The 72,089-nt window shown below is 33.3% G+C and overlaps 3 protein-coding genes and 1 pseudogene across 4 annotated transcripts in view; all 4 read left to right on the forward strand.

Annotated features, from left to right (window-relative positions):
- Positions 1–3,618: 3,618 nt before the first annotated feature.
- Positions 3,619–4,469, forward strand: LOC120072173 (uncharacterized). The gene is made up of 2 exons (XM_090311153.1): positions 3,619–4,084; positions 4,285–4,469. The coding sequence occupies exons 1-2, from the start codon at positions 3,619–3,621 to the stop codon at positions 4,467–4,469; spliced, it is 651 nt and encodes a 216-aa protein (XP_090167279.1).
- Positions 4,470–23,597: 19,128 nt separating this feature from the next.
- LOC120072172 (S-adenosyl-L-methionine-dependent methyltransferase) lies at positions 23,598–26,397 on the forward strand. The gene is made up of 2 exons (XM_039024580.2): positions 23,598–23,755; positions 24,772–26,397. Exon 2 carries the CDS (start codon positions 24,855–24,857, stop codon positions 26,259–26,261), a length of 1,407 nt encoding a protein of 468 aa, XP_038880508.1. The 5' UTR covers positions 23,598–23,755; positions 24,772–24,854; the 3' UTR covers positions 26,262–26,397.
- A 14,180-nt stretch (positions 26,398–40,577) lies between these two features.
- LOC150038138 (nuclear transcription factor Y subunit B-4 pseudogene) lies at positions 40,578–40,964 on the forward strand (annotated as a pseudogene).
- Positions 40,965–70,923: 29,959 nt separating this feature from the next.
- The window catches only part of LOC120072273 (eukaryotic translation initiation factor 6-2-like), a 4,830-nt gene continuing 3,664 nt past the window's right edge, over positions 70,924–72,089 (forward strand). The window contains exons 1-3 of one of the 2 annotated variants that reach the window (XM_039024715.2): positions 70,924–71,283; positions 71,355–71,402; positions 71,490–71,540. The gene's annotated coding sequence lies outside the window, so the exon portion shown is untranslated. Of the gene's footprint in view, positions 71,284–71,339; positions 71,403–71,489; positions 71,541–72,089 lie in introns of both variants that reach the window. The other variant, XM_090310608.1, reaches the window with a different exon arrangement.

A 72,089-nucleotide genomic window follows, 5' to 3' on the forward strand; every position in this document is an offset into this window, starting at 1 on the left:
TACCAGTAATGGCTAAACGAGAAAAGACTCTCAAGGAGCTCGCAACACCAGACTTCACTAAGCATCCACTATGCGTTGTCTATCCTAAAATGTCAGGTAACTTCGAGCTTAAATCATGCTTAATTCACTTACTTCCTGCATTTTCTGATCTATAGGGTGAGGACCCGTACAAACACTTGAAGGAATTCAATGTGGTGGGCAATAAGATGAGACCAAATGTGGTGACCCAAGAGCTGATAAACATGAGAGCATTCCCCTTTCATTGAAGGGAGATGCTAAGGAGTGGCTTTACATTCTTCTGCCTTGGAGCATCACATCCTAGGAAGAGTTGTAGATGCAGTTCTTGGAAAAGTTTTTCCCAGTATCTCGAGCTGCTAGTATCAGAAAGAAGATATACAACATTATGTAGTTCGATGGGGAGACCCTTCACGAGTATTGGGAACGATTCAAAAAGTCCCGTGTCAAGTTTCCCCACCATCAGATCTCAAACCAATTGTTGATCCAGTACTTTCATGAGAGACTGAAACAGACCAAAAAAAGCAGCATAGATGTAGCTGTAGAAGGAGCCTTAGTCAATAAAACCCCGTCTGAGGCAATGAACTTGATACTACTATGGCAGCAAATTCTCAAATATTTGGAACTAGAGCTGCAGTCAGTGTTAAGTCTGCCAACAAGATAAATGAACTTAAGAAAGAAATATTTGACCTAGTTTCTATTGTGAAGCAGCTAGAAAAGGTGGAAATTGACAACCCGCTACTATTTCCGAAATATGTCGTGGAGCTAGCCAAACAACTGACATTTTCCTAAGTACTTTGCAAGGAGTAATACCTGAGGTGAATGTAGTTGGAGGTTATAATTTCAATAGGTAGAACAGAAAGCAAGACCCATTCAGCCAGACTTACAATCTTGGGTGGAGGGATCACCCAAACTTCAAATGGGGAGAACAGAACGAGTAGGCTTAGACTAGTCATGGAGCTTTATCTGGTTCAGGTATGTCCTTGGAAGCTATTGTTAAGAGTCTTGCTGACAACTCTTTTAAATTTCAGCAAGATACAAAGAATGCCATTGAAGCTTTGGGGACCCAAGTCTTTCAACTAGCCACTTTGATGAGTAAATTGGAGAGACAGACTGGCAAACTCCCATCTCTGCCAGAATTGAATCCCAGAGAAAATGTAAGTGCAATTACGCTGATGAGTGGCAAGGAGTTGGAGCCACTAATTGAGTAAACAAGGGAGCCATAATTGAAAAACCCAGAAACCACTTCTTCAAATTCTACAGTCACACCACTAAGAAAGAAATAGGAATTGTCTTCTCACCCTTATCCTCCTTTAGATACTTATGTGCCTAAAGTGCCTTTTCCTTCCAGGCTTGCAAGGCCAAGACCTATGATAGACAAGAACAAGGAGCTTCCGGAGATGTTCAAAAGGGTAGAGATCAATATTCCTCTCCTCAATGCAGTCAACAGATTCCTAAATGTGCCAAATTTTTCAAAGAGCTTTGCACGAGGAAGAGAGAAGAAAAAGAAAAGGAGAGAATGGTGGTAAGTCAATTTGTGTCTATGATCCTTCAGAAAAATTTGCCTAAAAAACAAAAGGATCCAAGTATGTCTTCTCTCGCTTGTATTATAGGTAAAAAGAAAATTGATAGGGCCATGCTAGATTTGGGTGCTTCCATAAATGTTATGCCTTATTCAATTTATCAAGAATTGAAATTAAAAGACCTAATCGAAACTAGAGTTGTAATTCAATTAGCTGATAGGTTTTTTATTCACCCTTTAAGAGTCATTGAAGATTTCCTAGTTCAGGTTAATGAATTGTTTTTCCCTACTGATTTTTATGTTCTTAAGATGGAAGAGCCCACATCTACATCATCTGCATCAATCTTGCTTGGTCGGCCTTTCATGAAGACAACCAAGACTAAGATTGATGTAGATGAGGGCACTTTGTTTATTGAGTTCGATGATAAGTTGGTTAAGTTTAATATTTTCGATGCTATGAAATCTTCCACCGTAGGACATGTACAGTCTTTGTGCCAGATTGATGTGTTTGACTCTCTCGAGCAGGAGGTTACATGGGACGTCTATGATGATGATGACTCAGGAGATTTGATTTCCCTTCGAGTGCTTGCCACCTTTTCTATGACAGAGCCGGTAGGTATGCCCTCTTATTCTGATGATGAATCTTCTGACAAGGTGCTTCCTTCTGTTTTGCAAGCACCTAAGGTGGAGTTGAAGGACCATTTGAAGTATGCCTATTTGAGGGAAGTTGAGACCTTGCCTATAATCATTTCAAAGAACCTGACAGAAGAGCAAAAGAAACAGTTGGTAGCAGTCTTGCAGAAATACAAGTTGGCCATTGGATGGATGTTGGCCGACATAAAAGGTTTTAGCCCTGCTATGTGCATGCATAGAATTTTTTTGAAAGATGAAGCTAAGCCTTGTCGATAGCCCTAACGACGTTTGAATCCTGTCCTACAAGAAGTTGAGATGAAAGAGGTCTTCAAACTCTTAGATGTAGATATTATCTATCCTATTTCTGATAGTGAATGGGTTAGTCCCATTCAGGTATTGCCTAAGAAAACGAGTATTACTATGGTGAAAAATGATGAGAGTAGTCTAATTCCTGTTAGAATTTAGAATGGGTGGAGGATCTGTGTTGATTTTTGAAAATTAAATGCTGTAACTAGAAAGGACGACCACTTCCCCATTCCCTTTATTGACCAGGTGTTTGAAAGGTTAGCTGGTAAGCCTTTCTTCTATTTCCTTGATAGTTTTTTGGGTTTCTATCAGATCCCGATTAACCAGGAGGACCAACGGAAGAGGACCTTTACATGTCCCTCTGGCAACTTCGTTTTCAGAAGAATGCCATTTGGACTATGTAATACTCCTAGCACCCTTCAGCGATGCATGATGAGCATTTTTTATGATATTATTAAGAATTCCATGGAGGTATTTATGGATGACTTTATTGTGTACGGAGATTCATTTGCTAATTGCTTGTCTAATTTATCTAGGGTGCTAGAGAAATGCATTAGTCTAACCTGGTATTGAATTTCAAAAAGTGTCATTGCATGGCCTCACGTGGCATTGTATTACGGCATATTGTATCTGAGCATGGCATAGAGGTAGATCCTGCCAAGATTGATATTATTACTAAGCTCTCTTACCCCACAAATGTGAGGGAGGTTCACTCGTTTCTTGGTCATGCAAGTTTCTATCACAGGTTTATCAGTGAATTTAGTAAGATTGCTCAGCTGATGACCTCTCTTCTTCAAATGGATGTGGCCTTTGATTTTTACGATTATTGCAGGAAAAATTTTGATGTGTTGAAAAATGCTCTATCGTGTACTCTGGTAAATCAGGCTGCTCTTTGGGATCTTCCCTTTGAGATCATGTGCGACACGAGCGACCATGCTGTAAGAGTGATTTTGGGGTAGAAGATTGATAAGAAACATCACGTGATCTACTATGCTTCAAAGATTGTCAACCCAGCTCAGTGCAGCTACACCACGACAGAAAAGAAGTTTTTAGCTGTTATTTTTGCTCTTGAGAAATTTCGCTCTAATATTATTGGATCTGAAGTAGGTGTTTTTTCTAATCATGTAGCTTTGCGTTAACTGATGTCCAAGAAGAATTCCAAGCCCAGACTGTTGAGATGGATTCTTCTCCTCCAAGAGTTTAACCTAAAACTTCAGGATAAGAAGGGATGTGAGAGTGTTGTCGTCGATCACCTTAGCAGGATTGCAGCTGATGAAGGTTGTCGCAGTTCTGATGGAGACTTCCCTGACCATGTACTGATGCAAGCAGACGGTATTTCTATAACTCCCTGGTATGCTGACATTATGAATTACTTGACCACTGGTGAGTTTCCTAATGGAATGAATAGGCATAGACAAGAAAAAATAAAAAGTGAGTCAAAGTATTATGTCTGGGAGGACCCTATTCTTTGGAAATTTTGTGCTAATCAGGTAGTTAAAAGGTGTGTGCCTAATGATGAGTTCTTTTCTACTTTAGAATTCTGTCATAAGTATACATGTGGTGGACACTTCAGTCCCAAGAGAATTGCTAAAAAAGTTTTAGATTCAGGTATATATTGGGATACTTTATTTAGGGATGCATACTTTGTTTGTAAGACTTGCGAAGGTTCTTAAAAGTCAGAAGGTTTGTCCCGTAGGAACGAAATGTCACAAGTCCCTATTCTTTTCTGTGAGATATTTGATGTATGAGGATTGACTTTATGGGAACTTTTCCTTCTTCTTGTGGGTTTAAGTACATTTTATTGGCAGTGGACTATGTTTCCAAATGGGTGGAAGCAAAGGCCACTATTACTGATGATGCTAAGGTGGTTGCTGGTTTCTTGAAGACTAACATTCTGTGCAGGTTTTGCTTCCCTAAGGAAATCATTAGTGACCAAGGATCACACTTTTGCAATCGAGTCATTGCTTCCTTGTTGAAGAAGTATGGTGTATAACATCGTATTTCCACCCCATACCACCCTCATACTAATGGGTAGGTAGAGGTGTCCAACAGGGAAGTGAAGGCTATTTTGGAAAAGGTGGTCAACCCAGGAAGGAAGGATTGAAGCCTTCGACTTGAAGACGCTTTGTGGGCTTACAAGACGGCCTTCAAGACTCCTATTGGGATGTCTCCCTATAGGATGGTCTATGGAAAAGCTTGCCATCTTCCAGTTGAGATCCAACATAAGGCATATTGGGTAATCAAGAAGTGCAACTAGGACTTAGAGGTAGCTGAGAAGGCCAGAAAACGTCAGAAGTTGGAAGAGCTCAGGTTAGAATATTTTGACAATTCTCTGATTTATAAGAAAAGGGCGAAATATTTTCATGACAGAATGAGTGCACCCAAAGAGTTTCAGGTAGGGAAAAAGGTAGTTCTATACAACTCTTAGTTAAAGTTTATACCTGGTAAACTCTAATCTAAGTGGCTTGGCCCATTTGATGTTTCCACTTTATCCTTATGGTGCAGTAGACATTGTTAATCTTGAGACAAGAAAAGTTCTAAAAGTAAATGGGCACAGACTGAAGGTCTTCCATGATGACAAGTCTTTGGATTGCTTTGACATTTCCTATTAGTTAGACTCACCGGTCTACATATGAAAACGAGCCATCACGATCGAGCAACCAACTATAAATATTTGGGCTTCCTGGAGGCAGGCCGACTTTAAATTTACTTTCTTTCTTAGTTTAGATTTCAATTCAATATTTTTTTTAAAATTTTTATTGAGCCTAATTCTTTCCATCATTCTTGTTTTGCTAGGTTTTTTTAGTGGAAAAGAGTTGATTCGAGTGTTCGACATCCTTCCTTCACTTCATTGTTCAAGGAAGTATTCTAATCCCTCGTGCTTTATTTTAATGACATTGGGGACAATGTGTGTTTTAAAAGTTGGGGGTAGGGTGTTTGGATTTTTAGGGGATTTTTCATTGTTTGAATTATTTAGGGTCCTTGATCGCTGTGCTCAGACAATGTTTGCTTAATTGTAGTTTGTTTTGCTGTTTTATTACTTGTGATGACTAGTCTATGACACACTCGTGCGAATTGTTTTTCCATTAGAATAGGTTAGATGAAAGAATTCATAATTTTCATGATGTTTTTTAAAATTTTACTTAATTTTTTTTATTACATCTCCAAGCCCTTAGCATATCTATCTTGACCATGTATGCTTGCTTAGAATTGAATTATGAGACCATAAGTTTGTTATCACTCCGATAGGCCTTGGTGATAGATATTAGTCTTTCCATGGTTCAATTTACTAATGCGTGCTTTGAGATTTAGTCAATTGATATCATTGTCGCCTAGTAAAGAAAAATGAAGAAAATTTTCATATATGCATGTATAGGGGTCTACTCCTCATCTTCAAGGGTATAATTAACCTGGGGTAGCCATGACACCCATGGTTTCCCTATGAATTAAAGTATCCTAGAAGAATGAGTAAGTTGAGGCACTTTTGAAGGGAAGTTGACCCGTAGTTGGATGACTCGCATGACATCCGTTCGAGCAAGCCAAAGCAAAGTTGGTTTTCTACTTTAAGTTTCCCCTTTGTTTGAAAAGAAAAGAAAAAAAAAACAAAAAAGAGAGAAGGAAATGCCTGCAATAAGGGCGTGGATGATTAGATTTTGACCGATCCATTGTGATGTCATTACTACTAATTTAGGAAAACTAATTCTAGAACTTTCAAGCCAGTGTTGAGGGAAAACAAATGGAAGATTCATAAGGCCATTCCAAGCTCACTCTTGTTAAAAATAAATAACTTTGAGCTTGAACATGCATAACAAATCTTAAAACGAATTTTCAAACCATTCTTGAAATGATGGAATGCTTTTTTATTACCTAATCGATTGTGAGTTTGATTCTAGTTGAGTGATGACGCTTGAGTAAGGAACATTCTAGTTTGACAAACTGATTATTTTTGCACGATTTCTTGTTTTAACTTGCTCGAGGACGATCAAGAATTAAGTTGGGGGTGTTTGATACCACCGGAAATGTGCTATCTTCTTCTACTTAACTCAGGGTTGTTTAGCTACTTAATTTGGTTAAATTGATTACTTTGTAGGGCTCGAGTGTACAAGCAGTCGAATTAAGCGTTTGGGACAAAAAGGAGTTAAAATGATGAAGTTAGGAGCCAAATTGAAAAAATGAAGAAGGAATGAAGAATTCTTCCCTGCTGAGTGTTGCCACACTCTTCATATTCTTAAGTCCAACTCTAGCTCAATGTTGGAATATAGATGCTTGAATGCAGATCAGCCTTGCAATGCTCCAGAGATGTCACAATGCCATTGTCGCACCGCTCGCTCAACGCTACACTTCAACGCTCTTGGACATAATAGGTTGTGTTGCAACATTCTGAGAGCGTTACAACGCTAAGAAATTTGACGGACGATGGTGAATCTGACGGTCTACCATTGTCAATCGACAATAAAGCCCTTTAGTATCAGTTTTAAACCGACATTAAAGCCCAGAATCATTGTTCGTTTTTTCAATTACTGTTCGTATAACGATCTTCAATATCGGTTGTCAACTGACCTTTTATAACACTTACATAATTATAACTCCATGAAAATCCTCGTGAACCTTACTTCGAATAGGGTCCAAAATATAAACACAATTTTCTTGAAGATTGATTACAATCAATATCCAATGATAATTATAATAAGCAACAATTTTGAAATATTAGTATGTCATACAATGCAAACTAAAAATAACTAAAGAACTTGTATTTACTTACCCTATGTTATATGGAATAAGAACTAATTGGTCTAAATTAGCCAATTCTAGTTGTTGGCTAAATTTCTAGATCGAAGATCTAGAGACTTTACATGTGATGATATTTTTGCTTGATCAATTATTAAAAAAAAAAAAAAAAAAAACTTCTTGGTAATATCACAGCCACATTCATCTCAAAGATACCTAAACAAAATAAAAGTTATTAGTTAAACATGAAACAAAATATACATGAAGATTGTGAATCTAAATGAGTAATACTTATACAATGTATGTCAATATACACATATAACCAATTTCAACCATACTGCAATTTTGGATCAGATCATCATGACCTAAATAAACAAATTTGTCTCTTCCAAATAGGTGCTCATTCAAATTGATACGGATCATGTTTACATCATTCATGTTGTGTATGGCATGCCCATTTAAGAGTTTGATGGTGCCATTGGTGTCCGTATAATTGGAGGAGTGGCCAACACTCTTAATTGTTGAATGGTTCTACCATAACCAAAGTTACGAAAATTCAAAGTACGAATAATAATAAGTAACCAAACTCGTATACTGAAAAGGAAGCATACTTTTTCCTCCATAATTACAAGTTCACGAGGGCATGTTATGAAGTTGACCATTGCTTGATATAAAGACTCTATTTTTCCCTTCACAGGAATTGGTATTGACAAATCTTCTCCCTTGACAATGTCAATCAATACTTTAATCATTAAGCATGACACATCATCATCAAATGCTGCGGCTACTGCAACAATATTATCTGACTTCCTATAGCCAAGTGGCATGGTGTTCCCTTAACAATATGATTAAAATTTAAAAGTCACAACAAGTAAATTACCTCCAAATTTTCTTTAGGCATCTTCTCAATATCCTCTTCTTTAGATGTACTAAGTGCGACACTCCTAACAGATGATTTAGTTTGATGAGATTGTTTGTTATGAGTTTTTTCTCTTGATTCTTTGACATGTCGAACATTCTTTTCATTAGAGCCTCCTTCAATTTCTTGGCTCATTGTGGACTTTGGTTTTACTAATTTGAAATATTGGGAATGGGAAAATAAATCCTGTAAAACATATTATATTTTTCTCATAATATCTATGTTATCACAAGTTTAGACATTATATATATGTCATCTTAAACTTTTCACAATATAAACTTATAATTCAACCGGCACATTCTTGAATGGTTTCATCAAAGTATTCATTATGTTTTCCTTTTCATGCTTCTTTCCATAAAGTCGAACGATAAGAATGATCACTTGATATGTTTTACATGAACTTACATATTTAATTAGCATAAACATATTAGAATAAAAGATTTAATTTAAGTCGAAAAGCTTACTAATTCTTGGGCAAGATTTGCATAACTCTTATGAGAAATATGATGATTATATACACATTTTGATCTTCTTTCTCTTTGAAGACGACTGATTTCTTATACAACCAACTAGTTGAAGTTACCTATCGAAACAATGATAATATTGACATTTATTTAGAATGACTTACATCCTATTCTTCACTTAATCGTTCATTAACAGATGATGTCCACTGATCTTGATCTATATGAGAATATTGTTGAGGAGGAAATTCCAAAACCGAGGGTTCACCTTTAAATGGAAGTATGAACTTTTGAATCAATGTGGACTTTGGTTCAGATTTTGTCGACCGACCCGCATTGAACGCCGGGCCGCTTGTTGAATTATATGTTATAGGTATTTGCTGTCAAACACAAACCCCGATATAACTTTGCATTTTCTTTGCACCAAACTCAATCGGTTGTCCATGTTCATTATAATCAATGGCCAACCGTTGCCCATATATTCTTATTTGTGTCAACTCAGACATAGTAGTTGGGCCACGTGGAATACTTATTCTTCTATTTTGTTGTGGGATCATACTTGTTGAATCTTCCATGTGAATTTGGAAAAAAAAATACTCACACAAAAAACATATAATCTTAATGTTTAACACATATAACCATAGTAAATGACATACCGTGTTTAATAACATACCGTGTTTAATACATTATTTATCAACCCATCTACCCTCACAATCATTTTTAATGTATGTGAATATTGTATCATCAATCTCAATAGGTATATCAATATTGGGCATTCTTTGCATACCTCCATAACCACACTCCCGCAACATATCTCCTATTCCATCTTCATAAAAATTATCTTTAATTGTTCGTTGTGGAGATGTAAAACAATTGACCAACCCAAATTTGCGAGGTCTTTTACATAGAAGACTTGTTTTGCTTGAGATGCTAAATTAAATGTGTTTGATTTATGTCCAATATGATTGAGGTCCATAATAGTAAACTCAAACTCGTCTGTTTTTTACTCCAATTCTATTCTCAACTCAGTTACATTTGAATAAAATAAAAGATAATCTAGGATAGTCAAGCTCCCATATTTCTTGTATTACACCATAAAAGGTCATATCTGACATAACAGGGCTTTTGTCCTTAGCACTAAAGACTTGCATTGTGGTAGCCGTTATACTAACTCCACTATTTTGAACCCTTCTAATATCATCGCGATTCTTTGTATGATAGTAGTAACCATTGACCACGTAACCAGAATATTTTGCTACAGTTGGACAAGGTCCATTAGCTATCCATCTTAAAGAATGCGATACGGAATTTTTGGGAACTTTGAGAGCTAGTGCAACCTACGATATATTTTATAACAGTTTAGTAGTTAACATTTAATTTTACATCAAATAGTAGGCCTCTAAATATTACCTGTGTGGACAAACTGACTGAATGTGCGATTATGCTCTTCTTGAAGCCACTTTCTATTTTTACCTTTATTGAGCTTAGACAAAATATCCATATGTTGCCTATTATAAATGACAAATTTAGTAGATCATTGAATAATTAAGTAACCTAAAACGAGAATAAGATTGAGATCTATATACTCGACGTAAGGAAGCACATCATTTACATTTTGAATGACATAAAGATGAGCTTGATCCAACTCATCCTTGCTCGGTCTGATAAAAGAAGCAGCTGACAATGCTCTATCAATGTTTGAGTTTGCTTTCTTTGTTGATGAGTTTAGCACAATAGAATTAACTCCAGATATAAATTAAGAGCAAAACTTTATAGTTTCTTCGATAATATAATTTTCTCCAACACATCCTTCTGGTCGATTTCTATTTCGTACATAAGTTTTCAACACTTTCATGTATCGTTTAAAAGGATACATCCACATCAAATAAACAGGTCCACAAAACTCAACTTCTCTTACGAGATACACTACAAGGTGTACCATTATTGTGAAGAATGATGGTGGAAAATACTTCTCTAAGAGGCATAGAGTGACAACTATATCCTCTTACATACACTTTAACTGAGATGAATCGATCGTCTTGCAACATGTAGCATAAAGAAGAAGCATAGGCAAGTAATTGCAAGCCTTACATGTTTGGGTAAAATATCGCGAATGGCTACAGGTAATAATTGTTGCATAAGAACGTGATGGTCATGCGACTTATGTCTGTAAAGTTTCAAATTTGTGAGCGACACTAAACTTTGAATGTTCGATGAATAGCCTTTAGGTACTTTAATTTTTTATAGTATCTTACAAAAACTCAATATCTCAGCTCGTGTTAATGTATAACATGCTAGAGGTAAAAATACTTTTTTCTCTCCCACTCGAGGGGCTAACTCTGATCTAATATTCAACTCCACCAAATCTAATCGAGTTTTTGTTCCATCCTTCGTTTTACCAAGAATACCAAGCAATGTGCCAATAAAATTTGCACACACATTCTTTTCAACGTGCATCACGTCTAAACAATGTCGCACGTCAAGATACTTCCAGTATTCTAAATGAAAAAAAATAGATTTTTTCTTCCAATAAGTTGAAGGACTATCTCCACTGTTTTTTTCCTTGATAGTTTTCTTACCAAATGAATATTGATACTTAATTGTTTCTACAAGAATTTCTTCCACAATCAATGGTTCTTGAGCAAATTCTAATTATTGTGCACCATTAAAAGCTTTCTTTTATTTCTTATATGGATGATGGCGTGGTAGAAACTTATGATGCCCGAGATATGCCATCTTCTTCCCTTTTGGTAAATAAGTGGACGAAGTTTTCTCTCCACAAATTGAACATGCATGATATCCTTTAATCGTACAACCACATTGAAGGAACTCTTGTAAAAGAGGACTTATGAGCAGAAGCAAGATCATTCCAAATTCATTATGGCAGAAATATTGTATTCACAAACATACAACAAGTTATGCATCTACTAACAAATTAGGACATGATTTTAATAAATAAATAACAAAGGAACAAGAGACTCACCATTGAAGAACTTTTCTTCTTTGTATCTCTCGCTCTCGTCAAGATCAGCAACTCTCGTTGTCGCTGCAACGCCAAGTCAATCGTCCACCAAATATCGTTGTCGCTCACCACCGAATTGTCTTCTATATGAACAAGCTGCAAGGAGGACATCACCACTCAGTAACCTCGGTATTCTCGGAGTGAGAATCTATGAGGTGTGGGCTCTATTGGATTTGATAGAGAGGAGGAGGAAACTACAATCGTATTTAACGATCAAGCAAGTGGGAGAGATTTTGTGTCTATCATATAGATGGATGCTTGATCGTTTAGAAACAGGTGCACGATCATTTAGTAAATTTGGTTTGATCATTTAGGTAAAATCGCTCTCGCGCACGATTGCTTAGTAAAAGCTACACAATCGTTTAGATCTACTGCGCGTGTACACGATCGTTTAGAAAAACTTGAGCTATCGTGTATGCTCTCGTTAGCTAGATAATGGGCAGTGTACAATTTGTGAAGCGATTGTCTAATATATATTTGTAAAATAAAAACTATTTTCTTTTTATCCTTTAATCACGAAAACTCAATGCAACCTCCCACAATCACATATGGTTATGGAGAAAAACCACCAACAATTATCTCATATTTGTTTAATTAAAAATAAATATAATCATATTATATTTATAACTTATAGTTTTAATATCACATCATATACAACATATAAACCATAGCCCTTTTTCTCCTCCAGTAGATATAAATCATATTTATATCCTTTTCCTCCAATTAATGTATCTCATACATCATGTCAACTATATCATATATAATTGACCAGTTTAATCATATCATATTCAATCAAAATTCCCTCTTGTCAATTTGAACACTTCAAACTGACCCAAAAACTAATTCTCAATTTGAATCCATTGAGCTACCAAGAAGACCTTATGAACCTGTGGCTCAAAGCTCCAACGGTACATGAATAGTTGACTAAACTTTTTAGCCACGAGATCCACCATCCGTTAACTGCTAGACACTTCATTAAATACCGAAAACTGCACTCTTCTCACCACAAATATATTTCTGTGTCCATCGGATATAACCAGTCAATAGTACGATAACCCTTCACAGATGCTCGTAAATACAGTTGGGCCGATTTACCATTTTGCCCCTGTAGTTATATCTAACTCTTTAAGTACCACTGATTCCTCTAATGAACAAGACAACATAGTTCAACTATGTGTGGTCACCTCTCATGCTATGAGAAGGTGTGTGGCGCCACATCGTTCAAGCCCCAGAATCAGCCCTTAAGGGAGAAATCTATCTACTTACCCTTGCTTCAGGGAAGGAGTGAATTGCATCTTGTGTAGCTGAGTTCCCAGCTCCCAAATCAGACGAATCCCCAAAGTGGTAGATTTGAATAGGCAATATGGCCACTCGCACCCATGCAAATTAAAGGATCGCCCTCAAAGGTAGAAGTTCCCAACTCACTCAAGATTGAGGTCATGTTACTTATGGTCATCCTAGTGAGGTGAAGTCTTTATCATGAACGACGTTATATAATGAGACAATAACACTTCATGGTTTGGTCTTATACAAACTCCTTTGTATAGGACGTCCCTGCTCGCATGTCTCCACATGAATGATTAGGATCAGATCATCTGTAGCAAGTCACAACACTTGTAACTATTCTACAAAGCGGGTCGCATTCATAGTGTCACAAGGATAAGGTTTCCCTCCTTTATCCATATACTACAGACCATTTTGGTTATCATCTAAGGCATGATCCACCTGTATGTCATCACATACATGCTTTAATTACAACACAACTAGGGATCTTAGTTTATTGGTTTGTGGTAAAGTAAATAAAACATTCCATGTTTCATAGACAATAATGAAGAAAATATCATATATTATTACATCACAAGCGTTTGTTGGGACATGAGGAGTGAAGGTGTCCTGTGAAAATGAATTTTGTGCAAGATTGGACCATAAAACCAGTCACTCTTATTTTATAACATTATTTATTGTTTAAGACTGACTATTTCAAAGCGATGACCTAGGCAACTTGACCTTAATCCTGACTAACTATGAACTCCTGTTTGTTCGGGCTTATCCTTTGATTTGCAAACTGTGAGAGTAGACCAAATGTTTCTGCTCAATAAACCTCCCATTTTGGGGATAAGATCGGATGAATAGCTACGGACATAAGGTGAAAGACAGAACTCACTCCTACCCGATTAGGGTTAGTAGAGAGGTTGTTCCCTTTAAGTGTTGATTCTGGGTCTTGAACAAGAAGCCTCAATCTCTCATTAGCCTGAGAGAGATTTAATTTGTTGTTGGATCACAAATCAATTGTTCATTAGGAGATCAGTGGAACTTAAGGGACAAGAGGTAATTTCGGGGGTAAAACAGAGATTCGACTCAGCTGTTATTACGAACAACCTGTGAAGAGTTAACTTACTAATCATGGTTATATCGAGTGGATATAATATATCTACAGTGAGAGGAATTCAGCTATAGGCTTTAGTGGAATCATTCATTAGTTAACGAATTGGGGTTAGTTCGGTCTAATGAGTTTAGCCAATTAATCTCGAATCGTTACAGCCCATGATCTGTAGGTCCGCGAGGTCTCTCTACTAGCTCGTAAATGGATTAGCTCTAGAGTAGTGTGATAAGTTAATTTAAAGTGTTCAAATTAGAATTAAACAGAATTGAAAAAAATAATATTTAAATATGATTTAAGTATTTGAAGATGGATTATGTAAAATTAATTTAATATTTGATATTAAATTAATTAGAATTATTTAAATTGTTTAAATAATTATTTATTAATTTTATTAAGAAAATTAATTTATGAAATTAATTTTGTAAAATTAATAATATTTTCAATTTTATTAAAAGAACTAGTTTATGAAATCAATATTTGAAAAATGGAAAAAGAAGGAAAAACACATAATGGAAAATTGGTTTTCTCCATTGTCTTCATCAAGTAGCTCACTAACCACCCACTAGCTTCAAGCTTTATTAACTCCAAGCATGAGCTACATCTCATGCAACTAATCTCTTTGCATGAGTGTCTACAATATATTGAAGAGATTTGAATGTTTTTTATGGAATGCAACCGATCAAATTTTTCTGAAAAATTCGAAAGAAGAAGTTATTCTTCCGTTGGGTTGCTGCTATGAGTTTGTCTCCTATTCTCTTAATTCAGGCTTATTTTGAGTCCCACAACTCAATCTAGAGCACTAAGAGGACAGTAGGGAAGATCTTGGGGTGGTCTACAACAAGATTCAGAGGAGATTTGCAGTTGGAATTCAAGCTTTGAGGAAGTTCTACAAAGGTATGTCACGAAACCCATTTATTTTTTATGAAGCTTGCTTTCATTTCTGCCAAAATTAATGAACTAGAGTGCTTATAGATCCTGGTCACTTCCGCTGCAGGATGGTACGTTCCAGCAGATTATATGTTACTAACATCACTAGCCAACAACTATATCTACTACTAAGATCTCCATATGGATTTACCCCATTTGTTTAAAGAGCAAGACAAAGATTTCTAGGTTCTGACCCAAACTTTGGCCACAAATTGTCTTTTTTTTCCATGATAGGGCATCTTTGGGATGTTTTAATAAACCATCTGTTTCTCTTTTTTTTTTTTTTAAGCATGCCACGTCAATAAACTTGATGTTTCTTTGCTTCGAAACATTCTTTCAAATTTTGAAATTAGGGAGAAATACCACATGACTTTTACTGGGACATTCTTAGCCCTTTCCTTTAAATTTTTATGAAGCTTCCATCTTGACGTACCACAAATGGGGCATACATTTGCATTTGAGACTTCTTTTCTAAACAAGCAACAATCATTGCTACATGCATGAATCTTCTCGTACTTCATTCCAAGAGTACCCAACATCTTTTTTGCTTCATAAGTAGAAGTTAGAATTTCATTAGGACTAGGTAATATGTCATGAATTAATTCCAACAACTCAGTAAAACTCTTATCGCTCCATCCAAATTTAGCTTTCAAATTATATAACTTTACCAATGTAGATATTTTGGTCAAAGTTTTAAAATTTGGGTATAATAGTTTCTTCGCATCATCTAATAATTCTTTAAAATTATCATATTTTTCATTAAAATAGTTGTGTGCAGCCTCAAACATTCCAATTGTGTCATCAACATCAACATCAACATCATCATCCTCATCAACTTTTTCTCTTTCACTAATAGACACATTTTCATTGTTTCTCTTAATTGGTAATGATTCACCGTGAAAAATCCATGTCTGATAACTTTGATCTATACCATTAAAAAATAAGTGATCTCTTGTTGTGTTCACATTTAGAATCTTTGCATTCACATACTTCAAACATGGACAACTTGTGACATTTGTTGGGCTTGCTCACTTAATTGCTTGACCAAGAAAAGCCCAAATGATGAAAATGCCTCCAACTGAAAAGGCCCACATCTTCCAGCTGATGTGCAACATGTGGTAATCACCACTATCACTACCTGATGGAAATGACACCACTCTGATGGGGAAAAGGGAAAAATAACAAAACAATCTGATTTTCTTTCTCTCTCTCGTTTTAGACTTCTGTTTACCAAAGCTTTCTCTCTAACCCTCTTCTTGTTTGATCGTTTTCATGAGTTTGCTGTATGAATGAAGAAGAAGATGAAACATGCAATGTGATAAAAAGAAAGAAGAGGAGAAGAGCTACACAGAGATGTACGTGGTTTGGCAATGGAGTGCCTACATCCACGGGAAGGAGAAGAACTTCTATTATTCAAGAGCTAAGTCACTTTTCTTTTACAAATCTTGTAACTTCCTTGTAAGTTTGTAAAAATATCTATCTGCTAAATGTAAATGATGCATATTTATACTTTGAGCTGATATAAGTAGTTACATAACAAATTGTAAAGAAAGTGTAAAGAGCCGTTGCAGTCTTGATTTGTATGCTTGAGCTTATTTTTATACTTTAAATCTCCACTTTAAGCTCAACATGAAAGCTTTTCTCCTTCCAGATCTAACTGGTCTTCACCCCTTTTCAGGTAGCTGGAAGCCAATCTGACCAAGACAGTTGGAGAGCTTGAGCTTTGAAACAGGTTTGGTAAGCATATCAGCTGCATTCTCAGTGGTATGGATTTTGTGAACTTCGACTTCACCTTTTTCTATTCTGTCCGTTACAAAATGATATTTTATATCTATGGGTTTGTTCCTTGAGTGATATTGAGGGTTTTTGGAAAGATGAATGGCACTTTGGTTATCACAGTAGATCTTAACTACTGTTTGATTGATACCAAAGTCCTTCATCAACCCCTTTAACCACAATGCTTCTTTTATAGCTTCTGATAATGCCATGTATTCTACTTCAGTATTAGATAGGGTTGTGATTGACTGAAGGTTTGCTTTCCAACATAGTAAATTAGGATCATATAAGAATAGATAACCTGTTAATGATCTCCTTTTGTCTTGGACATCTGCAAAATCTGAATCAACATATCCATATAGCTCTAATTCTGTTTCTTTTGTACTTTGATATGTTAATTTAGATTGTTTATACCATATTAAGTATCTTAATATCCATTTTGTTGTTTCCCAGTGCCTTTTTCCAGTGTTAGACATGTATCTACTGACAAGACTAGAACAATAGGATAGGTCTAGTCTAGTTGATATCATTAGATACATTAAACTACCTACTGCTTGGTTGTAAGGGATTAATTGCATTTGAGTTAAATGTTCTATATCTGTTTCCTTAGGTGAATTAGCTGAGGAAAGTTTAAAATAACTAGCAATAGGTATAGTAACAGGTTTAACATTAGACATATTGAACCTTTTAATAACTTTTTCACAGTAGTTTGTTTGACTGATGGTGAGTATAGAGGAAGTCCTATCTCTGTTTATTTCAATCCCAATAATCTTTTTAGACTGACCCAAGTTTTTCATGTCAAACTCTCTCTTTAGAAGATCTTTGACATGTTTTATATCCTCCTTGGATTTCCCACCTAGCAGCATATCATCCACATAAAGGAGTAAATAGACTTTGTCCTTATAGATAGTTGAATTAACATAAGAACAAATGTCATAGGTACTCTTTTGAAACCCAATATTCTCTATGTAGTCATTAAATCTTCTGTACCAGCATCTAGGGGATTGTTTAAAACCTTATATAGATTTGTTTAGGAGACAATAAAGATCTTCCTTTCCTCTTTCTTCAAACCCTTTAGGTTGAACCATATAGATAACCTCTTCTAGATTTCCATGAAGGAAAGCTGTTTTAACATCTAGTTGATCTAATTCAAGGTTGTAATGAGCAACTAGAGACAGTAGAAGTCTGATAGAGGTTTGCTTTACTACTGGTGAAAAAATTTCAGAATAGTCTATGCCTTCCCTTTGAGTAAATCCCTTAGCCACTAACCTAGCCTTATACCTAAGTTTTTCTTCTTTAGTAGAACCCTCTTTTAGTTTATATATTCACTTGGAAGCTAAAAGGGGCTAGGGTCCAAGTTTTGTTGACACTGAGTGATTCCATTTCTTCACACATAGCTTCAATCCAAGACCTAGCATTAGGGCAGTTCATTGCCTCTTCAAAAGTAGCAGGTTTTTGGCCATTAGGCGCTATTGTGGCATTTAGAACTAGATTCATATAATTAGTTTCAGTATACCTAGCTGGAGGAACTATCACTCTTCTTTGTCTATCCCTAGCTAATGAGTACTGACTCAAATCAGGTTGAGTTTCAGTATGCTCAATAGACTCACCAGAGTTTTCCTCTTCTTCTTCTTCAGTTTCATTAGAAGGATTGTAACTAGTGGATGAATCTATAGATGCCTCCACCTCAATCCTAGCAGTAGTAGGGCTTTTAGGAACTTCACAGGTTGTCTTTTCCTTTTGCATAAACATCTCTTTCTCTCTAAAAGTAACATCCCCACTTACAACAAATGTTTTCTCAATAGGATTCTACATCTTAAAGCCTTTATCACCTTCTAAGAACCCAACAAACATACACTTCATTGCCCTAGATTTTAGTTTCTCCTGACTTTGGTGAATATAGCCTGCACATCCAAATACCCTTAGATTATCTAGGTTAGGAGGATATTTTGTCCATCTTTCTTCAGGAGTTAGGAAGTTTAGGGAGGAATGAGGACACTTATTTAAGGTGAAAATAGTGTAGCTTGCTATCTCAGCCCAATACTTTTCACTAAGAATAGCATTTGAAAGAAGACATCTAACCCTTTCTATGATTGTTCTATTAAGTCTCTCAGCAACTCTATTCTGTTGAGGAGTAAGTCTAACAGTCCTATGCCTAGTTATGCCCATTTCTTTACAACACTTATTAAACTCTTCACTACAAAATTCCAGTCCATTATCAGTTCTCAGGTATTTAATTTCTTTAGAAGTTTGCTTCTTTATCATGAGTTTCCATTCCTTAAACTTATCAAACACTTGGTCTTTAGTTTTAAGGAAGTAAACCTTGCTTTTCCTAGAGAAAGTCATTAGTGAAAGAGAGTAAATACCTTGAGCCACTAAGGCTAGGGGTAGGAGTTGGACACCATAGGTCTGAATGAATATAATTTAGGATAACCTTTGTGGTATGTTGTGCTTTAGTAAAACTTTGTTATGTAGCCTTTCCTAAAACACAATGTTCACATAAAGTTAGATTATCTGAGAGACCTTTAGGTAGAATCTCTTACTTAGATAAAAATTTTAGGCCTTTAGCACTAATATGAGACAGTCTCTTGTGCCAAACATCAACTTCAATGATCTCATTTGAGGTGGCAACATATGCCCCTGTCATCATTTCAACTCTTTTAACCACAAATAAGTCATTTACTTTTTTTCCCAACAAGTATTATCTTAGAGTCTTTTAGCACCTCAAGGGTTCCTCTTTTGCCCCTGTATTCACAACCAATTGCATCAAGCATTCCTAAGGAAATTAAGTTTCTCTTAAGAAGTGGAACATATCTTACATTTCTAAGAAGTTTAACAGTTCCATCCTTATGTTTCATTGAAACAGAGCCAATGTCTTTTATCTTACAGCCTTGGTTGTTTCCCATATAAACCATTTCTCCTTCAATTTCTTTATAGGTGTTGAACCATGGTCTTATAGAGGCCATGTGATAGGTGCATCCAGAATCTAGGACCCAATCATGTTTTCCTAGGGGATTTACATGGTTGAATTTATCTAAGGTTGAGGCTAGAGCATCTGAGTAGATATAAGATCCTTCTACCACAGAAGCTTTAGGTTGTTTACCTTAGAGTCTTTTTCTTTCTCTTGGTTCTTCCTTTTAAGAATAAAACAATCTTTGATTAAATATCCTTTATTTTTGCATTATTTACATTTTAGTTTCTGTTTAGGCTTATTCTCTTCCGAATTATGTGGTTTTCTGTCCTTTGAGTGATTTGGTTTAAAATTTCCTTTAACAAATAATCCTTCACCAGTAGGATATTCCTTATTGACAGTTTGTAACTCTAGCTCTCTAGTTCTTAAAGTTGATATTATTGTATCAGAACTTATGTTATCCCTTCCGTATTTTAAAGCGTTTTTTTATTTCCCTATAGGGTTCAGGCAGAGAATTAAGAATTACATAGGCCTCATTTTCATCTCCAAGTTTCTCTCCTAAGGTTTTGAATTCAGCTACAATTTTCTTGAATTCATTTAGATTATCAGTTAGAGACTTTGATGAATCAATTTTAAATGTAAAGAATTTTTTCCTAAGGTACATTTTACTAGGAAGTTCCTTTGTAACATATAAGTCTTCCAATTTAGTTCATATCCTATAGGCTGTTTCTTGATCTTAAACTTGCCTTAAAACATTATCACTAAGGTTTAGGACTAACGTACCATAAGCTGCCAGCTCCCAATCTTCTTTTTCTTGAGTTGTCACTAAGGTTGGGAGTGTAGGTGGGTCAAGGAGAGCTTTATGAGCCTTCTGTTGGGCCAAGAATTGCTTTGATTTTGGCCTTCTATAGACCAAAATCTCCTTTACCATCGAACTTCTCTACTTCAAATCTTGTTACTGACATCTTGGAGTGAAACTTGAGTCTTGAATCTTCAAGAACTACAATTTTGTAAGTATTTTTGCTCTTATACCACTTTGTTGGGCTTGCTCACTTAATTGCTTGACCAAGAAAATCCCAAATGATGAAAATATCTTCAGCTGAAAAGGCTCACGATCTTCCAGCTGATGTGCAACACGTGGTAATCACTACTATCACTGCCTGGTGGAAGTGACACCACTCTGATGGAAAAAAGGGAAAAATAAATAATCAATTTGATTTTCTTTCTCTCTCTCGTTTCAGACTTCTGTTTACAGTAGCTTTCTCTCTAACCCTCTTCTTGTTTGATCGTTTGCATGAGTTTGTTGTGTGAATGAAGAAGAAGATGAAACATGCAATGTGATAAAGAGAAAGAAGAGGAGAAAAGCTACACAGAGATGTACATGGTTCGACAATAGAGTGCCTACATCCACGGAAAGGAGAATAACTTCTATTGTTCAAGAGCTAAGTCACTTTTCTTTTACAGATCTTGTAGCTTCCTTGTAAGTTTGTAAAAAGATTTATCTATTAAATGTAAATGATGCATATTTATACTTTGAGCTGATACAAGTAGTTACATAACAAATTGTAAAGAAAGTGTAAATAGTCGTTGAGATCTTGATTCGTATGCTTGAGCTTATTTTTATACTTCAGTTCACATTTAGAATCTTTGCATTCCCACACTTCAAACATGGACAACTCATGACATTCGATATATTTAAATGTTGTAGATCATTTTTGATAAACATCTCAACCTCTAACCCATATTCAGCTAACATTCTATTCATTTTCATCCATGACTTATCCATGATTGTAAAATATGCAACTTAATCTACAAAAAAGACAAACAATAACAATGAAAAATTATGTAACCGTAAGCTTGTAAATTTAACCATAATCAACAATAAGACCTAAAACATTAAAAATTTGGTTCTAATATATACTTCAACCACACCAAGCAAGACTATCAACCAAATACATGTTCTTGAACTAATTTCATTCCAACATTAACAACCAAGAAGCTTAATCATTGGAATAAAAATAAAATGAATGAAATAACACTTGAACCACACCAACCAAGCTTAATCAATCAAGTAAGACCAAATTAGTTTATATATAATTGAAAGAAAAGGATTTTGATATACATTTAAACCATACCAAGCAAGACTACCAAGTATATATTCTTCAACTAATTTACTTCCAACATTTCAAAATTGAAAGAAGCTTAATCATTAGAATAAAAATAAAATGAATGAAATAACTTTAAATTACTAAATTGAAAATACATATTAAAAGAAAATTTTACCTTTCCAAGCAAACAACTTAAACAACCAATAGATCCAAACCACAGCTCGAAGATTGGAACACCGACGAGCGCCGGACCTTGCGAACAGAGTTGAGATGGTAGATCTGGCAAAAGTACAATGTCGACGACCAAATCAAAAGACCCACGAGTAGATCGGGAAAATAGACAACCGGATCGGAAAAGCCTACAACTAATCTATAGATCCAATGCCGACGACCCACCTCCACGTCTGGAACAAGCTGGACGAACGGCGAGCTGACCTACCAGAATCTACAGATCCAAGGAGAAGAGAGAACTCCACCACTGATGGAATCTATGGACGGTGAACTTCACCACGCCGGTGACGACGATCGAAACAAGCTGGACCGAACGATGACCCAAATTTATAGATTGAACCACACAGACCCTAACAATATGGTCGAAGAACGCCCACGATGATGACCAACCATCGAAAGAATGCCCACAACGACAAAGATCCAAGTAACGCCAGTGACGATGATGATCGGAAGTGATTTGCACATCTAAGCTAAGGAGAAGAAAAAGTTTGGTAAGAGAGAAGTGAAAGGAGAGAGAAAATTTGGTATGAAATGAAAAAGATGTTTTTTAATAAAGTAAAAAAATAAATAAATGTAGGCCTTTATTGTCGGTTTTAAACCGATATTGTAGCCTATCTTCAATGTCGGTTTAAAACAGACATTAAAGATCCGTTTTTTTGCTAAAACTAACATTGTACATTTGGTTTCACTTTTTTCAACTGACATTAAAGTCCAAAATTCTTGTAGTGTCTCCAGATAATTTTGTGTTTGATTATTATATTTGCAGTTGTCTTTATATATATTGTTGTCTTGTTTAATTTTAGGGTTAGCCTTCTTATTAAAAAAGTGTGTGCATTACGAGTTTTGAGCTTAGTGATTGTCTAAGCCTCAATCTTTGTATATTGTGATTAAAATCTTATTATTTTTTCCCTATTGTGGGTTTATTCTAGTAGTCATTTAGGTTTGGTTCGAAATGAGTTTTTTATATTATATTAAGGAGAGTTCAATCAAAATTCGAGAAAAGTTTGCTTATAAAGGTGAAAGGATCTCACACTTAGAGAGAGCCTAAGTGCATTGTAGTGAGAAGATCTCATGTTTAAGGAGAATTTAAGTATATTATATTAAGGAAATCTCATACAAAATTTGGAAAAGCGTTACCGTGGAAATGAGAGGAGATGCTAAACTTTTCATATAGTAAAGCTTTCTTTTACTGGGCAAACAGTCTCCCAAATGTTGGTGAAATTGCACCAATTTTGAACCCCCTACCACTATTTTCTTCAATAAATCAAGGTCCAATAAAAACCCTATTAAAAAATAACAGCATTGAGAATTAGCTCTTTTTCTTGTGAGTACCTTAAATAAAGAGGGGTGAGAAAAATAACTGATCATTCAATCTTCACCCACCTTTAAAATTATTCAACTCAAAGAAAAAAAAATGTTTAAATAAAAACAAGATAAAAGATATATTCCACTAGAATTAAAGAAATCCGTTTTTTCCTTTTTTTTCAACATCGAGATTCGTGCTCTTCAAAACTATAAATCAAGAACCAAGTCAATTGATTAATTAATAAATAAATAATTTCAGTTCATGAATTTCTGAAAAAACTAAGAGTAAAATAGTAAGGTACCTTAATTTCTACGAATTCCCAGCTCTAAAAAGCTCATCTTAGGAATACTTTGAACTTTAAAATTTCAAAGTTTAGATCTGAATCAAAAGGAAGCTTTTAGAAAGTGGCTCTTTTCTTCTTTGGAATTTGAGGTCTAAACTCATGTGATCTTCAATTCAATTTCATCCATTTCTTGAAGATTTCCATCTGGGTTTCAATGAATTTAGGTAAGAAAATCTTCAACTTTCATTCAATAATTATTAATTAATGCTTCAATTCAGTTTCATTTTACTCTCATCTTCTCTGTTTTTTACTTTCATAGTATGTGTTTACAATAAGGAAAAGCAGAAATAGAATATTGTAGTATTTTATCAACATAAAGAAGTTGATGTAACTCGGAAAAAAAAATTATTAAACTGAATTTAAGTTTTTTTTTTCGATTCAAATCTGTACAAAAATTATTTCCCAATTATAAGATCATTCATTTAATAAATATTCAATTTGTATCTGAGCTCGTGTTAGAATGTACACATCTAAAAGTTTTGACTAACTCGTTTGATAATCATCTACATTTTAGTTTTAAATTTTTGACATATGTTTTTCATATCAATTCACTACCAAAATTTTTAACAATTAAGTTAAAGATTTCAAAATTAGAAAAGTAGTTTTTAAATTTTTTTTTTTTTTCCGAATTTGACTAAGAAGTCAAATATTTCTTTAAGAACCGGAAAAATCATAGTAAGAACATTGAGAGAAAAAACAAGCATAAACTTCAAAAACATAGAACTACAATCGAAAACATCATCAAATGTGATTTTAGGCTTTTTTTAGTTTTTAAGATTTGAAAATTGTACTTATTTTTTTATCATTTCTTTACCATAGTTTTATTTCTCCCAAATAACCATTTGAATTCATTGTTAAATTTCAAAAATCAAATGACCAAATTTTTAAAAACTATTTTTTTAGTTTTCAAATATTTACTTGAATTTTGAAAATATCTCTAAAAAAATTTGGATAATATAACAAAAATAAAGAAATTCATAGATAGAAATAGTATTAAAAACTTAATTTTCAAAAATTAAATAGTTATTAATCGAGATTTTATTTTATCTTTTTTGGTCCGAAGTTTCCTTTCAACATGATGTGAATTTAGGATATATAGTGCTTGTATCCAAACAATAAAATTCAGATTTTTTTTTCCTATAATTAACTTGCTTGGAATTATTGTACTTTCTTTGTTAAGTGGTCAAAAGCTGAGAGTAAGAAGGACAATAATTAAGTAGCAAAAAGGACAAACCTCTTGTTTCATTTTGCCTCCAAGAAAAAATGAGGAACAAAGGCAGGCTAGGAAGAACAATGGGTTGGCTTCAAATTCTATTAGGAGGGCTTGTTATCATCATAACCACATTGTCTCTCTTCAAGTTCTACTCAGCTGGATTTATCTTCCACAAGGACGACGTTTGCCGATACTTCTACACCACAACGAGGCATGTCTACGAGGAAAGCTTTGATGCAAAAGCGTTGTCGGACCGAGTTGAAGAAGTGCTAGATCAGCTAGAAAGTTTGCAAGAGAAACTCGAATCCGCCGTAGAAGAAATGGGAAAGAACAAGCAAGTGTTGAACAATGGGAATATCACAAGGATTGAGCATAAAAAGTACTTAGAAGAGGAAGTGATTAAGCCTCTTTATAATGCTCATATTGCCTTGAGGCAAATAAGACTACCAAAGGTTGAAAAAAATGGTCAAAATTATTCTACTGTGAAAGAAGAGCCTTTGATCAACAATTTTGTGGTTGAGGAAATAAGAAAATACATTTCTCCAAAGAAAAGTAGAATTGGGAAACTCAATATGTATATGACTGAGAATATATACAACACAATTGGACATGCTTGTGTTTTGCATAGGAAGGAATTGGAAGATTATATGGATTATGATATTGGTTCATATTGTAAAGATGATTGGAACTTGGCTCAAAAACTTATGCTCAACGGTTGTGATCCGTTGCCCCGTCGACGGTGCTTGACAAGAGCGTCGAAGGTCTACCAAAAGCCTTATCCAGTGAACGAATCGCTATGGAAGTCGCCAGACGACCGGAATGTAAGATGGAGTAACTATCAATGTAGGAACTTTTCTTGCTTGTCTAGCAAGAATCCCAAAAGGGGGTACAACAAGTGTAGTGGTTGCTTTGAAATTGATAAAGAGAAGCTTAAATGGGTGATCAATAGCTCTCTCGCCGTCGATTTCACGATATCGGATGTTTTAGCAATCAAGCCAGGGGAGATTCGGATCGGGTTGGATTTCGGGATCAGCACGGGGAGTTTCGCTGCAAGAATGAGAGAACAAAATGTGACAATTGTGACAACTGCTTTGAACCTTGGAGCTCCTTTCAATGAATTTATTGCTTTAAGAGGTTTGATTCCTCTCTATGTGACATTAAACCAAAGACTTCCTCTGTTTGATAACACAATGGACTTGATTCACACAACTGGGTTCATGGATGGTTGGCTAGATATGTTGCTGTTGGATTTCATACTTTTCGATTGGGATCGGGTTCTACGGCCGGGAGGATTGTTATGGATCGACCGATTCTTTTGCGATCGAAAGGATCTCGACGATTACATGTATATGTTTCTGCAGTTTAGATACAAGAAACACAAATGGACTATTGCTCCTAAATCAAAAAATGAAGTCTACCTTTCTGCATTGTTGGAAAAACCTCCAAGGGCAATATGATGATGTATTAACAATTTGTTTTGTTTTAGATCACTTTCATTCAGTCTAAACTCTTGACTTACATATACATTATTGTTTCAAACTCATGTAAGAAATTATTATTCTGCTTTCAATTTGAATATAATTTAGACCTTCCTATTCAAGAGTATAACACGTTTGAAAGTGATTCTTGAAAGGGTCAAAATCACTTTTGTCATTTTCAAAATCACTTTGGAACAAATTTTAGATCATTCAAAATCAATTTTGATGATATGAAAAATTGTATTTAAAGTGAAAGATTAAATATTGAATTAATTTTGAGTCATTAGTTTAAGAATGACTAAAAACATTTGAACAATTGTAATTATTCCTAAACATGCACGAAGTAGATTTATCTGGATCGAGAAATGTTAAACAAAACTTGGCAAGAGAATAATTTGGTGAATCTTCGATCTTGGCTCAAACTAAATATAGACAATCCTCTTGTTCCTCTTGACTTGAATAAATTATTGTACAACACAATGTGGTAGACAATCTTACATCGTGAATGTATGAAAGAGAAATCAAATTAAAGTACTTTGAATCTATATTCAACATGGTTATTAGATGTATACATAATTCTGAATGAGACAACCACATTATGTGGTATGATTCAATAATTGTTCATTTGATTCGATGAGAAATGAGAAGCGGGTTGGTCTTTTTTCTATATATATAATAATTTAGGTCTACTTTGATAACCATTAAAATTTTGGTTTTTGAAAATCAAACTTCTGAACACCACTTTCATCTCTAGGCTTCTTTGTTTTGTTATTCGTTAGCTTTCTTCCAATATTTTCAAAAAACAAGTCATGTTTTCAAAAACTAAAATATACAAGCTCCGTTTGATAACCATTTGATTTTTTGTTTTTTGTTTTTGAAAATTAAGTCTATAAATCCTCCTTCCATCTACTGAAGAAATACTTCCATGATGTCAAGAATTACTATTGAGATATGCTGACCTTTATAAGTTGGGATTATATCAAATTTGGAGGAAATGTGTGATAGAAGAAGATATATTGCAGGTTGAAATAAAGATTATCTAACACCCAATGCCACGTGTAACTATAAAAAGAGTAAAGAAGAACATAACACAAAGTTTTGATGGTTCAATTCGGTGTAAAATCACCTATGTTTGGGAGGCACGAAAAGATAACTTCATTAATATAATGTTAAGTGATTACAACAATATACTTGTATGTAAAGAAGGGACGATTACAAAGACAAACGTACAGCTTAACTCCTCAAATGATCACCTAGGATCTCCCTAGATGTGAGACTCCCTATCAATGTAACTTAGACTCCACCTAAGTATGTGGATATTTGTGAAGAATTAGGCTTCCCCTTAGTATGAAACTCTTTTTCAAGGAACCTTAGGTTCCTCCTAAGTGTGAGACTCCCTCTCACTAAGATATTATCTTTCTACCCTCAAATGACAACCACTCCACTTGATATACTTAGGCTCCCTCTACGTTTGAGAATACAAATTCAAATTGTTGTAGAACAATCTAGTAAGAGCTTGAGAGAGACTCATGATCTACAGAAGCACAACCTTCTCAAGAGTAAGATTAACACACTTGGGATTTCTTCAAAACAACCAAAGAACATAACACAAATGATCTTTTGAATGCTAACCCTAAATTAAAGGCCACAACGGAAAAAGATAGTGAGACAACCCTAAAACGGATTCAGCATGCTCATAAAAGGAAACAAAATCGAAAGAATTAACAACCAAGATAGGAAAAAAAATATTTTACAGAATCAACAATTTAAATAACATCATACTGTTTGGAACCGTTATTGTAGAGACATACTAAAAGACAATCATGAGATAGGTCAACGCACAATCCAAAAATATCAGTCACAAACATCCTAAACAAATATAACAACACCAAATCAAATCTCTAACACAAGTGTTGATTGCATGTCATACAACTCCTTAAAGAAGACATTTTGCAAGAATGAAGACAACAACCAAGGTTGTTTAGTGGAATCAATGCTTACACTCTTCAAGGATGTACATGAGTTCACAAAAAGGTGTGACAAAGGTCAAAGGACATGGAACTTATCAGCAAGAAATGAAAGACTAATGAACTATATCCTAGAAGTTAGATTTTTGTTTGTTTTATTTTTGGGTATAGAAAGGGTTAGTAATATATTAGAAAATATTAGAACTTTTGACATGTACATATAGTAGACTTATAAAATTTTATGATGTTTTGCAACAAATTTTCAATATGTAAAAAGTTTATTTCAAATACTAAAAATACTACACATTTTTTAAAAAAAAAATGACCTTAAAATAAAAAATATTTAAAAAAATGAGAAGAGCCATTTACAAATATTACATATTTACACATTTGTTGCAAAGCAACGACCGTGTTCTAATTATCACTAATGTTTTACTAATCCGTCCTAAGTAAAATTGGTATATAATTATATTCTATTTTACTTTTGAGATTTACATTGATAGCATGAAAAGACAAATATTAGCAATCATATGCAAGAGATTAAATAGATATGATGAATTATGACATAAATATCAATAATATCAATACATATTGAAATCACATATGAAAATTTTATAAAGAGATTATATTTTTAAAATTTAATATGCATAGTAATAAACTAGTATAAAAGTAAAATAAAAGAAAAAAGAAAGTAAAATTGTTTAAAGGGATTTTCAAAAATAGAAAAGGGAAAATATTTACACAAATAACAAAATTTAATTATAATTGTGATAGACATTATTATCAATGTCTATTATAGGGTAGATGTTGATAGAAGTACTCTATCAACATTAATCATTGATAGAAACTGATACAAGTTTATCACTGATAGATATTAATAGTAGTCTATCAGTGTCTATCTTTGATAAAAACTTATAGAAGTCTATCATTGATAGATGCTAATAGAAGTCTATCGGTCACTATGAGTGATAGAAATTGATAAAAGTTTATCATTGATACTATCAATGATAGAAACTGAGATTGATAGAAGTCTATCGATGTCTATCAATATTTTTTTTCTTATCTCTATAAATAGTTTATCATTTTTTCTATTTGTGGAAATTCTTATGACTATTTAAAATATAACCAGCATTAAATTAGTTGAAATTTACTAATTATTGATTAGGTGACCACTTTTCATACGTGGATTCACAAAACTAATTGGATTCCAATTGTGTGCTATTAAAACAATCAAAGGAAAAAGAGCTTAAACACAATTTGAAGAACTCCTGGTCTTTCACTTTATTAATTAATTAAAAACATGCATCTTCCTACACAACTATTGGCTCTTGTTTATTTGACATTTGTTTGAAGTTTTGATGTGTATTATTATTTCTACCAAACAAATGGGTGTTGTGTGTAACGCACACTCCACTTTCTTTAGAATTTAGAAAAGTTCAACACTTTTTGCTCCCTTTCGCGTGCTCTTTTATTAATATAGTTTTGGTATAAAGTTATTTTTATTTCTAGACCTTTACATTGATTTGTAAATTTTCAAATTTGTAGAGTTTGGACAAAATATTATAAAAGTAGTAATGTCATGCATATTAATAGGAACAATGACCTTCTAAATATTTTCATAATGATATGATATTGTCTACTTTAAACATAACCTCTCATGATTTTACTTTTTGCTTTACTTAAAAATGTCTCGTACCATTAGTAGCTGTCATTATCACTTATATATATCATCTAGCAAATTTGAGTATTTGGTGCATTCTCAACAATCCTCCTTTAAGCAAAGAACCACCAAGCGTCCCCTCCAACTTTCCATGTAACTCTTATCTAGGTTAACTTCTCTCCATTGGAGCAGTATACCATCTATTCGATAGAGTTCAACCACAAATCACACCATGACTACTTCCAAGGCTTGATTACATCTTTGTTCAACACTCAAGAATTCTATCAACATAGTTATGTCAGGAGTATGGCTCTAATACCACTTGTTAAAGACAACGACCTTCAAAATATCTCTACAGTATCATGAAACACTTTGGGTATAAACCCTCACGGTTTTACTTTTGGATTCACCCAAAAGGCCTCATACCATTAATTAGAGATAGTTGCCCTTACTTATATACCATGGATCTTTCCTTTATCAAGTCAATACGAGACTTTGATCGCATTCCCAATACATATAGGTAAGTTTAAAGAAGTGATGAACTCCGAACATTACAAAAAGTGCCTATGTGTTTGATTTTAAATTGTCGCATTTAGAAACACTTTAAGTTTTAGTGTACTAACTCTAGTTAAAATCTCATTTGATATTTTCTATTTTGAGAGTGGAGAAAATGATGTGAGTGGTACAAAAATTTTGAGAGAATATTTTTGTAATTGGAATCGGGGAGAGAATGCTATACGATTGTAACAAAATTTAATCATACAGTGGATTTCTTTCTACCGGATCGTGTTTTTTCTCAAATTTTGGGTTTTCTAGTACGCAAATTTTTATGTTTCCTATTTTTGTTATTTTTTTAATTTTTTAATCATTTTTCTACTTATTCTTATAGTAGAAATGGGAAGTTATTCTCAACAAGTGATATCAAGGGTCCAAGGGAGGACACAGTCTAAGTGTTAGACACTATTCCGATTAAGGTTTGTAGAATTCCTCAAAGGTTAAGTTTGTAGAATTTAGACTATATACTCTATGGTGGGACATTATCTAAATTTCCACATAATAAAAGAATTATTGAAACATAATATAGTATTGTTAATGGGTAGATTGCTCATTATTTGTAGATTTATTAGGAGTGAAGCACATATGTCAAATTTTGTGAGTCTAATGAATTAAGTTTGATGTGAAAAAATTAGATGGAATAATCAACTTTGGCTTATGGTAAGTGCAATTTAATAATGTGTTGATAAATCAAGGTATACATAGGGTCTTGAAGAGAAGATCAAGCAATCATGTGATTTCAACTAAGGTTCTAAGAAGAAATAATTCACATTGATGAAAGGCAGTTGATAATGTGGACGATCTGAATACATAAAAGGATTACTCTAGTAGAGAGTGTTCGTTAAAAGGCTCTAGATCATATGTTAACATTGTTTCTCTTATTAGAAACATAAAATAATAATAATAACAACAACAATAATAATAATAAAATGGTAGATTTAATACCTTTAATTCTTCAACATATCTTATGAATATGAACATTAATGACTTTAACTATCAATTTCAAAGTCTCAAATTCGATCTCTTATATCTCATATTGAAATTTTGAAAGAAAGAAAGAAAAAACACCAACCTAACATATGTTAGCTGTGATGAAAGAAAGTGTTGCTATTTTTTTTTCTCACTTCTTTACAACAAACCTAGTATTTGTTAGGATTAATTGAGACTAACAATTAATTTCTACGAAAATTTCTTAATGAATGTTTTACTTAGATTTAAATTAGCATTTTGGTCTATGTTTTTCAAGTATATTTTATTGAATGTTTGAAATAATATATATATTAAAGAGCTTTTAGAAATTAAAAAAAAAAAAAAAAAAAAAAAAAAAAAAAAAAAACTATTTACATAAAATAGCAAAATTTTAATCTTCTTTGATAGAGACGGATAGAAGTCTACTCGTGTCTATCATTTTTTTTTTTTTTTTTTACTATTTCTATGAAATTTTTTTTATATATTATTGAAATTGGTTAAATAAAAATAATAATTTTCATGTAAGAAAGCATATAATCTAAATATGTTTTCAAAATTGAGCTAAGGCTAATAGAGATTTAAAAAAAAAAAAAAATTGGTAATTAAATGAGATTGATTGGAAGTATAAAGATTGAATTCAAACATTTAAGATTACATATAAAATACTCAACAACCTATAATCAAATAGACTCAAAGTACACAGATTGAAATTGTATCTTAATAGTGCCTATACTACAAAATCTAGGAATAAACAATTAAGCTATTGAAAAGTGAAATAGTTAAATAACATATAAAATACTCAGCAACTTATGACCAAGAATATTTTCTCAAAGTGGCCATTATTAGCATATAAAACATATTTTAAAGAAACTTTATTTTCCGAGGAATTAAAAAAAATTAAATGTGAGAATATATAGTGTCCTACTCAATTTCTCTATTAATATAATTGGGGATAGAAAATTCAAATTACATGTTGCGAAATCGACAATTAGAGAACACAAAAAGAAACGTAGAGTAGGAAAAAATCGACACACAGATATACGTGGTTCACTAACAGTTGTTAGCTACATCCATAGACAGAGGGAGAACAATATTATTTCGAGAGAATGTTTTCAGAATCACATCAAGAACGGCGCCTCTAGGTTATAGAGTTTATATATCGCACTGTTCTAAACCCTAGGATCAAAAACGTAAATAACTGCAAATAAATAAATATGCTGAATACAAAATCTGAATAGGTTTCAGGGGTGTTGTCCCCGAACCTCCACCAGGACGCACTGCCCCTGGACCCCGGCTCGCTAACTGAACAGCGAGACCTCTGTACTAGGTTATTCGAAGCGCCAACAAATAGATTCAAGGCACTTCAACATTACATACCTCGTATAAATAACATGTTCGTATGTCGATTGAGTTATATTCGTTCTAACAGTGTCTTATTCTGTTTAAATATGCTTAAGTTAGTTGAAGTTTAAATAAATTACTCTTTAAATTGTGAAATATATTAAAACAAAGATTTAATCAAAATAAACATTATTCCTAAACTTCAAGAGGGAGAACCTCCGAATAAAGTTGTTTTTTCCCCAATAAAGTTCATTTTTATATTTTTATTTTAGGGTTAATATTGTTTTGGTCCCTAATCTCTCATATTATTTTATTTTGATCCTCATAATTACAGTTATTGTATCTAAAGTTATTGTAGACTCTATTTAAATTTTATTTTCTGACCAAGTATAATTTATGTCAATGCAAATCCCATCATATCATTCATTTAAATACATATAACTTTTTTTGCATGTTTCATGTTGATTCTTAAACTTTTATAAATATTTATTTAGTCTCTAAACTTTTTTAAAATCATCTTAACTATTCTTTTTTTATTTTTATCATATTTTACTAACCGATGCTCATTTCTAACATAGCTTGAAATTCACTCCTATAACATGCTAGCTAAAACATAATAAAAATAATGACTAAAATATATTTTCTTTTCAAAGAGAGCAAAAAACATAAAGATACATTTTAAAAGTTAAAGAAACCAAAATCTTGAATCACTAATCAATCTAAAAAATTAGGTTAATGGGTTATGGTAAATTTAATTATATCGATACTTCCACACTCACCAATCTCATGCTTGAAAATTGCTGGAAATCAGTCATTAATAAGAAGAGGAAAATGGCGGTACAAGATTCGAAAACAGAACCTCATTCTCTGTTTAGTATATTAAATCAACAGTCAACATAAAAACTTAAGCCGATAAGTAATAGTGAATTTAATTATATAAGTACTTCAATATATATAAAACGAAAACAAACCTAAAAGTTTAAAGATCATAATGGAACAAATGTATGTGAGATTAAAATATGATTTAAACCTAATTCTACACACATCAAAAGGTTTCCCTAGATCAAATGCTTATATTTAATTAATATGCATTATTTTCAAACCATATATATATATGAGGTAATGCAACACCAAATTAGATCATAAGACATATATTGAAGTTAAGAATGGGAGACCATAATGGGGATGAGTTTCTTGAGCTACCAATTGCCAATATTGGTAGAATAATGAAGAAGATTCTTCCCCAAAAGGCCAAGATTTCAAAAGAAGCCAAGAAGACAATGCAAGAATGTGCAAGTGAGTTCATTAGCTTTGTAACAAGTGAAGCAGCACAAAGATGTCACAAAGAACATAGAAGAACTCTCAATGGAGATGATATTTGTTGGGCTTTGGGTTCTTGTGGCTTAGATAATTATGTTGAGATTTCTGCTAAGTACTTGCTCAAGTTTAGAGAACTTGAGAGAATCAAGGCTGATCAATATAAATACAAAATTACTCAACAAGTACAAGAAGAAGATGATGATCAAGAAGAACAACAAAATAATGAATTTTAATGATGGTCAAATGGGTAAAACCTCTCCACCAAATTACCCTTCAAAGTTATTTTAATAATTTTATCGTTTCTTGTTTCTAGTTTTTGAGAAATATAGTTATAATCTTCCATGTACCGTGTCATGTATATCAAAATTTGTATTATATACAAATTATGAAAAGTAAAGGAACTTGCTTGATAATATTCTCATTTATTGTCTCTTGTTTTTTTTTAAGAACTGATAACAGAAATATGTTTGATAACTGTTTATGTTTCTTGTATAGGAGTAATGACCCAGTTAGAGATTTCGAAAAGTTTAGTCGTTACATTTCGCTTCAACCAATTCACATTAAGTGATGTAAAATTACATGAGTTAGTCCAAATTAGACTTAATTTGTAAGTTATTAGACAAATTTTGTAAATTAAATTTTCTAGGATCATTAATTTATACTAGAACATCACATATATTTATGTGTCAATTTGTAATGAAAAATTAAACATGCACAAAATTATTATTTAATTCAATAATAAACTTTATTTTATTTTTTTTAATTAAAAATGAATCCAATTAAACTAGAAATCTAATTTAACTACAATGCTATTTTAAGTTAAAAGACATCATGCAAGCCATGAACATTTAGGAAAAGCCTGAAGAAACACAATCGAATCAGTCTAGATACTATTTGATTGCATTCAACACAACAAATATGGATTGTGATTTACTTACAGTGAAAATGAACCCAACTTAATTCATTGAGGCATCAATTCAATAGAAATATGCAAGCATGCTAATGATTAAACAAAACATATAATATCACCAACGTAAGAATATGAAGGAAAAAGTTCAATATTAATCTCACAACATTGCATTGTTACACCTGACAAACCTTCTTAACTTAGCCACACATCGAGACATAGAGATTCAATATCATGTTTGATACATTTTGGGTTAGATTTCAATCGTATCTTAAGAAACCATATTGTTAAAAGATTCTTTAAATATTTACTTGAGATTATTAATATAGGTTTGCAGTATCCTAGAAATGTTGAATTTAATTTGGTAGGATGTTCCGATGCAGATTTTGCTAACAGTTTACTTGATCATAAGAGTACTAGCGAAACTTGTCAATTTTTTTTTGTAGTTTCTTACTATTTTGGTTTAATAAAAAGAAAATTCGGTTGCTTTAACCACTTCACGTTGCTAGTTATTATGCTCAAATTCTTTAGATTAAACAAACTCTTTGTGGTTTTGTGCCTATATTTTGTGACAATATCAGTATTATTAATTTTATTAAAAACCTTATATATCATTTTAAGACCAAGCATATTGATATTAGGCGTCACTTTATTAGAGAGTGATATGCTTGAGACATAGTGTGCCTAAATATGAAAACCTGTGAAAGAAAAATGACCTCCAATCTCTAGTGCAAGCAAGAATAAAAATATATGTTGATATATCAATATGTCCTTAAATCAAATAGTTTGATGTTGATATTAAATATCCATAGATATCTCCAACATCTTTTATTAATGTTTGTGTAACATAAAAAAAATGTCATCTATTTAATCCAACATGAATATAAATACTAATAACAATGTCCATAACTTAGTTTGGGAGTAAAAACAACTTAATTCTTAACTTAAAGAAATTTTTTAAAATTGATGATTTATAAAAATATTGTTGATATCGACATTTTGTTGATATAACTGTCGATATCGATATCAACATCGATATTTTAATCCTTGAGTGCAAGTGCACACTGTCAAACAAATAATAATAGGAGGTATTTCAAGTATCTCATACCCAAGGGAATGGATTTAACAAAATTTCTATCAATGAAAAAAATTTTCAACAAAAAAGCAACTGAATGTAACGCCAAAATAGTTTGTGGGATGGTTGTGTTTGAATAGGAGATAATGAAAATAAATGAGGGACTCAAATATGTGTATTCCCTTTTGGTTAGAGAATGTCATCTTTCATACAATTGCAACTTTGACACAAACTTAAACATGATGAACCGGATTCGATAGTTATTTAACCTTCTATGAAGTATCTTTAGGAGTATAAGCAATTAAACATATATGTCTATGATTAATGCAAATTTAGATAATTAAGAACACAAATACAAGGTCCTAAAAGTTTTTTCTATGTCTAAGGTCAATAACAAGGGTTTATGTCTAAGTTACTTTCCTCCATTATTTTTATGAAAACCAAGTTTTATTTAATCCTTTCAGTATTAAACTCAACTTTTGTATACTAATTCTTGGTGATCAATCTAAACTAATAAAGGAAATAAAGTCAATAGAAGAAAACCATACTACGGGAGTGAGCAAAATTAATTTTTATGCAAGAAAGACATTCTCTTTTCCTTGGGGTATTTACATATTTGAATCCGAAGGAAGTATTTAGCACATATTGAATTGTAAAAACAATGACTCAAATATTTTTCAGCTAGTTTAGTTTACATAACAAACTTTATATCTTGTAACGGTTAGATGGTATGTATTATAAATACCACTTATCAGAAGAAAATAAAGAGAGTTCATCGTACTTTCTATTTATCCGTAAACTACAGCTGTTGTAAGCAATCTTCAAGTGAGAAAGAAAAAGAATCTTTCCGTAGACGTAGGCTTATTGGTCGAACCACGTAACTTTGTGTGTTCCTTCTTCTTCTCTTTATCTTCTTCTTCAATCTTCATCTGTTTATCTACAAATCAATGAAAACATGATTTTATAATCAAATCACGACATTTTCAGAGTATCGAGTAAAGAATTTCTCTCATCGAGTAGCATCGAGTAAAGATTAATACTCATCGAGTTCCATCGAGGAAAGAATAGAAAATCATTGAGGAAAGAAGAAAAAAACCATCGAGTAACGAGTAGAAACTCATCAAGTAACGAGTAGATACTCATCGAGGAAATAAAAATGCTTACTGAATAAGAGAGAAAAAATAGAGAATTTCAGTGAAGAAACAGAGCATTCCTCAGCCATTTCTTCACCAACTCAAGATTGATCTTGATTGAATTAGGCCTATATAAGACAGTATAACCCAACAAAATTGGTATCAGAGTATTTAAAGATCATCAAGTTCACATTTTTTAAGCATCCTCAAGAAAACCGTTCTTGGCATTCTTTCCAGGTTAGTGATGGCTGTTGCTAGATTTGAGATAGAAAAGTTTGAAAGAAATGGTGATTTTGGTCTATGGAAGGTCAAAATTAAGGCTATTCTTGGACAACAGAAAGCACATGGAGTCCTTTTAGACTCATATACTCTGCCACCTACGTTAACAGCTCAAGAAAGGGAAGATATGAAACTTACTGTCTATGGAACTTTAGTTTTTAATCTCAATGATAGCATTTTGAGATAGGTGATAGATCAAGACACGGATTACAAAATGTGAGTCAAGTTGAAAGGTCTCTATGCAACTAAGGTTCTGCCTAACAAGATGTTTTTTAAGGAAAAAGTTATTCACATTTAAGATGGATTCTGCTAAAACACTATCAGACAATCTGGATGAATTTAAAAAGATAGTTTCTGGGTTCAAGAGCCTTGGCGAAAATATTGGTGATGAGAATGAAGCCTTTGTTTTGTTAAACTCTCTACCCAAACCCTATAAGGAGGTAAAGAATGCCTTGAAATATGGCAGAGAGTCAGTCACCACTGATGCCATTATTTCAACATTGAGAACTAAGGAGTTGGAGCTTTATACAATAAAAAAAGGAACAACCTAGTACAAAAGAGATATTTGTCAAGGGTAAGAAAAAGCATAATCATGTTAAAGGGACTAAGAATCAATCTGGTGAAGAGCATAAACCAAAAACCAAATTGAGATGTAGTTACTGTAGGAAAAAAGGACACTTAATGAGCGATTGCTATCTTTTAAAATAGAAAAATCATGAAAAATAGAAGGATAAAAAAGGATAACAGCCAGAAGCCTTATTGGTTGAAGGGTCCTATTTCTATTCTAATACTTTAGCCTCTACTAGAAACAAAACCAACCAAATAAGTCCTCTTGTGAAGTATGACTAGGTACTTGACTCTGGTTGTACCTATCATATGACACCCTTTAGACCTTGGTTTAATACCTACAAGGATGTGGATGGAGAATCTGTGTACATGGGGAATAATGAAGCCTACAAAATTAAAGGGGTTGGTTCAATATCTAGATCAATCAAGCTTCTTAGAAATGTGGACATGTAACTTTACTCAAGAGAAATCTGATATCTCTGGGTATGCTTGACTCCATTGAGTGAGTGCAGAGGAAAGGATGGAATCCTATAAGTGATTAAGGATTCTAAGATAGTTTTGGTTGGCAAAAAAGTTAATGATCTCTATATAGTAAGAGGAGTAGAGATGATGACTAGTGCCTACACTGTTTCAACAACAAAGTTGACATAGGCAGACTTGTGGCACAAAAGAGTATCCCATATCAGTGCAAAAGGTATGCAAGCACTGTCTAAATAGGGTATACTAAGCAAAGGGATCAGTGAGCATCTTTCCTTTTGTGAACATTGTATTTTAGGAAAAGCTACCAAACAAAGCTTCACAAAATACCAGCATACCACCAAAGGAATACTGGACTATGTTCATTCTAATCTATAGGGACCATCTTCTATACCAAGCCTTAGTGGCTCAAGGTATATTCTAACCTTAATAGACGATTTTTCTAGAAAAAGTTGGATATACTTCCTTAAAACTAAGGACCAAGTCTTTGGAAAGTTTAAAGAATGGAAAGCTACGATAGAAACACAAACATCTAAAAGGTTCAAATACTTTATAACTGACAATGGGCTTGAATTTTGTAATGAGGACTTTGACAAATACTGTAGTGAGAATGGTATAACTTGGCATAGAACTGTGACATACACACCTCAACAATTAAGCTATTGAAAAGTGAAATAGTTAAATAACATATAAAAATACTCAGCAACTTATGACCAAGATATTTTCTCAAAGTGGCCATTATTAGTATATAAAACATATTTTAAAGACAAACTTTATTTTTTGAGGAATAAAAAAAATTAAACACTTTTTATGTATAAATATGTGAGAATATATAGTGTCCTACTCAATTTGTCTTTTAGTATAATTGGGATAGGAAATTCAAATTACAGACCTCGTGTAAATAATATGTTCGTATGCCGATTGAGTTATACTCATCCTAGTAGTATCTTATTCTGTTTAAATATGCTTAAGTTAGTTGAAATTTAAATAAATTACTCTTTAAATTTTGAAATATATTAAAACAAAGATTTAATCAAAATATACATTATTCCCAAGCTTCAAATAAAAGAGGGAGAACCTCCCAATAAAGTTGTTTTTTTTTTCCAATAGAGTTCATTTTTTATATTTTTATTTTAGGGTTAATATTGTTTTGGTCCCTAATCTCTCGCATCATTATTTTATTTTCATCCTCATAATTATAGTTATTATATCTAAAGTTGTTGTAGACTCCATTTAAATTTTATTTTCTGAACAAGTATAATTTATGTCAATGCAAATCCTATCATATCATTCATTTAAATATATATATAACTTTTTGTATGTTTCATGTTTGTTTTATATTGGTTCTTAAACTATTATAAATGTCTATTTAGTCTCTAAAGTTTTTTTAAATCATCTTAACTATTCTTATATTATTTTTATCATATTTTACTTAACTGATTCTCGTCTCTAACATAGCTTGAAATTCACTCCTATACCGTGCTAGCTAAAACAAAATAAAAATAAGGACTAAAATATATTTTCTTTTTAAAGAGTGCACAAGACATAAAGATGCATTTTAAAAACAAAAGAAACCAAAATCTTGAATCACTAATCAACCCAAAAACTTAGGTTAATGAATTATGGTAAATTTAATTATATCAATACTATCACACTCACCAACCTCATGCTTGAAAATTGCTAGAAATCAGTCATTAACAAGGAGAGGAAAATGGGAGTACAAGATTCAAAAACAGAACCTCATTCTCTGTTTAGTATATTAAATCAACAGTCAACATAAAAACTTAAGCCGATAAGTAATAGTGAATTTAATTATATAAGTACTTCAATATATATAAAACGAAAACAAACCTAAAAGTTTAAAGATCATAATGGAACAAATGTATGTGAGATTAAACTATGATTTAAACCTAATTCTACACACATCAAAAGGTTTTCCCCAGATCAAATACTTATATTTAATTAATATGCATTATTTTCAAACCATATATATATGAGGTAATGCAACACCATATTAGATCATAAAACATATATTGAAGTTAAGAATGGGAGACCATAATGGGGATGAGTTTCTTGAGCTACCAATTGCCAATATTGGTAGAATAATGAAGAAGATTCTTCCCCAAAAGGCCAAGATTTCAAAAGAAGCCAAGAAGACAATGCAAGAATGTGCAAGTGAGTTCATTAGCTTTGTAACAAGTGAAGCAGCACAAAAATGTCACAAAGAACATAGAACAATTCTCAATGGAGATGATATTTGTTGGGCTTTGGGTTCTTGTGGCTTAGATAATTATGCTGAGATTTCTGCTAAGTACTTGCTCAAGTTTAGAGAACTTGAGAGAATCAAGGCTGATCAATATAAATGCAAAATTACTCAACAAGTACAAGAAGAAGATGATGATCAAGAAGAACAACACAATAATGAATTTTAATGATGGTCAAATGGGTAAAACCTCTCCACCAAATTACCCTTCAAAGTTATTTTAATAATTTTATCGTTTCTTGTTCTAATTTTTGAGAAATATAGTTATAATCTTCTATGTACCGCGTCATGTATATCAAAATTTGTATTATATACAAATTATGGAAAGTAAAGAAACTTGTTTGATAACATTCTCCTTTACTGTCTCTTACTTTTTGTTTTTTAAAGAACCGATAACGGAAGTAAGTTTGATCATTGTTTATGTTTCTTGTATCTTTAAAAGAAAAAAGAATGAGAAACATGAATGAATTTTGATAACGGTTTATTGTTCCTTGCTTTTATACTTTGAATCAAATTTATTTCATACAATAAAATAAATATATAACATAAATTTAATCAAATATAAAATCATTATAAAGAGTTTATATTATTTAATACAATTTCAGGTCTAAAGCAAAATCGTAAGAATAATTATTATAATTTTATCTTTCGAATGTTGTTCAAATTTGATTTGTAATTTTACGTTTCATGTGACATCCCAAATTTTTGAGTAATTTTAAATTTTCCATCTTAAATTATTTGCGATTTATTTTCGTTTGGTTTTGGATCTTAGACTAAAATTTAAGTTGATTGATAAGATAGTTGATCTAAATCTATTCAGCAAAGGACTTTAGATTTTTTTTTTTTTTTAAAGATTTAAATTCATGGAAGATTTATCTTTGGAGAGATTGGAAATTGATAAGGATACTATATTAAAAAGTAAAGATCTCTAAAAAAACATTTTTGGTCGATTTTACCCTTTTGATTTTTAATGAATTCCAAATAACGTCACTCTGATTTAATTGTTTTTTCAGTAGTGTGCAAAATTTAATTTCGGGTAAACTGAAATTAATCATGGGGTTAAATACATAATCAGTTACCATTTGCTTATTATTGTAATCACTGTTGTACTGAAATTGATAACTACTAGCATTCTACAGGAAATTTATGAATATTAAACATTGTAATCAAACTCTTTATTTCCTCGAATCGGGATCTTAGCTACTCACTTGTTTGAAAAAAACAGTACTTGATTGCAGTCTAGACTGCACTTAAGTCCATACTTTTCTTTTAAATCCTTAATTATGATTATGTGTAGATCGATATTTGTGTGCTAAGTTTGGAAGAAATTTTGGCACAAGTCACTTGTTGGGGGTTGATTCAAGACTTTTTTATTCGAGATAGAGGGATTTTGGTTTGTTTAATATGTTTAGGTTTTATTCTCGAGGTGGATGATTCTACTATTGGAATGCCTTTAAGCCAGACACCTAACTAAGATGATTATGTTAAGTTGAATAAGTCTTATAAGCTTGTTATGGAATTGTTTGAATGTTTTGCTATGTTACATGAATGAAAGGACTTATACAAGCATGTTAACATCTATGAGCTATAATAATATGATTATGATATGAGATCCATTAACTGTATTTTGAATGCTAGATAAATTAGTGATAGTTGACCTTTCATCGGCAATGATGTGTATCCTATGTTGTGTTTCTACAAATCACTACCTATATCTATGACTGTGTTCCTACCTATGTATCATTGTGTTCCTTCGGGTTCACTGCCTATGTTTAATATGCACAATAGATCTCTCTACGATAGGAAGAGTTATGTTGTTCACTTACACTACAAGAATTTGGACATTTTTCGATGATGGAAACCATCGACAAAAGTTTAAAAAACCTTCGGCAAAACCTATCCCGACCGTAATCCAATCATCGGCAAAATCATCGGGAAAGTGCCATCGGGGAAACCTTTCCCAACCAAAAAAGTTCGTGTCGTAGGGAAAAAAAATCTCGATGGATCAAGGATGGAGGCTTTCTGCCGACCCCCGTCGGGATAAATCCTTTCTTTTGACGGTAAAAATAAATTACATCCATTGGGAGATGTCAATTTATGTTGATGGTTCCTTTTAGTGTCGAGATAAGTTATTTCTCCCGACGATAAGAATAAATTACAACTATCAGGAGAAGTCAGCTTATGCCGATGGTTTTATTGGTCGTCAGAATATTGTTACTTATCCCGACGCTTTCTGTACGATACTCCGTCGGCAAAAGTTAACGTTGAACTATTTTAAGTTGAATTATACTTTTTCTGACCCCTAGACAGTCGGGATATAGTGATTAACTTTTTTTTTATTTACTATATTTTATATCTATTCTTTTTCTTTACAAATGTCATACCTATTTGAATCTAACAAATATCAAATAAATTATAACAATTTTACCAATAAACACGTTTAAATCTTAAGTATTTGCCAAGTAAACAACTACCAATACTATTTGTCTTAAATATAACATAACACCCACAAATCCTTAACTTCGAAATAACATTACATAATAACAAACTACCTATAAAACACAATTCTACAACCTGACTAAGCTTGTCGGGAGATGCATCTTCAACATAAATCTTGAGATATCTGCAAAATCCAAATTTAAATAAGTTTAATGCTCAATATACCATATATCAATCTCAAAATGAATATAAAACTTAAAACTCAACTAAGAACATTAATGAATTGAAACAAACTAACTCGAAATTACATATTTCAATCTTAAACTCAATATAGAACTTAAAACCCAACTTGAACTTAATCATAATTATACATTTACTCCTATACCAACTTTAAACCCAATATAATTAGTTTACTATGAAAGTTGAAGAGCTCATACCTAGCTCGATTTATCTTTTATGAGCTGTAAGACCTACCATTGTTCCTATGCAAACAAAAATAGATATGTTATACAACAATACTTAACTTATGAAATGAAAAAGATCATATTTACATGATTATTCTGTATCATTAAGATGATCTTCTTATCTTACTTAATTATTATCTTTCACTGTGCAAAACAAAACAAACAAATCAAGACATATACAATAATACAAACTTACAACTTAGGAGAAAAGAAAGTATCAAATATATTGTTGGGCAATCGCAATGAATATATATCTACCACTTTTCATACACATATCAATTACTAATGCAGCAACAAAAAGAAATCAAATACAATGAAAAGTGAAAGAAATAAATAAGTAGAAATTAAATTCACACTCATCACGAAAAAAAAATCTTAAAATGAAGAAAATCGTCCAAGAACATCAATGGCAATCAGCAAGTTTGCAAAGGAATTTTGACATCAATTTCTATGCAAGCAAGAACATAAATCAACAAAACAAAAACATGGATTATTAAGCACAAAACAATTCAATCAACATCAAGCGTAAAAATGTATAAACAAAAATAAAATAAAGCGATAAGCACATAAATGTATGCATTTGAACAGAACACCGACCAAAACAAAGCGATAAGCAGAAATTACTATAGATATCACCAAAACCATAAAAATGTTGGGTTTTATATCCTAGAACTCGCAGATTGTAAAATGATAAACATTTTCTATAATCAATAAACTTATTATTGATTTTATAAATTGTATGAAAGTCTAAATCCAATAAACTAAGACCCATAACTATTACATGAGTACTTGAATTTTATGTGGAGACATAAGAGTAGATTAGATTTGAGTAATAGTCAAAATGATCTATAGTACATGAATAAGGTTGAGTACCTTATTCTGGTAACACTACTGGATGCAGCCTACTCTGTAGTTGTTACAAAGAGTTGTAAAGTGCTATATATGATGTGATCCTAATTCGTACATATTATGACATGAGGAGTGGGGGCGACCTATGCAATGAGTTTGCATAAGATCGGACTAAGAAATAAGTCACTCTTACTTTATAACGTTGTTTACTGTATAAGACTAACTATTTCACTTAGATGACCTAGGTAACTCGATCTTAATACTGAGTTAACTATGAACTCCTGTTTATTCGGGATTATCCTTAGATTTGCATAGGTGAGGGTTGGCTCAATAGCGTCGGCTCAATAAGCCTCCCATTTCAGGGGTAAGACCTAATAGATAGCTGGGAACATAGGGTGCAAGACGGAGTTCACGCCTACCCATTTTAGGATAGGAGAAAGGTTGTTCTCTCAAGTATTGAATCCAGGTCTTAAACAAGGGGCCCCACCCTCTCACTGGGCTGAGAGAGTTTGGTTTAGTGATTAGATCACAAACCAGTTGTTCATCAGAGGATCAGTAGGAACTTGAGAAATAAGATGTAATCTCAGGGGTAAAACAGATATTTGACCTAGCCGTTATCACGAACAACCTGTGAAGGGTCGACTTGCTGAATATGGTTAAATTATGTGGATATAATATATCTACAGTGAGAGAAGTGCAACTATGGGCTTTAGTGGAGTGACCCATTAGTTAACAAATGGGGGTTAATTCGGTCTAATGAGTTTAGTAATTAGTCTCAGATCGTTCGAGCCCTGTAGGTCCGCGAGGTCCCCCTACTAGCTCGTAATTGGACTAGCTCTAGAATAGCGTGATAAGTTAATTTGAAACGTTCAAATTAGAATTAAGGGAATTAGTAATTATATGAGATATAATTACTTGTTTAATTTGAGAATTAAATGGAATAGATGAATTTATATTTAAATATGATTTAAATATATAAAGATGGATATGTGTAAAAATTAATTTAATATTTGATATTAAATTAATTAGCTTTATTTAAAAATTAATTTATGAAATTAATTTTTTAAAATCAATAAAATTTTCAGTTTTAAAATCAAAATTGATTTTGAAATTGATTTTGATGGAAATTGGAAAGTTGGCATAATGCACAAATGGAAAAGCAAGTTTTTGATCCATCTTCTACTTGCTCACACAGGATCCATCTCCATTGCCTTGTGTTACTCCAAGCATGAACTGCAACCCATGCAACTCTCTTCCTTGCATGATGGTCTGCAATATATTGAAGAGTTTGGAGTGAATGTTTGGGCATGCAATCAAGAGAATTGTAGAGAAAATTCATGGTGAAGAAAGTATTCTTCAACAAGATTGCTGTTGTGAGAAATTCTCCATAATTCCTTAATTCAAGCTTGTTTTAAGTCCCACAAATCAATCTAGAGCACCAAGAGAACAGTGGGGAAGATCTTGAGGTGGTTTACAACAAGATTCGGAGAAGATTGCAGTTGAAGATCGAGTTTTGAAGAAGTTTTACAAAGGTATGTCATGAAACTCACTTGTTTTCTGCAAGAGCATGCTTTATATTTTGCCAAAAATAATGAATTAGAGTGCTTAAATGATCTTTGATGCTTCCGTTGTTGCTGATACATTCCTACAATTGGTATTAGAGCATCATATAAGCATTCAATTCGGTTTAATTTTGGTGTGATAGGTGTTTTATTTGAGTTATATGAAACTGATGCACTGATATGATTTTCTGAGTTTTAACTTTTAATTTCTCTTTGATTTCTCAATTAAATTTGTAATTGGCTCTTGTTTGATGAGCTTATATGTGTTCTTAAGATTCTATAATTTGTTCGGAGTCATTAGAGTTGAAATTAAGTTGTAATTGAAGAAACAAGTGAAGAAGGCCGAGCTGTTGTTCCAATTTTTTAGCTTCTGCTCAAAATCGTTGTTGAGGTTCAATTGCTAAGCGACCGTCTAGTTTCGAGCATTACACGATGTGAAGAAAAGCTAGACGATCGTATAGCAATGGGCGCTGGTCGTTGTGATGATGGACGCTAAGCGATCGTGTACCTACAGAGCTAGACGATGCGTTGATATGCTATACGATAGCACTATGCAATCGTTTAGTGTTTACGTGGGATCTAAATGATGCGTTGGAGGTGCTATCCAATGGCACTACACGATCGTGTAACTACAACGCGTGCTAAGCGATGCGATGAAGTACTAAGCGATAGCGCTAAGCGATCGTTTAGCTGCGGTGCTAAGCGATACAATGAAGTGCTAAGTGATAGCACTAAGCGATCGTCTAGCTGCGGTGCTAAGCGATGCGTTCAAGTTCTATACGATGGAACTAAACGATCGTGTAGCTACGGCGCTGAACAACGCGATGGTGTTCTATGCAATAGAACTATTACTCAAACCTGATGGTGTTTGGGCTACCATCGGGAATTAATGGTGTTTGGGATACCGTCAGATAACTAATTTATCTCGGCCTTAATCAAACATCCTTTTAGGCTAAACATCCCAACCCTAATCAAACATCATTCAAATAGATAGATTTATTTCCGATCTTTTAGGCTAGTCATCCCGGTCCATTAATTTTGGTGAATGTACACGAGATGTATGTTTAAATTATATGTCATATTGTATGCCACATAGTTTTAAATCCCACCATAGGTTATGCATTAGTCATGCATCATCTCTATATTGTAAAAGTTATGATATAGTAGCTTGCATGATTAAATTACATAAGAGCATGTTCATGCATCATATAATATAAGAGTTATATTTATGCATGCATTAAGCATATTCATGCATCATCTTTATATTATAAGTGTTATAGTATAAGGGTGTATGAGAGTATGTATGCTTGTTTCATTACTTTAATTATATAAGAGTAAAAGTAGTAATGAATGAACAATGCATGGAACATGACACTTAGGCTTATTTATAAAGGTTATGAATGTCTTGTATGTGTTGCTCTGCATTGTGGTTAGTTTTAGTTGTTTCCTGTTATAAGTGTTATAATGGAAATTAGAACTAAAATCAATAAGAAAGAGTTGCATGCAAACTTAGGTGAACTCATGTTTTAAAAGGGTTTTAAAATTTGATTGAGATAGACCTAAATTATTGGTTCTAATGAGATTAGATACCTAAGTTTAATCTTTTGAATCGGTTTAATAGGATTAAACTGATTTGAATAAAAGATTAAATTTGTATCAAATATATCTATAAGGGGCCTTTTGTCTAAGGTTAATTATGGCTATGCTAGGGTATTTAAGCTGACGAAAACGGAACACCCTTACCTGTGAACCTATCTGGAAAAGTGAATTAGATAGATTTACTGGAAGCATGCAACAGTTGATCAAAGACTTCATTAAAGAGTTTGATGAATGATGATCAAAAGTTGTTCCACTTTCCAAAGTAAGAGTTACTTTTGAGCAACATATTTGCTAACTGTTCTCTAAATCGTCGCATTCCAATGTCGTACACCAATTTCTCAAAGGTTGTGGTAGGTAATGCCTTTGTAAATAAGTCGGTCATGTTATCCTTTGAACAAATTCGTTGTACAGTGATGTCACCATTTTCTTTGAGATCATGAGTGTAGAAAAGTTTTAGTGAAATATGCTTTGTTCTATCTCTTTTAATATATCCTCCTTTGATTTAGGTTATACATGTTGTGTTATTTTTGTATAAATTGGAAGATTTTTATTAGAAGACAAGCCACATATTTTACGAATGTGTTGAATTATCGATCTTAATCATGCAAATTCTCGACTAGCCTCATGAATTGCAAGGATTTCAACATGATTTGAGTAAGTGGTTGATATGGTCTGTTTCACCGATTGCCATGATATAGCAGTTCATCCACATGTGAACATATAACCTGTTTGAGATTTAGTTTTGTATGGATAAGATAAATATCTAGAATATGCACAACCAACTAGATCAAAATTTGATTTATTTGAATAAAATAAATCCATAGCAATCGTTCCTTGGAGATAATAGAGTATATGCTTAATTCTGTTCAAGTATCTTTTTGTTGGAGAAGAACTATATCTAGCTAATAAATTTACTGAAAATGCAATATCTTGCCTTGTATTATTAGCAAGATACATAAGTGCATTGATGACATTAAGATATGGTACTTTAGGACTAAGAAGTTCTTTGTTATTATCTTGAGGTCGAAATATATCTTTTTTCACATTTAGTGAACAAACTTCCATTGGAATGTTCAATGGATGTGTTTTGTCTATATAAAACTTTTCAAAATATTTCCTGTATAAGTTGATTGATCAACAAATATCTCATCTACTAAATATTCAATTTGCAAACCAAGGAAAATTTTGTTTTTCCGAGATCTTTTATCTCAAATTCTTTCTTAAGATATTTTATTGTCTTTGAAAGCTCTTCAGAAGTTCCAATTATATTTAAGTCATCAACATATATAATTATAATACCAAATCTCGACTGTGATTTCTTGAATTTTTTTTAAATAATGTTTTTTTAATAAATAATGACAAAAATAAGGTTGGGGGAAGTATTTTCAAAAATAGGTATTTTGGGAAAGTATTGACAGATTTAGAGTAGTGAAATCGTAGACCCGGTACACGATTTCCATGTGGCATACTCGTGTATCGGGTACACAAGTACCATTTAATCCTGACTGGTTGACCGGTCAAGTGAAGTACACGAAAACATCTTAAACTTAATGAAATCGTAGACCCAGTACACGAGTTCGCTTATAATTTTTTTTCCCTTTTTTTTAAAGTTTATCGTTAGAAGTTAATTGTTAAAACTTAATTCCTTCATTGTTGCTTATAAATTTTTTTTAATTGTTAAACTTAATTCTTTCAATATTAAACTTAATTATATATTTAGTCTACAATGAAAACATCTTGCACTCATATTTAAAAAAATACCATGATATTAAATAATATATACAATTAGTTCTTTTGAGATTTGCAATTTGAAAATGATACAATGTGTGATTTAAAAACGACCCCCCGGCCCTTACTCCTCATGGGGGTTGTCTTCAGGTCCCTCTAAATTAGGTTCACCCCATTGTCGCTGTTGTCTACGACAAATACGTCTTCGATCGGTGTCAGCAACATTGAGTCGTCTTGTTTGTTGAATAATACTTTCTACGTTCATCAATGTTTGCTGACACATTGAACCCAATTCTGGTAGGTTGTTCTGTACTGAATATTGTTGAACATCGCTGATAAAATTATTCTGTTGAATAAAAAAAATATTAAACAATATTCATATTATATATATGTAAAATGTCTAATTTGAAATCTCTTATCATGCAGTAATAGTAAGTGTCGTCTGGTGAGATAAATCGTCTCGTGATCGAATTGTACTAGGGAAAGTAATCGTCTGATACACCTGGCCCATTTGTTAATTCTCCCTGTGCACAACGATCACGTCGTCCATGCCAGTAGGATAAATACTCCGCATAGATTCGACGCCAGTCTTGGTCGTGCTTTCCTCTTAAATCGATCTGGTGTAATTCTGAGAGTGTATAGGACAACGAAGGTATCTTTTATCGCATCCCGAATTGTCTCAGCACACGATCTGGATGATGTCACTCTACTATATGGAAGCATATAAGAGGGCTAACAGTCAACCAGATGTCTTCACCATCACGACAATAATCAGGTAAGGATGACCAAATCTGTGAGTATGGCATCCAAATAACCTGGAAAAAAAAATAATAATAAGTACACATATAAAATTTTTTAAATATTCATTGATATACATATTTACTACCTGATTGGGCGTCAGCATGTCAAATATTTTTCTGTACACAAGCAACATATTTGCTAAATGTTCAAAGGCAGCTAATACACCACTCTATCTAAAATTATAAAAAATACAATTAATTTATATTCTTACATAAAATGGTAACGAAATAAATATATAAATAAAATAATACCTGGCACTAAGTGGCCGATGATTTGGGGCCTGTAGTTGGACTTATGGTACTACAATTTGAAATCGATTATAAGCCCACACTTGTAACAGTATCAGTGGCCCCGCTATTTCCAACGCTTGTGCATTGGAAGCCCGACAAAGTTCTCTGTACAACCATGCAAGACATGTTCCACCCCACAAGTACGTACCAGCGTGCTCAAAATTAGACAATAATGGGAGGAACATGAGATGCACCAGAGTTTTGACTTGTAGGCAAATAAAAATCCTCCAATAAGCTGCAGGATGTATGCTCGTGCGAACCTACGTACGCTGATGTCTTCGACATCGGGAGGTAATTTAGGAAACTGGGACGCCAACCAAGGGATACTCAATCTTGATCCCTTCAGATCCTCTGGTAAAACGCCTAAAGCTCTTCACAGACGTTCTTTCAGTCATACTGTAGTGAGCCTATCAGTGGTTTCCCGTCCATTCTTAACCCAAATTGTACGGCAACATCCTGCAGCGTAATAGTGCATTCCCCACAGGGCAGGTGAAATGTCTGGGTTTCTGGTCTCCAGCGCTCAACTAGAGCAGTAATCAGGTGTCAATCAAGCTGGATGAAACCAATTTGTGCAACCCCAAGAAAACTCATCTCCTGAACCTATGGAATCATGTGATGATCAAATGGGATAGTACTTTGTGCAGTCTCCTCCCTCCTCCCACAACTCAACACTATAGTGGACGAACTATCCCATACTGTCTATGAATGATGCGTATTTTGTTGGTACAATTGGACAGAATTAGAAGAACCAGGCTCCATTACCTAAAAAGATCAAATTATATTACATAATAGAATCGATAACATAAAAGATACATAAAAAGTACATAAGAAAATACAATTACATAAAATAAGTTTATTAAATAAATTCATTATATAAATTCATTATAAATACATAAAGAATACAAATACATGAAATATACAATTACATGAAAATTATAAATACATAAAGAATATAAATACATGAAATATACAATTACATGAAAATTATAAATACATAAAGAATACAAGTAAAAAATAAAAATAAAAATCCTAATGACCCGAAGACGACGAAACACCCAGTGTACGGTGTGGACAAGTGTGCCTGTTATGTTCTTCTCTTTTACAAATTGTACATCGCACTTTTTGGCTTGCTTCTCTCCAATCCATTTCATTATGAATTGGCGTACTTTTTGGCCGACCTTGTTCTCTGAGTAAGTCCGCATTTGGACGAACTTCTGTAAATAATAATTCTGGCCAATAATCTGGGTGTTGGATTGGATGGAAGCGGCCTTCGTAACAACGCTTGAAATTGGACAATTTGTAGCATTCATCAATAAGTGGTAGGTATGTCATACGCATGTAATTACAAACTGCAATTACATGAGAGCATAGAATCTTGAAGATTGCCACTTATTGCAAGAACATGTCCCTTTTTTCAAGCTTAAAACTTGGGTGTGCTGTCCTTTGTAGGGATAAATCATACTTATGCCAGTTTGTACTTCGAAAGTTTGACTTTCCCTGTCAATGGATGTCACCGTATGTGTCGATGCTCGTTTTTCCCACCTCTTCAGTTTCTTTGGGGCATATTCTGTATATATATCCCCACGATTGAGTGGATTTCTTGTCTCTGGCGTTCAAAATATAATATTGTGCGATGGAATGTTATCTACCCATAGCAGTACCCACCGTCATGTGACTGTGTCCATTTTTCTAAGTCAATGTCTGAAAAAAATTCAAGACATTTAGGGTGCAATTGTTTCAATTCTTTCATGCACCAAATGAACATACGCCTTTGGTGTTGATTTTCGGCCTTAAACACCAAATTTTTTAGTTGCTTCGATTTGTATTTTGTATTGAAATTACTGGCAACATGGCGAAGACAATATCGGTGGTACGCTCTGGGTTCACTCCAACCAATTTCTTCATTATTAATTACAGCAAGAATGCCCTTATGTCTGTTAGAAATCAAGCAAATACCCTCTCTTTGGGTAACATATTCATGTAATGCCCATAAAAACCATGACCAACTAGATGAATTCTCACCTTCTACGATAGCAAAAGCAAGGGGAAATATATGTCCGTTTGCATAAATAGATAAGGCTGTCAATAATTTTCCCTTATACTTTCTATATATATGAGTTCCATCAATCTGAATTAATGACCTACAATGGTTGAACCCTTCTCTTGCAGGACCAAAAGACCAAAAAACTCGTCAAAAATAGTCGTACCTGGCACATCAGAGGGAAGGAAAAACCAGTCTGTTCGTGTTCCTGGGTTATAATGAACAATAGCACTCAGCCAATACGGAAGCTCCGAATATGATTTCTCCCAATCGCCAAACACAGCAATTAACGCTTTTCTCTTGGCTTGCCACACCCGTCTATAATTGACATTATAGTCATATTGTCTTTTAATGGCTTCTTGAAGTAGGGCCACAAGTACTCCAGGATCCGCTCTAACCAAATTCTGAACGATACTCATGAAATTTGAATCCAGCTATGAATGATCCTATGTCAACTCTGAAAACAAACATGAGTATTCTCCTTGAAGTTTTGTGATTTCGATCATCCCATGAGTTTTGCACTAACATGCCCGTAGCCTCCAAGCACACTGATAAGGGGTAGAAATGCACATTATCATTGTGCTAAATCCTTAAACAATGTTGGATTGCATTGATGAAATATGTTAAATTGCGTCCATTAAGCGAAAATTCTATAATATTGCGGTCGCATGCGTCCAATGCATTAGAGCAGTTGATCTTTATATTTGTGCAGAATAATGTGTTAAAGCAATGCAAAGAATGCGATCATAGGAATACATTGGTCGAGCGCAACTTCACCGTAAGACTTTGCGTTGATCATGCTCGCAAACATGCACCCAAGAAGAATCACCGCAACATGGTGGGCGCATCTGGACGAAAGGACAATTAAGATCGATGGGACATAAAGCTGACGATAGTCGGATCTAAATTAAGTTGACAGCCGATATTGGTCACAAAGTATACCAGCTTTATCGGTGACAATTATCCGGCGCATTAGTCAAAGATTAAAGCTGTCCCATCTGTATAACCAAGAGAGAGAAGCCGCCTTTCACCTTTGATTCCCTATAAATACCAAGTGCATTCTTTAAAGAATGGGTGAAGTAGTCGATTACCTCATCATCATTACAAGTTCATCCCTCTGTTCATAGTTTTCTTTTCCATTTTACAGCGGAGCAAGAGAAGAGTGGTGATGCCGGAGATTTTCCAAGGTAGCTCGAGAGAGAACCTTGGGGCGTAAGAGCAGAGAGCGGGCTGACTCTCGCGAAAGCGAGAATATCTTTAGAGCACGAGTAGAAACAGTGTAACGCCTGGCAGCAAGAAATTGCTCCAGGCTTTTTACTATACTTGCATTGTTATTTTGTACTTCATCTTATATCTATTCAATGGAAGTTCTATTTCTACATCTTCTCACTCTCTTAATACGCACGAGTAGCTAAACTAGTTGAATGGATTGAGAAGAACTAAGCAAACATGATCTAGGAAGTTCATTGCTTGCGATTGTCTTGTTTTATGTTGTGCAAAATATCCCTTTAGAGTTACTCGAGAGAGAATCTAAAGAAAGAACATAATGTCTCGAGAGAGCTAGGTTAGAATCTAGACTCGAAAGAGCAAGATTAGGCTTACATAAATAAGAGATAGAGATTAAACTTTGTTTGTCAACTTGCATCGCATGCATCCTAGGAATAGGAATGATATTATGTGGTCACATATTTGTGTGAATGTCATGTTGTCATCGCATAAATAGAGATAGAGGTTTATATGTAAACCCTATAGACTTATCGCATATTTATCGCATGCGTTCTAGCCTTAGAAGTCGTGGCATTCACGCCGAGAGGTGGTTTACTATTGTATGCATGTTGCATGATCGCAAGGCATGAATGCATCCTAGGGAGTCTTAGCCGAATTTCTTCTCAACCCCTTCACCGCATATTCATCATATTTCCCGTTTACCAACTCTTTTTGAACTCTGCCACATTCGTTATTATTTTCATTAATGCAACAACAACCCAACACTTATTTATTCAACTGGTTACCGCAAGTTTTCATAAAAATCTCCAACGCAACTATTTTCACAAGTCCATGTGTTCAACCCTGGACTTACAAGGAAACTCAGAGGAATTTACACTTGGATTCCTCTGGGGAAACTTGAGTGCACAATGTAATCCACCACACACATTTCATCCATAATTTCCACTTCATAAAATTCAAGCATCACACATCCGTCACTCTAGGATTTACATTTAACATACCAAAGGTCCTGATTTGATTCCACTACGACAATTTCGTAATGTTCCGTCACACAATATTTTTTTACAACAAGCTGTAAATCTTCTTTGGTATTAAACAATGTTCCCTTCTGTATTAAACTACGGTTATCTACTCCTACATTCATTTCTTCCAAAGTAGACCCTATTCAAACGTTGAATTTGTCATTTCCCAATCTATTTGGTAGAACATTTCCGACGGTACAAACTCAAGATCTTGCTCACCACTACCATCATTTCCAAATATTTCATCCACTTCATCGTCGATGTAATTATCTCCATCATTTCCAAGTTCAAGAATTATTAAATCTTTAGGATGCATCGACATATTTATTATGTTTTTTTCAACTGTTATAGTTGACAAAAAAAACATGTTAATATGTCAACTCAACAAATTCTAATTTCTAAGTTTTTTAAGTTTTCTAAGTTTAAATCAATCATATATAAACTAAATCATACATAAGCTATACATATAAGATTTTTAAGTTTAAATCAATCCAAACAAATAAAAAAAATGTAAGATCGGCCCAAAAACATACATAAACTAAATCATACATAAACTAAATCATACATAAGCTAAATCATACATAAACTAAATAATACATAAACTAAATAATACATAAACTAAATCATACATAAACTATACATAAACTAAATAATACATAAATTAAATAATACACAAACTATATATAAACTAAATCATACACAAACTATATATAAACTAAATCATACACAAAACTATACAACATAAACTATATAACACTATACATAAACTATACATAAATTATACATACATAAACTATACATAAATTATACATACATAAACTATACATACATAAACTATATATACATAAACTATACATCCATATAAACTATACATGCATAAACTATACATAAATAAACTATACATACTTAAACTAAACATAAATTATACAAAAATGTATGAATATACCCAGCAAAATTCAGCCCAAAAACATGCAAAAACATACATATAAATACAGATCAGCCCAACTAGAGAAAGAAATATACCAAGCAAAATTCAGCTCCAAAAAATGTAGGAAAATCGAGCAACACGACCGCTACAATGGAGGATTCGATGAGGATCAAATGGAGGACTGAAAGTCGAGCAAAATCAAAATTTTGGAAGATTTCGGTGAAATATAGGCTTCGGTGAGGAAAATCAACGATGGTTTCGGTGAGGGATCGATGGTTTCGGTGAGAGAAAATGGTGGTAGGGAATAACAATGGACGTTTCGATGAGGAAGATGAAGGGTTGGACGGAGGTTTTAATGTGAGGGAATCGTGTACCCGGTACACGAATTAGGGTAATCGAGCACCTGGTACACGATTCCCTCAGTCAAACTTGCATGATTGCCACGCCAGATTGGGCGTTCCAGGTGGTCAGGGAATCGTGTACCGGTACACGATTTAGGCCTTATCGTGTATCCGGTACACGATTTAGGCGTAATCGATACCTGATATACGATTTAAACACCTATTTTTTGGAATACTTTCTCTCCAACCCTATTTTTGTCATTATTTATTAAAAACATTATTTAAAAAAAATCTGATTTCTTTATACAAACACATAGACATATTGGATTATTTTGATATCATTCTTTCAACAAATATCCACTCAACAATTGTACCACATTCGTTCTGATTGTTTCAATCCATATAGTGACCTCTGTAACTTTATTAAATATAATTCCCAAGAATTTGATCTATATGTTTCATGTACCTTAAATCCTTCTAGGATTCTCATATAAATATCATTACCAAGAGATCCATATAAATATATTGTGACTACATCCATAAGATACATATCCAAACTTTTATACACAGTCATGTCAATTAAATATTTTAGTGTAATGGCATCCACCATTGGAGAATATGTCTCCTCATAATCAATACCAGGTCGTTGTGAAAAACCTTGTGTAACTAGTCTTGCTTTATATCTTGTGACCTCATCATTTTCTTTTTTTTCTCACAAATACCCATTTTATCCCACAGGCTTGACACCTTCTGGTGTTTGAACTACTGATCCAAAAATCTGACGTTTTGAAAATGAGTTTAATTCTACCCTGATTGCTTCTTTCCACTGAAGCCAATCTTTTATATGTCGACATTCTCCAACAGATTTTGGTTCAAAATCCTCATTTTTTTAGATGTAATATCAAGAGCAACATTATGCGCAAAAATTGTTGGGTTTTATGCCCAAAAAAACTCGTAAAAAGTAAATGTTATTAATTGACCGTTATCAATAAAGAGTTATAGATGTTAAATCAATAAATATTATTCTTTATATTGTTGTCTATTTGTCTAAATAACCCTAAATCTAATAAACTAACATCCAATGCTGCCTTATGAGTGTTGAACTGTATGTGGAGACACTAGGGATCAGTATTCAAGATACAACCTAAAGGGTCTATAGTATAGGGATAAGGCTTGGTATCTTATCCTAGTAACACTATGGATACAACCCACTTTGTATTTGATACAAACGTAATGATCCAATGTGTTCGTGTAGGTGACACGCGAATGAAGGTATTCTATGCAATGAGTTTGCATAAGACTTGACCGCAAAATAGTAACCACTAGATATAACACCATTGACTAGTTAGGTTCCTATTTCAATAGGATGACCTAGGCGACTTAGTCTTAATCTTGAGTATATTATGTACTTCTGCTCACGAGGGATTATCCTTTGATTTTCATGGATGAGGGTGACCAGATCGCCGACCCAATATGTCCACCATTTTGGGGACAAGACTGAGTGGGAAGTTGGGAACATAATAATACATAATAATATAATATGGAATTCGCTCATTCCCGCCTTAAGGGTAAGTAAATGAGTGTTTCCTTAAATGGTGCCTCCGGGACTTGAACAAAAGACTCTACCCTCTCATTGGCCCGAGAAGGATTTCTGTTTATTGGTTAGACCATAAATAAGTTGTTCATTAGAGGAGCACTAGTACTTAAGGAGTCAAAGGTAACTCAAGGGTAAAACGGTAATTTGACCCAATTAGAGTTTCGAACACTTGTGAAGAATTATGCTGATATTGGTCTATATCCGTAGACACAGTTAACGAATATTGATTAATTTGGTTAATGAGTTTAATCAATTAATCTCATATCGTTGAAGTTTCTAATCTACAGGTCCACTAGGTCCCCTCGTTAGCTCACTAGAGGATATTTAAAAGGGATTATTTGAATTGTTCAAATTAATTTGAGGAAACTATATATTAATGAGATTAATTATAATTAAATTAGAGAGCAATATTTGAATAAGATTCAAATTAATTAATTAAAGTGAATTAGGTTCACAAAGAATTAATTAATAGAGAGTTTTTGCACATATACATGAGATGTATGTGATAATTAAATATATACATTAAATTGGATTTAATGTTATTTAATTATTATACAAATTAAATTAAATAAATTTTATTTAATTGAGTTAATTAATTAAATAAGTGTTATTCAATTAAATGAGCTAACTAATTAAATAAATACTATTTAATTAATTATAAAAAAGGAAAATATATTAGGAAAGGACCTAACCCTTCTCTATATAAAGACCCCCCCATGACCCTTTGGGAATGTACTGAATATACAATTCTCATTGTAGAAAAACTCTGATAATACACAACTTCTTAGTGTTATTATACAAAATTTTCTCTAAGCCATAAATCTTCTCTACTCTCCAAAACCTTATTCTCCTCTCCCTCTCCCAATAGTTGGATACCACCTATCCCATTATTTCCCAAAGAATAACAAGGTAACTTTTGTGGTAGTGTTTGGGATCGCTCAAGGAGTTTTTCATGATTAAAATCGTTTGGAGATTCATTCATTGGAACCTGAGAGAGGATTGTTTGTGGCACTTGGGGAATCTACAAAGGTAAGAATCATTCTAACCTTTTCCCCAATAGCATGCTAGTTTACGTGTTTGTCTATTACATCTAGTACAACGATTTTGTTTAATGTAAAAATCGTTCTAACACAACGCTTCCATTGCGACAGGATTCGATCCCAATCGCTACAATTAGTATCAAAGCCAATTCTTTGCATCCACGTTCTTCATATTTTTCGAAACAAAATTGTTTAGAGGTGGGTTTCTATCTGTATTATGAATGTTTGAATGTTGGTTTGCAAAATTGGATGCTTTCGATTTTGACCCTAGATTATTTTTAATTTCATTAAATTGTAAAGGCCCATTGTATTTTTTGACAATTTAATTCATGCTTCGAGTCTGTAAGTATGTGCTGATTGATAGAGCAATGGTTTCTGAAGAGATCAGGATCAAATGGAGGTGTTCGGGATAAGTTTGGAGCCAAAAATGAGGAGAACAGCAACATTCTGCCGCACAACATCACGACGTTGTTATTGCAATGTTGCAACACTGCAAGGTAGACGCGTTAAGCAGTGGTCGCAGCGTTGGAAGATGCCCTCAGTGTTACAACGCTCCGAAGTTTAGACAGACTAGGTGGCATGCGCGAGACCTTCGACTGAAGCTTCATTTTTACCTAATTCTTTATAATTTTAATTTAATATTAATTAATTAAATTAATATAATAGTTATATTTATTTAATCAATTAATTTTGTTTTAGGCTGCCAAACTCGGTCCAACTTTTGTTGTTTAATTTAATTATGTATTGGATGTATGTTTTAAATTATTTTTTGAATTAATATTACATATTGTATGTCATATAGATTCAAAAATACCCACCTTAGGATAAATGTGTACATGCATCATAATTAAATATAAAGGGTTATATTTTATAGGTGCATGATTGAATTAGTATGCTCATGCATCATAACATAAGTGTTATGTTAGTGATATATGATTAACCTAAGCATGTCTATGCATCATACTATATATTAAAATTGTTCTAATGAATAGTGGAATGATGTATGTGAATGTTTGATGTGTTTATAGATTTAATAATTCATTAATTTATAAAGAGTTATAGTTAATGAAATTTATTAAAATCTATAATCTAGATTGCATGTGAACATATGTCCAAATTTTATTTTAAATTGTTTAAAATTGGCTTATATTATTTGTAATGGGATTAGGAATAGGTTAATATTTTTAATTTGTTTTAATAGGATTAAAATGAATTTGAATAAAATATTAAATTTATAAAATAATTACCCATAAGGGACCTTTTTCTAAGGAAGATTTTGTCTAGGATGGGGTACTTAAGCTAACGAAACACCTCTACCTGGGAACGGAACACCTCCACCTGGGAATCGACCTAGAAGGTGAATTGGACAAATATTTTATAAGCATGGAAATAAATTATTGATTTTATTAAAATAGTTTGATAACTGAAATCAGATTTTGTTAAATTATTCAATATAAATGTTATATTGTGCAAATTTAAAGGACTTAGAAAATTCATTAGCTGGGGTTTTAACTAAGTATAATAAAATCCTAATGAAAAATTAGAATACTTTAGTGGGAGGAAGTTGGTATGTATGATATATGAAATTTTAGCTCTCACGTCTCTAAGAGTTCACACCGTGAGATCCATGTTCGACTTCATTTCTCCCTTCAGAGAGTGTTTGCATGGGTCAATAATAAGGTGACTGGGGAAAGTATTCATAGTAAATGGGAGATGAACGCGTGTCAACGTATCCTGTGGTCTCTTCAATTAGGTTTCACTGTGAGATCCTTATCATCCGCCTGTATGTCGTCCTAAAGTGACCATCCCTTTGGAGGGCCTTATCATAGGTGTCAGAACAATGCAAACTCCAGCAATAGATAAGGTTTCTTAGGTTAATTTTCAACAGTTGTCTTTCCCTTCGGTAGCCTGTTAAAGCATACCTCTAGGATCCGAAAATGGGAGGGTCACACATATGGGAGGAATTAAGTCAGTTAATGAATCATTGAGTAAAACAATGGTAGCTAAGAACTATAAGAATATGAGTTATTCTAGTATTAGTGATTGGTTAAGATTGTCTTAATTCAAGGGAGGAGTAGTTGATCACCCTTCGGTGCTAAAGTATTATTGCAAAAACTAAAATCAATAGTTTAATTAGGATTCTACGATTACATGTGTTTTTGCTAAATTGATTGGATAATTATGTAATGGGTTATAACAAAAATAACTAATAAAACAATTGATTGTTATATGTTTCAGCATGTCTTGCACAATTATATCTTTGCTTAAAAATGAGAAATTAACTGGTGAAAACTATGTGACGTGGAAATCTAACCTGAATATGATTTTGGTTGTTGATGATTTGCGGTTTATCTTGATAGAGGAATGTCCTCTAGTCCCCGCTTGAAATGCATCTCAAGTTTTGAAGGATTCTTATGATCGTTGGACAACGACCAATGACAAGGCCTGAATCTACATCTTGGCAAGTCTGTCTGACGTTCTTACCAAGAAGCATGAGGTCATGATGACTGCATATCAGATCATGGAGTCCTTTCAGGAGATGTGTGGACAACTGTCCGCTCAGATTTCGTATGAGACCCTCAAGTACATTTATGATGTGTGCATGAAAGAGAGCAAATCAGTGAGATAACATGTTCTTGACCTAATGGTTCGTTTCAATGTCATCAAAATAAACGGTGCAGTCATAGACGAGTAGAGTTAAATGTCTTTTATTTTGGAATCTCTTCCAAAGAGTTTTATTCAGTTCTGTAGTAATGCACTAAAGAACAAAATACAATACAATCTGACTACCCTTCTGAACGAGTTACAAAAATTTCAGTCACTTATGAAAGATAAGAGACCAATAGAAGAAAAGACAAATGTTGTCCATTCCAAAAAGTTCTATAAGGGTTCATCCTCTGGAACTAAGTTTGTTCTTTCAACTTATGGTACTACAAAGATCTAGAAAAAGAAATGAAAGAAGGGGAAGGCTCCCGCTGTTAGCAAAGACAAGGGCAAAGCTAAGGCTAATAAGAGTAAATGCTTTCAGTGTAATGTGGATGGCCACTGGAAATACAATTGCCCCAAGTACCTTATTGAGAAGAAGAAAGAGAATGAAGGTAAATATGATTTACTAGTCTTAGAAACTTATTTAGTGGAAAATGACCATGATGCCTGAATACTTGATTCAAGAGTCACTAATCGTGTTTGTTCTTCTTTACAAGGAATTAGTTCATTCCAACAGCTCGAAGAGGGTGAAATGACGCTCAAGGTTGGAACGGGAGATGCCATTTTAGCTCGTGCAGTGGGAGCTGCTAAGTTGTCTTTTGGAAATAGATTTTTGCTTTTAGAAAACTCATACATTGTTCCCAAGATGAAGAGGAACCTTGTTTCTATTTCTTGTTTAATTGAACAATCATATTCTGTTTTTTTTTTTTAATTCAATTGAAGCATTCATTTTGAAAAATGGTGTGATTATTTGTTCGGCTAAACTAGAAGACAACTTATATGTGTTAAGACCAACTAAATCAAAAGTACTTTTAAATCATGAGATGTTTAAAACTACTAAGACTCAAACTAAAGGTGAAGAATTTCTCCAAGTAATTAATAATGGTACATACCTTTGGCATTTGAGATTAAGCCACATAAATCTTGATAGAATTAGGATATTGGTAAAGAATGGACTTCTAAGCAAGTTAGAAGATGATTTATTGCCTCCATATGAATCCTGTCTCGAAGGAAAAATGACTAAAAGACTTTTTAGTGGAAAAGGCTATAGAGCCAAAGAGCCCTTAGAGCTCATACTTTCGAATCTTTGCGATCCAATGAATGTAAAAACTAGAGAAAAGTACGAATACTTCATCTCTTCTATAGATGATTATTTTAGGTATGGTTAATTATGTTGGGTTTTATGTCAAAAAACCCGTGGTTTGTAAACAATAAACTTATTCTGTTATCAATAAAGATGTTATTGAGGTTTTATTCAATAAAGTTGTTATTGAATGTATGAATTGCTCATTTTGTTTTAGAAAGAACCTAAATCCAATAAACAAAGATCCATAGCTATTATATGAATACTTGAACTTTATGTGCTGACATAAAGATGGATCAAGTTCGAGTAAATAGTCAAAAGGGTCTATAGTATATGAATAAGGTTGGATGCCTTACTTTGGTAACACTATTGGATGTGGCCTACTTTGTAGTTGTTACAATTTGTTGTAAAGTGCTACAAATGAAGTGATCATGATTCATTCATGTAGTGACATGAGAAGCAAGAGTGTCCTATAAAATGAATATAAGATCGGACCAAGAAATAAGTCACTCTTACTTTATAAAGCTGTTTACTGTTTAAGACTGACTATTTCAAAGCGATGACCTAGGTAATTTGATCTTAATCCTAAACTAACTATGAACTCCTATTTATTCAGGATTATCCTTAAATTTGCATGGGTGAGGGTTGGCTCAACATCACTGGCTCAATAAACCTCCCATTCAGGGATAAGACCGGGTAGATAGTTGGGGACATAGGGTGCAAGACGAAATTCACTCCTACCCAATTTTAAGAATAGTAGAGAGGTTGTTCCCTTAAGTGCTGACTCCAGGTTTTGAACAAGGGGCCCCACCCTCTCATTAGCCCGAGAGAGACTCGGTTTAGTGATTGGATCACAAAACAATTGTTCATTAGAGAATCAATGGGACTTAAAGAGTAAGATGTAATCTTAGGAGTAAAACAGCTTCTGATTCAGTCGTTATTACGAACAACCTGTGAAGGGTTAACTTACTAATCATGGTTATATGGAGTGGACACAATATATCTACAATGAGGGGAGTGCAACTACTGGACTTGAGTGGAGTGATCCGATAGTTAACGAATAGTGGTTAATTATGTTAAAGAATTTAGTCAGTTAATCTGGATCATTTGAGCCCATAATTTGTAGGTTCATAAGGTCCCCCTACTAGCTCATATCGGATTAAACCTTAGAACAGTGTGACGAACAAATTTGAAGTGTTCAAATTCGATTTTTGGAGCAAAGCGTTAAATATATATGATATATTTAACATAATATTTAATTGTGAATTAAACACACAGAGAGAGAAAATAAGAGATATTTATATAAGATTTAAATATCAAGATTATGAATAAGAATTTATATTAATTGGGATTAGTGTTGGATTTAATATTAAAATAAATTTATTAAATTATTTAATTTTAATTTAATTTTAAAATTAATTATTAGAATTAATTTTGAAATTAAATGGAATTGGTGAATTAAAAGTCAAAATTGTTGACTAGGTAAAAAATGCAATGAAAGTCAAAATGTTGACTTTGGACTTTGAAAGTCAAAAGTCAATTTGTTGATTTTTGACTTTGATAGTCAAACTTTGACCTTTGACCAAGTTAGTGGAAAGATCCAACATTTTTTAGTGGGAAATTTCAACATTTGTATTGCTAAGTGTTGTTTTCAATTGAAGATACTTGCCCCATTAATCCCATTTAAATTAGTGGATTTTTTAGTGTCAAATTCTCATCAAACTCAAATTTGCATGTTTTGCATGAAATGACTTTTAAAAAGAAGAGTTTTATGAATTTTAGAATGCTTGGCCAAAGTGGATTTTTATGAGATTATTTGATAATCTCAAAATTATTTTATCTCAAATCCTTAACTTTTTCTTCTCCAAATTAGTCATTCACCAGATCCCACCATCCCGTTCTAAGACTGGAAAATAGTCGGAAAGACTCTCGTGGTGGTCTATGAACTGTTCGTGAGGAGACTGGAGGTGATTTGGAGAAGATTCGAGTCTACAAAGGTTGTATATCTTCTTACCCTTTATTCTTAATTCACTTGCATGCTTATTCTTTGAAATTTACCTAATTAGAGTCGTTTAGATCCGTTTTTTCTTCTGCTATGTATGTGTTCGTTCCATCAACTTATATCTAATAGAACATAAGTTTGAAGCTTTTCAAAATTTCAAAGAGTACAAGGCTGAAATTGAAAACATGTTATGTAAAACAATTAAAACTCTTCGATCTGATCGGGGTGGAAAGTATATAGATTTAGAATTCCAGGACTATTTGATAGACATGGAGTTCAATCCCAACTCTCAGCACCTGGTACACCTCAGCAAAACGATGATCAGAAAGGAGAAATATAACCTTATTAGATATGGTTCGTTCTATGATGAAATATGCTAATTTGCCTTACTCGTTTTGGGGGCATGTAGTAGAGACTGCAGTTCACATCTTAAACAATGTTCCCTCGAAGAGTGTTTCTGAAACACCTTCTAAGTTATGAAAGGGATGTAAACTAAGAGTATGTTACTTCAGAATCTGAGGTTGTCCTAAACATGTGTTAGTGACAAATCCTAAGAAGTTGGAACCTCGTTCAAGATTGTGCCAATTTGTTGGTTACCCTGAGAAAACGATAGGTGGTCTATTCTATGACCCTCAAGAAAATAAAGTGTTTGTATCGACAAACGCTACATTTTTAGAAGAAGACCACCTGAGAGATCATAAACTACATAGCAAAGTAGTATTAAATGAAGCTATTGAAGAATCAACAAAGGTTGTTGATGAAGTTGGTCCTTCATCAAGAGTTAATGAAGGAGTCATCGCTTCAGGTCAATCTCGTCCTTCTCAATCATTGAGAGAGCCTCGGCATAGTAGGAGGATTATGATACAACTTGATCGTTACTTGAATTTAACAGAAACTCAGGTTGCCATAGACCTTGAAATGGAGTCCATGTACTTCAATTCAGTATGGGAGCTTGTAGATTTACTTGAAGGGGTCAAATCCATAAGGTGTAAATGAATGTACAAAAGAAAGAGAGATGTAATTGGAAAGGTACAAACCTTCAAAACAAAACTTGTAGCAAAGGGTTATACCTAAAGGGAAGGGGTTGACTATGAGGAAACTTTTTTCCCTGTTGCTATGTTTAAGTCTATAGGAACTCTCTTGTCCATAACCACATATTATAACTATGAGATATGGCAAATGGATGTCAAGACTGCTTTTCTGAAAGACAATCTCGAAGAGAATATCTTTATGTCTTAGCCCGATGGGTTCATAAACCAAGGTCAGGAGTAAAATATTTGCAAGTTGAATCGATCCATTTATGGGTTGAAATAGACATCCAAATCTTGGAACATTAGATTTGATACAATGATCAAATATTTTGGTTTTGATCAAAATGTTGATAAGCTTTGTATCTACAAGAAAATCATTAAGGACAAACTAGCTTTTTAGTGGTCGATATCCTACTCATTGGGAATGATGTAGGATACCTTACTGACATTAAGAAATGGCTGACAACCCATTCCAAATGAAATATTTGGGAGAGACGCATTATGTACGTGGGATCTAAATCATCAGGGATCGCAAGAATAGAACGCTAGTTCTGTCTCAAGCAAATTATATCGAAAAAATGTTGACTCAATATTAGAAGCATAACTCTAAGAAGGGTTTATTACCTTTCAGGCACAAGGTTCACTTGTCTAAGGAACAGTGTCCTAAGACACCTTAAGAAGTTGAAGATATGAGATGTATTCTTTATGCCTCAACTGTGGGCAGCTTAATATATGTTATGCTTTGCACTAGGCCAGATATTTGTTATGCAGTGGGAACTGTTAATAGGTACTAGTCCAATCCAGGGTTAGACCATTGGAAAACGATTAAGAACATCTTCATGTATCTTAGAAGAATGAAGGACTACAAGTTGGTGTATGGATCTAAGGATTTGATCCTTACAGGATACACTGACTCTGATTTCTAAACTGATAAAGATTCTAGAAAATCCATGTCAGGATCAGTGTTTACTCTAAACGGTGGAGCTGTAGTATGGTGTAGTATCAAGCAAGGATGCATTGCTGATTCCACTATGGAAGCTGAGTATGTAGCTGCTTGTAAGGAAGCAGTTTTGCTAAGGAAGTTCTTGAGTGATTTAGAAGTGGTTCCAAATATGAACTTGCCCATCAGCTTATACTGTTGTAATAGTGGGGCAATAGCAAACTCTAAAGAACCTCGCAATCATAAATAAGGAAAGCATATTGAGTGGAAATATCATCTGATAAAGGAGATTGTGTAAAGAGAAGATGTGTTTGTCACAAAGATTGCCTTAGAGCACAACATTATTGATCCATTTACGAAGGCTCTCTGGGCTAAAATATTTGAGGGTCATCTAGAGAATCTAGGTCTATGAGACATGTACATTGTATGACCTAAGGCAAGTGGGAGATGTGTAATGGGTATATGGATGCCCTAGTTTATTGCCTTTTGAATTATGTACGACCCACTGACTAGAGTTTTTGTTCAAATGAGAGTTTGTTGGGTTTGTATTGTTGTCTATTTTGTCTAAAATAACTCTAAATCCAATAATCTAACATCCAAGGCTGCCTTATGAGTCTTGAATTGTATGTGGAGACACACAAGTTCAATATTCAAGATATAACCTAAAGGGTCTATAGTATGAGAATAAGGTTGGGTACTTTATCCTGGTAACACTATGGTTACAACCCACTTTATATTGGATAGAAACGTAATGATCCAATGCGTTCGTGTAGGGGACATGAGAGTAGAGGTATCCTATGTAATGAGCTTGCATAAGATTGGACCGTGAAATAGTAATCACTAGACGTAACACCGTTGACTAGTTAGGTTCCTATTTCAATTGGATGACCTAGGCGACTTAGTCTTAATCTTGAGTATATTATGAACTTCTATTCACGAGGGATTATCCTTTGATTTGCATGGATGAGGGTGGCCAGATTGCCGACCTAATATATCTACCATTTTAGGGACAAGACTGAGTGGGAAGCCGAGAACATAATAATACAATATGGAATTCGCTCATTCCCGCCTTAAGGGTAAGTAAATGAGTGTTTCCTTAAATTGTGCATCCGGGACTTGAACAAAGGACTCTACCCTCTCACTGGCCCGAGAGGGGTTTTTGTTTATTGGTTGGACCATAAACAAGTTGTTCATTAGAGAAACACCGATACTTAAAGAGTTAGAGGTAACTTATGGGTAAAACCGTAATTTGTCCCAATTGGAGTTACGAACACTTGTGAAGGTTTAACTTGTTGGCATTGGTCTATATCCGTGGACACAGAAATATATCTATAGTGAGAAGAGTGCAGTTGTGGGTCTTTAGTGGAGTGTTCCCACAATTAATGAATATTGATTAACTTGGTTAATGAGTTTAATCAATTAATCTCATATCGTTGAAGCTTTTAATCTACAGATCCACTAGGTCCCCTTATTAGCTCACTAGAGGATACTTAAAATGGATAATTTGAATTGTTCAAATTAATTTGAGGAAACTATATATTAATGAGATTAATATATAATTAATTATGGATATGATCTATAATTAAATTGGAGAGCAATATTTGAATGAGATTCAAATTAATTAATTTAAGTGAATTAGATTCACAAAAAATTGATTAATAAAGAGTTTTTGCACATATACATGGGATGTATATGATAAATAAATATATGCATTAAATTGAGTTTAATGTTATTTAATTATTTTACAAATTAAAATTAAATAAGTGTTATTTAATTAATTATAGAAAAGGCAAATATATTGGGAAAAAGGCTTGATTCTTCTCTATACAAAGACATCCTCGTGGTCCTTTGGGAAGACACTGAATACACAATTCTCATTGCAGAGAAACCTTGACAATACACAACTCCTTAGTATTATTGTGCATAATTTTCTCTAAGCCATAAATTCTCTCTACTCACTAAAATCTTTTTCTCCTACCCCTATCCCAATAGTTAGATATCACCTATCCCTCTATTGGAATCCCAGATAATAACGAGATAACTCTCGTGGTAGTGTTCGTGATCGCTCAAGGTGTTGTTCGTGATCAAGACCATTTGGAGATCCGTTCTTTGGAACCTTGGAGAGGATTGTTCGTGGCACTTGGGGAATCTACAAAGGTAAGAATCATTATAACCCTTTTTCCAATAGCATGTTACTTTACATGTTTATCTATTACATCTAGTACAAGGATTTTGTTTAATTTAAAAAACAATTTACGGGATACAAGATGTTCTAACACAGTGCTTCCGCTGTGATGAGATTCGATCCCGGTCCCTATAGAAATGTTGTCAATAACTACATGAGTTCGATTTCATCTTTTTCCTGTCATTACATAGTTTATTGAAATCTTATTATTATCATTATGTATTCCACCTTCCTCATTAGTCAAGTCATAAATTTCTTCATGAGTATTTACATCCTCAACCAAGTCTTCTTGACTATTAATTATTTTTCTTTTTCGATGATTTTTATCTTTGGAACCTATTGGTTTACCATGTTTATGGTGTGTTCCAAATTCATTAGTGACAATTTGCTGTGTTGAGATATCAATTTTCGATGGGACATTTGCCGCTAGTATATGTGACTAAGTTACTTTTTTTGCATTTGCATCTGATAATTGGTTTGTTATATTTTGTAAATGAATTATTTTCTGAACTTCATGTTCACATTGATCTGTACGGGGATCTAAATGAGACGATAATGATGCATTCTATGTAATTTTTTTTCCAACATCTTAATTCCTCCCCCCGTTGTTGGAAAATTCATCTTATTAAAATGACAATTAGCAAATCGTGCAGTAAATACATCACCTTTCAGGGGTTCATGATATTTAATGATTGATGGAGAATCATATCCAATATATATTCCAAACCTTCTTTGAGGACTCATCTTTGTACGTTATGGTGGAGCAATTGAAACATATACTACACATCCAAAAATTCTTTGATGAGAAATATCTAGCTCATAGTCATAAGCTAATTGTAATGGCGAGTACTTATGATAAGCTACTGGCTTAATGCATACAAGTGATGTTGCATGCAAAATAGCATGCCCTCATACAGATGTAGGAAGCTTATATCTCATAAGCAATGTTTTTGCAATTAATTGCAAATGTTTTATAAATAATTCTACTAAACCATTTTGTGTATGAACATGAGCTACATAATGTTCAACACTTATCCCAATTGACATACAATAATTATCAAAAACTTGGGATGCAAATTCACCAGTATTATCGAGACGAATGGTCTTACTTGTATAATTAGGAACTTGTACTCTTAACTTAATTATTTGAGCAAGTAATCTTGCAAATGCAAGATTTCGGCTTGATAATAAGCATACGTGTAACCATCTGTTGGATGCATCTATTAATACCATAAAATATCTAAATAATCCACTTGGTGGGTAATAGGTTCATATATATCACCATGAATTCATTATAAAAATATAGGTGATTCAGTCCCCACTTTGACCCGTGATGGTCTAATTATTAATTTGCCTTGAGAGCAAGCATTACATGATAATTCCTTAGATTGAAGAATCTTCTAGCTCTTCAATGAGTGTCCATTTGAATTCTCAATAATTCTCCTCATTATTATAGATCCTGGACGACCAATCGATCATGCCAAATTATAAATATGTCTGGGTTTATGAACTTTAGGTTCATTGTTGCATATGTTTCAATTACTCGTATATGAGTATAATATAGTCCAGAAGATAAAGTAGACAATTTTTCCAATATACGTTCTTCATTTGAGACAGTAGAGATAATATAAAGATACTCCACATTATTCTTACTATCAGTCTTAATATGGTAACTATTGCAACGTATATCTTTAAAACTCAAAAGATTTCTTTTTGATTGACTAAAGAACAATGCATCATTAATTGTAAATTCTGTCCCTCTAAGCAAAATAATATTTATTTTTCCAAAACCTTCAATCAAGTTTGCAGAACCCGATATTGTATTTACTTTTGCTTACAACATTGTCAATTTGGAAAAGTATTTTTTATTTGTAAGTATTGTGTGTGTAGTTACATTGTTTGCTAGACATAGATCTTCTTTGTTCATTTTTTAGTCACCCAACATATGAAAATGATCCAAGTTTCTTTAGGACCTATCTTCAGCGAGGGAAGGGACATGAGCTCGTGTTAATGACGTGTTATGAAATTGATGAGCACAACGAGAATACGAATATGAAGAAAATATAATATAATAATAAATAAAATATAAAACAAAACAAAATAACTAAAATGATGAAAATTGGATAATATGAAAAATTGAGTGAACAGATTTCTCACCAATGTATGTTATTTTAAGATTCATCAAATGGGTAAAGTGGTAATTAGAATGTGATACACTAGTTGAATGACACATTAACAACATACGTAGAAATGGAAAAATGACCAAGGACATTAGTCACTAAATATGAACATTTATAATATTTTATAATAGGAAAAAGATTTCGTGAAAAAAGAGAGAGATATTTTAAAAAACCTAGCCGCCATCTTATCGCCTCTTTTTCTCTCCTCCCCTCTTTCTCGTTCGTCATCAGCCGGCAACTCCCTCTCTTTGCCGTGGAAAAGGCCAGTCGCAGCCCATCCCCCTGTTCGTTTCAGTCCAGCTAGCCGCCGATTAAGCCGATTCCCGTCTTTAGTTTTCTTTCTCCATCATCAACCACGAGACCCACGACGACCCATAAGCTCCAACCATCAACAAGAACGTTCCAGCACCGTTTTTCTCCCTTTTTGACGAGGTTCGGTAAAGACCACTCTCATTCAATATCATATTTGACTTACCCACTTCTTATAGACTCTAAATATGTAGGATTAAGCGTTTTTGGACACGTTCCAGCAGGGATTTGAGTTCGTTTGGGTAAGTTTCAGTGGTTAAATGTGCTATTCCAAACCCATTTAAGTGTTGTGGCTTAGCCTCTAACCTTTACAACATGTCTCTTTGTAGCTTCGAGTTGATATCAGCAAAGTTCTAAGCCTGTTTGGTGCCTTTCGAAAGGTAACACCTCACTTTAGACCTTTTTGAATTCGTTTAAGGTGGTGTAAACTAGTTCATAATTCTTGGAACTCTCTTTGTAATTTGGAACTAATTCAGAGGGTTGGAATTAAGGCTTAAGGTTGTCTGGGGTTGGTACATTCATTCTGAATACTATTTGAGACTCCGATTAAGGTTTCAAACTGAGATATAATGTTGGATTGGAATCATGTTTTAATTTTTAAGCAGTCTTTGGAATAGTTTGGAGCACGCTAGAACAATATGCAAGTAGATTTCTACTAGTTGGGCTGGTTTGTTGTCTGTTGTCCTGTTATGTAGTTTACATATGATTGTAGATTTCTACTAGTTGGGTTGGTTTGTTGTCTGTTGTCCTGTTATGTAGTTTACATATAATAGTAGATTTCTACTAGTTGGGTTGGTTTGTTGTTTATTGTCTTATTATGTGGTTTATATATGCTACATATAAATATATTTATGACTCACGTGAACTGATTCTGGAATGGTAGTTTTGTAATGGCTGACACGTCTGACTGCTCCATGGGATTTTGTGTG

The sequence above is a fragment of the Benincasa hispida genome, chromosome 2 (assembly GCF_027475165.1).
Source record: "Benincasa hispida cultivar pf3 chromosome 2, pf3_genome.v1.1, whole genome shotgun sequence".
In the NCBI taxonomy this organism is placed as follows: domain Eukaryota; kingdom Viridiplantae; phylum Streptophyta; class Magnoliopsida; order Cucurbitales; family Cucurbitaceae; genus Benincasa; species Benincasa hispida.

Excerpts from the sequence above, each read along its gene's own strand:
- LOC120072173 (XM_090311153.1), top strand. The coding sequence starts at position 3,619 with ATGTCCAAGAAGAATTCCAAGCCCAGACTGTTGAGATGGATTCTTCTC. Across the intron at positions 4,085-4,284 it reads TAAAAAAGTTTTAGATTCAG|TGGACTATGTTTCCAAATGG; the intron begins GTATATATTGGG and ends TTTTATTGGCAG.
- LOC120072172 (XM_039024580.2), top strand. The coding sequence starts at position 24,855 with ATGAGGAACAAAGGCAGGCTAGGAAGAACAATGGGTTGGCTTCAAATT.